We start from the raw sequence: 72,089 nt of genomic DNA, 5'->3' as shown, positions 1-72,089 counted from the left end.
GGGGAAACTGACTATAACACCCACAAGCCCACCCCCAACAACACACTGCCTCCACGAGGCTTTAATTTCCAATTGCCATCACTGGGGACCTAGCATTCAGAACACATAAGTTTATGGGGACACCTGAATCAAACCACCACACACTGTATCTACATCTCTCTGCTTGCAAATAAATAAATTTTTTTTAAAGTAGTACAAACTTTATGAAAGCAGATAGGAAATGTGTCTTCAGAGTTTTACCTTAACAAGCAAACCAACAAACAAAAATAAAACTTTTGACTCATAATTCTACTTCTGGTGATTTGTCTCATATAAATAAAGATTTATTCACAATGATGCTAATTGTATCCTTACTTATGATTACATACTAGAAATAACTGAATTTTTTTCATCAGGGGTAGAGTATGATCTTCCTGTGATCTGTCTGGCTGGTTATCAGGTTATGTATGCCACACAGAAATAACCCAGAATGCACTATCTTTTTATTTATTATTTATTTTTTAACACAAAATGATAATTTTACATGTCTCAAAGATGATTCTAGACAAAGAAGCATGAAAGAACTTTTTGGGACACCAAAATTATTGATGAAACATGTCTCAATTTTCTGTGCAGATTTATCTGAGATCATTGTACTGACATCTAAAAATGGTGAATTTTACTATATGTTTACTTCAATAAGCCAAACAGAATAAAGGTTAGCTATGACCCCTTCAGCCAGGGTTTACCAACAACTTTAATACTTATGTACAAAGTTATGTAAATGAATCATAATAGAATAACTATATTAAATATTAATGATTTTGCCCTGGGGTGGTGGGATCATGAATAGTTATTTTTATCTGTTTTTTCTATGTTCTCATTAATGAATACATCATACTTTTATAATAAGGAACATTACATATTTATACAAAACTTTTTATAAGAATTAAAAGTATAGTATGATTTTAAGAATGTGCAAAATTGAAAATAGTATGATTTTCAGAATGTGGAGATGAAATATTAAATGATAATAGTGATAAGTTTTTCTTGCTCTTATAAATTTTTTAGATTCAGAAATTCTAAAACTAAAAAAAGAAGAAAATAGTTCTATCATAGCATGAACTATTATTAAAAAAAATTGAGATGATCTTATATACTTAATGTATAAAATTTTTACTTTGCTTCCTGTCCAGCCAGTTCTTTTGAAATACAAGACATGACTATTTAGATGAGAGAGAAAGAGAAAGAGAGAGAGAGAGAGAGGAGAGAGCTGGCAGTGGACATTTGAGATGGAGGCACTATGGGGATGCACGTGAGATGGTATATCCCATGAGCTCACTTCTGTCTAGACTATCCATCTCTTTTTGTATCCTTAGAGATGAAGTGGAAACCTCTCTAAATAGGCTTTTATTGATTTTTAAAATTAATTTATTTGAAAGGAGAGAGAGAGTATGGATGTGCCAGGGCCTCTTGCTACTGGCTTTATGCGGGTATTGGGGAATTGAACCTTGGTTGGCAGCCTTTGCAAGCAAGTACCTTTAACCACTGAGCCACCTCCTCAGCCTGTTATATTAAATTTTTAAATTAATTTTATTTTTGAGAGAGAGAGAATTGGTGTGCCAGGTCCTCATCCATTGAAATTGAACTCCAGACACTTGTGCCACCTAATGGGCATGTATGATCTTATACTTGTCTCAACTTTGTATGTCTGGCTTACGTGGGATCTGGAGAGTCGAACATGGGTCCTTAGGTCTTGCAGGCAAGCACCTTAGCCACTAAGCCACCTCTCCAGCCCTATTATGGATTTTTAGAATTCTGCCTTATACTATGGCACAGTCACAATGCGGTGTGTGGCTGCATTTTCTACTTTGTAAAGCAAGAAGCACAAATCATTGAGATTGATTGAGACCATGCAAGTCAAATGTGGCAAGACAAGAACTTTTTGTTTCTTCCTTCTCCTGGCAGGGACATAGTATTTGATAGGCAGAGTAAAGGTGAATAAAGATTGTCTTGTAGAATAAAGCTGTGATAATGTAAAGCTGCGAGCTGGGATTCTGCTCCCCAGCCCTGCTCTCTCTAGACCCCTGAATCAAAGATCCTTGACTAAAAGAAAAGTAACTGTTAGAAAAGACCTTTTATACATCTTGATCACATCACTCAAGCTGGTACTGCATATGTGTCCTACATAAAAATATATAAATGAATACCTGGTATTTCAAGTTTTAGCTCCTAAGAAGGGTGGGGAGTGAGACACTGGTGTATGTGTGTGCGTGCTTTCTTCCTTTTCATTGATTTTAGAAAACAAAACCTTACTTAAAATTTTGGCATATACACCACTAAGGTGATCTCGGGTCATGTGGATGAACATCTCATATTTAGTAGGGATGTGTTTGTTTTAATAAACACTAGGAAGATATAACCAACATGCTGAACTCACAGCTTTATGGTTATTGATGTTTATGATGCAATCTCATTTCCTTAACTTTTTTTTTTTTTTTCAAGGTAGGGTCTCACTCTAGCCCAGGCTGACCCGAAATTCACTATGGAGTTTCAGGGTGGCCTCGAACTCACGGCGATCCTCCTACCTCTGCCTCCTGAGTGCTGGGATTAAAGGCGTGCGCCACCATGCCCGGCTTCATTTCCTTAACTTTTTTTTTTTAAATTTTTTTATTAGCATTTACCATGATTATAAAAAAAGTCCCATGTTAATTCCCTCCCTCCCCCCCACATTTCCTTAACTTTTAAAAATGATTCAATTTAAAGAGAAATATTAATAGGAGCACACTTAACTAATGGATAAGGCAAATATTAGAAGTAAAGTATGGAAAATGAGTACTGTTAAAAATGGCCAACATTATCAAGAGAAGATAGAGTAGCTATTCTCTCTGGTGAACTCAAAGGTTTAAAGCTTTTATAGGACCCTCTACTCCTTGCCTAGATAGGGTCTGAAGCTCTCATTACAATCTCATTTTCACCATGTTGGAGCTGGTACCTTGGTGACAGCCTGTAGGGACTCAAGTGAAAGGAGAAGAGGATTGAAGATCAAATGTGGCCCCCGAGCTATAAAGGTGAGTGTGGGGAGAGTGTGTGGGTCACTTGGTTGGGGGTGGTGCTTGTAACTCCATGTACTCCAAAGTGTCAGGAGTATAGTCAGCTATGGGCAAATGGGGCTCAACCCAATAGTGTCCCATTGAAGTTACGTAGAATAAGTGTTTAGAGCATCTGCAGAATAGAGAACTGGGCCAAAGCAGTGAGCAGCAAGAGGAGTGGCATAACATATTCCTTCATGCCATCAGCCCGAGGCCTCCAGGTACACCATCTTTCCACCATGTCTTGGAATCATGTATCTACACCTACTCCAAATTACAGTGCACACATTCAATGGTATGCTCTTTGGACATGGACTAATAATGTATATGTGAACTTACTGTGATAAAAAAGGTGTTAATGATTTAGTTAGAAAAAAAAAAGTAGCTTGCAAAATGATATGTGAAAATGTGATCACATTTCCCCCAGTGATGAAAAATATATAATCAGTGTACATAGGAACATTCTATGAGAGAATAAACATTTCTATTGCTTATCACTTGGTAAAGGGATTGTGATTTGGCCCCTTTCCACTACTTAAAAAAAATTATTTCTTTTATGAGAGAGGGAGAAAGAGAGAGAAAGAAGGAGAGGGAGAGAGAGAAGGAATTGGTGTGCCAGTGTCTCTAGCCTGTAAATGAACTGTAGACATGCGTGTCACCTTGTGTGCATGTGTTACCTTGTGCATCTGGCTTACATGGGTTCTGGGGAATCAAACTTGGGTCCTTAGGCTTCTCAGGCATGCACCTTTACTGCTAAGCCATCTCTATAGCCCCCTTTCCACTAATTTTTAAGTTCACAAAATTTTCTGCATTTACACACAAAATTGCCCACTTGGGGACTTTAATGTTTTCTTTTTTTAAGTTTGTTCATGTGTGCGTGTGTGTGTGTGTGTGTGTGTGTGTGTGTGTGTGCGCGTGGGTGCAGGCTCATGTGTGGAGGGCAGAAGACAACTCTCAGGAGTTAGTCCTCCCCTTTCCCCTCCTTGGAGTCAGGCCTCTCCTTCTTGTTCACTCTGTGTGTGCCAGCCTGCCTGGTCTGCGAGCTTCTGAGAAATTCTCCTGTCTCCACTGCCCACTCCCCATTAGTGTGCTGGGATTACAGAAGGATGCCCCAGCTTCTGGGGATATGAATGCAGGTACCAGGCTTGGGCAGTCAGTGCTTTACCCACTGAGAATATGTCCAGTCCCCACCAGGGAACTTTCTCTGTGATTCTGGGAGCCTTGGTTATCAAACCTATGTCTGAGTTTTGATAGAGGGCTTCTAGCCTATATTCAGGGTCTTCAGCTGCTCTTCTGTGTGGAAATAACTTAAAAATGTAACTTCTCAGTAATATCAGTCATACATATATAAAAAGTACCTTGAATTTCAATATTCTTTGATAACTTTGCACATATATATATAGTCTCATAAAAACCTGATGTTCAACTTAATTAAGTAAACCTTTCATGAAAAAAAATCCCTTAGCACTACTAAGATAATCACCCTTTTTGCAATGTTTTAAAAGTATTTTGCATGAATCAAATAAACATTGGCAGAGATTCTCGTGTTGGCCACCAATTCTTATCTAGCCAACTCACCCCACTCAGAAAAGTGAATTATCAAACTGTAACTTAATGTCTAATTGTTAGCTTTGATGTACAATTATGATCAAACCTTGTGGCTTCAGGGGATCAAATGAAGAAGAACCTGGAGGGCTGGAGAGATGGCTTAGTGGTTAAAGTGCTTCCCTGCAAATCCAAAGGCCCAGGTTCAATTCCCCAGGACCTACATAGGCCAAATGCACAAGGTGGCACTTGCGTATGGAGCTTGTTTGCAGTGACTAGATGCCCTGATGCACCTGTTCTCTCTCGGTCTATCTGCATCTTTCTCTCTTACAAATAAATAAATAAAAATTAAAAAAGAAGGACCTAGAAATAGATCCATTCAATCGATTCATACCAAGCACTGATGATTAATGTGTGTGTAGAAATATACCAGGGTTGACACAGGACTTAATGGTTTCTCTGTCATAGCATGGCTGTGGGACCTTAGGAAAGTGCTTGATTTCTCTGGGCATTAGTTTTCTTGTCTGGAAAATCCAATGAATGTACAGTCTGTAGAGACATCCATGGTAGGTCCAACAGAAATGCATTCAATAAATTTCTAATGTAGATGAATATTTACAACATGAGCCTACCCTTGCATACTGCTCTATGGATCAGTTGACAGACATTGTTAGGGGAAGAGCTGGTATGTTAGGGATGTCTGTGAGCTGGAATCACACCTGCATTCCAACTTGCCAGCCGTGAGATTTGCATAGGTTACCCAACAATTTCAATATCAGTTTTCTAGTCTGTAGGCTGGGAGCATCTCACAGCATGGCAGAATTGTAAATGAGATAGATATTCACGTATAAACATTCAGCACAGTGGTGGGCTCCTTGTTAAGTACATAGTGACACATGTTAGCTGTATTATTAACATTTCTTCCATCTGGGATAATTCTGGTGGAAGGAAAATTTAAACCATGTTTTGAAAGATAGACTAAATATTTCTTAAAAATTAAAATAACTTTGAAAGTAACATAAGCAATGCATATTCATTGCAAACGAGTAAGGCTGAAAATGAGATGAAGCCAAATAAGGAACCTCACGCATAACTGTAGCGCATAGATGAGACTGTGTTAGGCCTGGACGGTGAGGAAGCCTTGTAAATGCAAGGGGGTGGGACAGAGTGGTCACCCAGATGGCAGAAACAGTGTCCTTCTGGGGAAGGCTGGGCAGTCAGGCTGGGACAAATGATAGAATGCCTGGATTCTGGCCTTTATTCCGGAGGTATTGAGAAGCCAGGGACAATGATTATCCAAGAACAACTAGATGAAGGCACACTATTGCCGGGGCAGGATGTTCTTTGAAGGGCACTTGTCTGCAAGGAAAACCTTCTACATTACAACATGGGCTGAGCCTGTTGGAAATTCCTTTTGCTTAAACCACTGACCTCCCACTCATTAGCGGGGTGGCAAAGCCATGATACAATCTTGCAAATGTAGCAACTCCAATTCCTCATAGGCCTAGATGATTTATTTTTATTTTTGGTGTTATGTAGCCCAGGCTGGGATGTAGCCAAGGCTGGCCTTGAACTCTTAATCCTCTTGCCTCCACTGCCTAAATGCTGAGATGAGAGACCTGTGACACCATACCCAGCACCTGGCCATTTTATTTTTTCCTTTGGAGGTAGTGTCTCACTGCAGCCCAGGCCGAACTGTTACTTATTCTGTAGTCCTAGGCTGCTGGCCAGGTTTTTAAAAGTCAAGATTGTAGATAAAACTTTGTTTGGCCACAGGGTGCATCTCTGTGGGAACATCTTGTATAGATTCAAAGGAGCATGTGCATTCCCAGGCCTCTGAAAAGATCTCCTGGTCTTCTTTTTATTTATTGATTTGAGAGCTACAGACAGAGAGAGAAAAAAGGGGGGGGGGAGAGGGAGAGAGGGAGGGAGGGAGGGAGGGAATGGGCACACCAGGGCTTTCAGCCACTACAAACGAACTCCAGACACAAGCATCCCCTTGTGCATCTGGCTAACGTGGGTCCTGGGGAATCGAGCCTTGAACCAGGATCCTTAGGCTTCACAGGCAAATGCTTAACCACTAAGCCATCTCTCCAGACCATTTTTTAAAGTTTTCTTTTCTTTTCTTTCTTTCTTTTTTTAATTTCTCCTGGTCTTCTATTTTTGTTGTTGCTGTTTGTTGTTTTTGTTTTGCTTTTTGTTTTTCAAGGTAGGGTCTCACTCTGGCCCAGGCTGACCTGGAATTCACTATTCCTCCTACCTCTGCCTCCCAAGGGATTAAAGGCGTGCGCCACCACAGCCGGCCTCTCCTGGTCTCCTATAAGCAGATACTTGGATTGGCTAGAATTCCTCTTAGGGAATGGACAGTGTTTGTTGCAAACATACTGGTAAGCTATTGGGGTAAAAGGGAGATCCCAAGAAGAAAATAATAGCACCAGTCTAACTTCTAAGAAATCCGGATTCTGTAAAAAGTATGGACATGTTACTTTGGAATAAGAGAGTGAAGAGAATTACCTAGAATAATCAAAGAGCAAGGCATGGAGCATTCGGGTGGAGCAGGTGATGAGAGAGGCCCAGACGTGGGCTCCCGAGCGGAAGGGCAGAAAGAGAAGTTCCCGGATCTGGCGGAACCACAGCGAAGACCTTGAGGGAGCCGGTCCTGTGGTTCGGGCGTGAGTGGTGCCCTCTTCCTTTCCATCTTCCCCACAAGGCTCTTGCAAACCTGCGTTGCTTTTCTTTTTTCTTTCAAATGTGTGCATATTCTTTAAGGTGACTCAAATAGACACGTTTCTTGTCCAGGTTTGTGTAGATGAAAGCAGAGACCACTGGGACAGACTTAGGAACAAAAATCAAGGTTATAGCTGACATTAGCAATGCAGGCGCTGCGGTTCTGTGAATGCTTGATACATTTCAATTGCCTGCAGTCTGGTAGGATTTTGGAATATAGACAAATAAAGATGTCAGCAGAATTGTCCCAGGACCACTGAAGGTGAAAACATTTGCCACAACACCCTGTGTGGGTGATTCTTTGATCCTAGTGGTTACCTAACCTAGAGACTGAGCAGTCCTTCACAACCAACCCCAAAAGTGCCCTTCCGCTCGTTCACCAACACTTCATAGCGGGGAATTTCCCCAAAGTCACAATGAAGAGAATCCCACACCCGCTAAGGACAGAGCTAACTTTCCCAGTGGGGGGCGTTATCAAAGTACTTTTAGGTCAGGGCTGCAGTTGAGCCAAACCAGAACCTGCCCCTCCTCTTGTGAGGTTCCGCTGGGCAGCACCCACACGTCCTTGAGGATTGCCTAAGTGTTTCCTCCTCACTGCCCTCTGGTGCTAGGTACAGCTGCCCTCCATGCTGGCCTACCCTGTGGCTTCTGGAGAGAATGGGCTAGGGTCAGCTCAGCTCCCAGGTACTGAAAGGGCAGTGTCCCAGAAGCATTTGCTTATTTGTTTTGTGGGTCAGGACTCAGGTCTCCTCAGTTCACTGTCTGGCTCCCACTCTTCTGAGGCCAGGGCCAATTCACTTTCCCTTTCTCAACCCCCAGGTGTCACTGTTCTTTAGAGTCTGGGAAATACTCAAGAATAGACCCAGGGACATAAGGTTAAGTGTCAGCCTAGCTTCACAGCACACCTGTGCAATTGCAAAGTCCCACCTGCAGGATCACCTGTGCCTAGTAGAGGCTCTGTTTTTGTCTTATGAAGTTCTTATTTTGCCTGGGCCTCAGTGTCACCAATTCTAAAGATATATATATATATATATATATTTCTGATTATTGGGAGGGAGTGGCTCAGCAGCTAGAGGTGGTTGCTTGCTAAATCCTGACTATTTAGGGCTGTGCCGGGAAGTACTGTGGATTCTTCTAAGCCAAGTGTGTTTGTGTGTGAGTGTGGGCTTGTGCATGCTACCATACACGTGTGGAGGTCAGAGGACAACCTCAGATGTCCCTCTTGTCTTCTCCCTTTTTTGAAGTACAGTCTCTTGTTGCTTTCTGAGGAAAATTCCAGACTGGGTTTCCAAGGGATTCTATGGTCTCTATCTCCGATAGGCACACTGGGATCACAGATGCTTGAACTTTAAGTAGGGATCTGAACTCAGGTCCTCATACTTGCATGGCAAACACTTTATCCACTAAGCCATTTCCCTAGCTCAAAGCTGGGCTCAGTCAGGTCTTAAGAATCCCGCTGGGAACAGTTGAGGTGGAGTACTAGAGACAATCAGTTGGAGGTCATGTAGCTTGGTGACTGAAAGTCTTCTATTCTGACTTCAGAATAATTCTGCCTTTTCTCTTATTTTACTTTTCTGTAAGGATTCTGCTACTGGAAAGAAATCCTGAAAATTGACTGATCAATTGCCTTTTGTGACTGTTTGATATAAGAAGCTACTAGAGCTTGCAGAGATTTAGTGGGTTGCTGCAGGTAACCCCAATTATTAAAAGGTAAAGCTAGAGCTCAAATTTGACTTCTTAGCTCCAAGTTATATCAGCATTTCATTATTGAAGACATAAATTTACTAGAATTCAAAAGAGCAGGTTTGCTTCACTTATATTTCCAGGGGAAAACCTGATTTTATTCTTAGAGGTGACACCTCTAATCCCATGTGAGCATCTCAGAACCCTGTGTGGTATTTGAAGAAGAGAGAGCAAGAAGAAAAGATCATTAGACACATTGTTAGGGAAACAAGTGCATGTTTCTGAGTAGCTCGTCACAGTAGAAGCAACACAAGTGCCCAGGTAGCTTATTAAAAGTGCTCAACTATTTATGCTGGAAGAATAGCTCAGTGGTAGAGCACTTGCCTAGTATGCACAAGGCCCTCGGTTTGATCCCCAGTACTGTAAAAAAAAAAAAAAAGTTATTGAAGTGAATCTGTCAGTACTCTGTTCTAATACCTTCATGTTTATATATTATATATCCTTTGTTTCCACTGTAAATGATAAATCCAGGAAATGTTTTCTTTTTTAATGAAAACAATTTTTTATTTGTAAAATGTTTGTAATAATGTAAAAGTGGACTTATACATGTCCAACAAAAAGTAATAAAAATAAAAAAATAAGTAAAAGTGCTTGGGCTGGAGAGATGGCTTAGTGGTTAAGACACTTGTCTGCAAAGCCAAAAGACCCAGGTTCGACTCCCCAGGATCCATGTAAGCGAGATGCCCAAAGGGGCACATGCATCTGGAGTTCATTTGCAGCGGCTGGAGGCCCTGGTGCACCCATTCTCTCTCTTTCTTCCCCCTACTTCTGTATCTCTCTCTCAAATAAATAAATAAAATTTTAAAAAGTGCTCAATTTCATTGCAAGTCAAAGAAATGTCAATTGTAATGGTCTATTATATAGTAGCTTATAGACATAAAATTTGGCATTAGTTAACTAGGGGGTGCAAAATCAAACATTTATACTGTGTTTGTGGGAACATAAATTTCCCTTTCAGAGAGTGTCATGGGCCATGCTTCTATTTTTTTAACTTTTTATTGACAATGTCCATAAATACTGACGATATACCAAAATCATAATCCCCTCACATTCAACCCATTTTCCCTCCCAAATCCCCCTCCACTGAATTCCTTCTCTTTCCAACTAGTCTCCACCTCCTCCTCTTCTATTTCTTCTCCTTCTCTTCCTCCTCCTTTTTCTTGTCCCCTTCCTCCCTCCTCCTCTTTCTTTTTTAAAAGACAGGGTCTCACGCTAGCCTACGCTAACCCAGAACTCACAGCGATCCTCTTACCTCTGCCTCCCAAATGCTAGAATTAAAGGCGTGTGCCACCATACCTGGCTTCTTTTCTATTTTGGCATCATTATTTTTTTCTTTTTCTTTTTTTCTCCTATTATGTGGGACTTATAGTGTCAGCCACTGTGGCTTCTAGTTTCTAAACAGAGCTTTCTCTTAACAATCTAAGAATTAATTCTTTGATAATACTCAAGTGGTATACATTGATTTGTACAGTATATTTACTGTAATAATAACAGTTTGGGATGGTGGGGACAGAGGCAACCTTTTTCCTGACTTCATGTTTCCTCATGGGAAGAACTATAAAACAATGTTGCTTCCATTTCTCCCCATCTTTTCATGTCCCTTGATCCTGATGATGAGTTATTTCTTTTATTTGTTTGAGATGAAGAAGTTGAAAGTTTTCAGATCAAACACCTTGTTCTCTTCCCTTTGGTAGAGTCCACCTACCTTCAGTGAGATGGTTTTCTCATCTGCTCTTGATATAGGATGAGCTGTGCCTTAGTTTGGAGTCTAAGTTAAATTCTGATGGTGGTGAAGATCTTATTAGCAAGTATTATGGTTTGAATATGAAACGTTTCCTATAGACTCATGTGTTGAAGGCTCTTTCCCCAGCTGACAGTGTTGTTTTAGGAGGTGGGACTCAGCTAGAGGAGCTAGAGGAAGTAGATAACAGATAACAGGGGACATGTGGTTTGAGGTATCTTGTCCCTGGCCCCATCCTGTGTTTCTCTACTTCCTGACTACTATAGGTGAGCAGCTGCCCTACCTCATGATCCCACCATGATGCTCCGCCTCGCCATAGACCCACATCAACGGAACCAGCCAACCATGGACTGAAGACTCTGAAACCACGAGCCAAAGTCTCCTCCTTTAAATTGATGTCTCAGGCATGTGTCACAGTGACAAAAAGCTAACAACACAGCAAGCTCATTTGGTTCTGTAGAATTGGCTTAATAAGTAAGTAATATTTGATTTCTATATTTCTGAACCCTATGACATTATCTTTTTTTCTGATTTTATTTTTATTTATTTATTTATTAGAGACAGAATGACAGAGAGACAGAGAGAGAGGGAGAGAATGGGCACGTCAGGGCCTTTAGCTGCTTCCAATGAACTCCAGGTGCATGTGCAACCTTGTGCATCTGGATTACGTGGGACCTAGAGAATTGAACCTGGGTCTTTAGGCTTTGCAGGCAAGTGCCTTAACTGCTAAGCCATCTCTCCAGCCCCCATGACAGTATCCTTCAGTCTGAAATCCAATAGCAAACTACAGTGGGTTATTGATAGTCTCTTTAAGCTCAGTAATAGAGAATAATTCTTAACAACTTCAATGTCCATTAAATAAATTGTAGTTCACTCATTTAATAGAACATGATGCTGCCATTACAAAGAATGAGGTAATCTATGTAGACATAGAAAAATGTCTATAGTAGAATGTCAAGGGAGGAAAAAAGGTCAAATTTGTATGAGATTACATAGAAAGGGCTCATGTTTGCTTTAAAAAGTTTGCACATGCCCTAGCAGAATGATTGTGAAAATGTACACTCATCTACTTAAGTCTTTTCAAGGATTGCTATGGGAAGGAGCTTTTCCTTTCTTAAACAATTTTTTTTATTTATTTCAGAGTGACAGACAGAGAGAGAAAGAGAGAGAGAGAAAGAAAGGGAGAGAATGGGTGTGCCAGGGCCTCCAGCCACTGCAAATGAACTGCAGACACATGTGCCCCCTTGTGCATCTGGCTAACGTGGGTCCTGGGGAATCGAGCTTTGAACCGGGGTCCTTGAGCTTCACAGGCAAGTGCTTAACTGCTAAGCCATCTCTCCAGCCCAGGAGCTTTTTCTTATATGATATATTCTATTTTGCTTAAGTTGCTTCTACAATGAGCAAGCATTCCTTATTTTTAAAGGAATAAAATCTACTTCATTTTTCTAAGAGAAAAAGTTGTGGTTGTTGTGTTATTAGTAAGAACAGATAATCTAGTTATCAGATATTACACTTAATTTAATGTTTTTCCCTTCTTATTCCTCCAAAGATAAGTGAGGATACTGGAGAATCAGAATCCGTGCCCTGAGAAAAAAATGGTTCTCCCTCATACTTACTCTAGATATTATTTTTGAATTGGTACATGATTTCTAAACTTAATTTTATGGATTTAGTCTTTTCTGTTTGAGTGATTTTTCTTCTAAAAGCAATGTATATCGATAATATAAAACTTGGAAAGTATAGCAAAACACAAAGAAACAGAGAGATAAATGGCTTATTTTCCCATCATCTAGAGGCAAACATTCTTCACATTTTGCTTTGTTCATTTCCAGTTTTTATTATTTTTTAAAAAATGTGAGTGGGCATGCTCACATGTGTGGTGGTTTGAATGTAAATGTCCCCATAACGTCAAGTGTTCGTGATTAAGCTTCTTACTTATCCCTGGGAGGTGCAGCATTGCTGGAGGAGGTGTGCGCCTGGGGGCAGATTTGGGGATTATTAATTCAGCCATTCTGGGTGTTGAGAGGTGGCCCACTCAGATGTTTTCCTTCCTGCTTCCTGTGGAGACACCACACCCCAGCTTCTTGCTCTGCCATGTGGAAACTCCCTTGAAACTGTATCCCTGAAATAAACCCTTTCCTCCTATAAACTGCTTCTGATCAGGTGTTTTATCCCAGCAACAATAAGCCAACTGTTATAGTATGTGTGTAAACACATGTGTTTGTGTGGGTGCACACACATGCATGTGTGTGTGGATGCTAATATTTAGTGTCTTTTTCACTTTTTTTTTTTTTTTTTTGTTTTTTGAGATGGGGCCTCTAACTGAACTGGAGTTTACCAATTCATCTAGACCAGCTGGCCAGCAAGTCCCAAGGATCAGCCCCATCTCTGCCTGTCTAGCACTGGGATTAAAGGTATGAGGGATATTGCACCTGGCTTTCACTTGGGTGCTGGGGAGTGGGACTAAGGTTCTCATACTTGCCCAACAAGCACTGGACTAACTCAGCCACCTCTCCAGCTCCTACTTCCAGGTTTTTCTATGCATACTTGTTCATGGTTGAGTTTGTGTTCTCGGTTTTGTTCAGTGACCTGCTGTTTTTTTCCTTGGTATTGTATCATAAGCTTTGCCATCATTTGAAAAAAAACTTCACAAACATCATTTTTTTTTTTCTTTTTGATTTTTCGAGGAAGGACCCATGTTAGCCAGATGCACAAGGGGACAAAAGCGTCTGGAGTTTGTTTGCAATGGTTGGAGGCCCTGGAATGCCCATTCTCTCACTCTTCCTCTGCCAAATAAATAAAATAAAATGTTTTAGGAAATGACAATGTTATTGTACAGATATATTTCAGTTAGAATGCCTTTGCCTTCAGTCTGAAAGCAGATGTTCCAGGGTTGATCAGGGTAACAGCCTGTATCTTGGTGATTCATTAAGATGTTCTATAATTGTTTCCAGACACCTGGGTAAGCTCTCGATTTCACATATCGTGTAGTGTAGTTGAACCCTAGATAGGAAACCAAGAGGGCTGGTATTAAGGAAATTAAAAAATACATTTCTTTTTTTTTTGGGTTTTCGAGGTAGGGTGTCACTCTAGCTCAAGCTGACCTGGAATTCACTATGTAGTCTCAGGGTGGCCTCGAACTCTCGGCGATCCTCCTACCTCTGCCTCCCGAGTGCTGGGATTAAAGGCATGCACCACCATGCCCAGCAGTAAAAAATACATTTCTTTAAAAATAAATTAATTAAGGCCAGGGATGGTGGTGCACAGCTTTAATCCCAGCACTTGGGAGGCAAAAGTAGGAGGATTGCTGTGAGTTTGAGGCCAGCCTGAAACTAAATAGTGAATTTCAGGTCAGCCTGGGCTAGAGTGAGATCCTACCTCAAAAAACCAAAACCAAAAAAATCAATTAAAAACTTTATTAAAAATTATGTAATCCACCGGGCGTGGAGGTGCACGCCTTTAATCCCAGCACTCGGGAAGCAGATATAGGAGGATTGCTGTGAGTTCGAGGCCACCCTGAGACTCCATAGTAAATACTAGGTCAGCCTGGGCTAGAGTGAAACCCTACCTCAAAAAACCAAAAAAAAAAAAAAAAAAAGGAATCTAATCCCTCCTACCACCCTTGTTTGTCTCTCTGTCCCTGTCTCCCCTCCATGAAATCCCTTCTTTTTTCCAAGTATTCCCTCCTTCATTTTGTTTTGAGGCAAGCCCAACAGACTAGCTTTTTTTTTTTTTTTTAACGAGAGAAAGTGAGAGCGAGATCGCAGGAGAGAATTGGTACACCAAGGCTTCCAGCCGTGGTAATTGAACTCCAGATGTGAGCACTACCTTGTGTGCATGTGTGATTTACATGTTTGTGTCACCCTGTGCGTCTGGCTTATGGGGACCTGGGAGTTGCTCATGGGTCCTTAGGCTTCACAGGCAAGCACCTTCACCACTAACCATCTCTCCAACCCACTCCCTTCATTTAGATGTCTCCCCTCCCAACATTTTTGGCCCTCCTTTATTATTTATAGCAACATATTGATGGGCCCAGTTTTATGCGGGTCTTGTCTAGGTAATGATAGCCACTTAGTCATAAGGCAGTGACTACTTTTTGGGGGAAGATAGTATTCCAAAGCACCCTTCTCTATCTTTGGTTCTTACATTCTTTCTGCCAGGTCTTTCACAATGGTGCCTTGGAGGGTATGGTAGAGATAGCTCTTAGTGCTAAACAGTCTCCACTATCACTTCTTCTCAGCACTTTATTTCTTAAAAACAAAACAGACAGGGTATTGCTAAATTGTTTATATTGGCTTTGAACTCTTGGGCTCAAGCAATCCTGCCATAGCTTCCCAAGTCGTTGGTAGTACAGGCACCCACTAATATGCTTGTGTTACAAGATGTGAGGAAAACTTTATCACCTATTAGTAGGCATAAAACATTTCTACCTCTGCTTATGCAAATCCCAGGGAGCAGAAGGGTTAGGTGGCCACTGCGCTGACAGCTGAAGGAAGCTTCGCCCCTTTGTTATTGGAAGTGGTCTTTCATACAGAATATTTCAGTTAAGGTTTTCTTGCATTTTGGATCATTTTCTTTGGAGGGACTTACAAAAGTTAGAAATAAGAAGTATACATATTTTAAATTAAAGGCACAAATAAATATTTTATGGTGGCACATATTTTTATGGTAAAATAGTGCTAGAAATATTAATTATAGAAAATAATGCTCCCATGACAAGTGCTAGTTATTACTGATAGGAATTTTATTTTATTGTTTTAAATTTATTTAATTTATTTGAGAGAGAGAGGAGGAGAGAAATAGGCAGGGAGAGAGAGAGAAAGAGAGAGAGAGAGAGAGAGAGAGAGAGAGAGAGAGAGAGAGAGGGAGGGAGAAAATAGGTGTGCCAGGCTCTCTAGCCACTGCAAATGAACTCCAGTTGCATGCGCCACCTTGTGCATCTGGCTTACGTGGGTTCTCGGGAATCCAGCCTGGGTCCTGTGGCTTTACAGGCCAGTACTATAACCACTAAACCATTGCTGGGCTCCTCCTCAGGCAGGTGGTGCTGTGGAAGGACCAGGCCTGCTGGTTCCTCCCAAGGGGTTGAGGAGGAAGATGAGCATATGACAACTCAGAAATCTCTCCTGGCCACCAGAGAAAAACCACACTGAGTTGGGAATCTTTTCGAAACAGGAACTCACAGAAAAAGTCTCTTTATTACTCTGAGCAGTTGCCTATATCATGTTGGGGATGAAGGTGGGGATTTTAGGATGCAGGGAGAGGTAAGGGCCAATAGTAAACTTTAACTATTGAAATGGTAATTACAATTGCCACACGGAGGTGGCAGGCAAGAAGCCATTAGGGGTCTTGCTGAGTCCTAGCTGGCCAGAGACAGGTTGCCAGACTTTAGCTAGGCTCAGGAAATTCCACTAGGCTTCACGCCTGGGCCTTCAGGGCCCAACAAGCCATCCCTCCAGGCCGATTTTATTTTTTTGAAGCAGGGTCTCACTCTAGCCCAGGCTGACTTGGAACTTCCTTTGTAGTTCAGGTTGGTCTTGAACTCACTCATGATGATCCTTCTATCTCAGCCTCTCCAGTGCTGGGATTAAAGGTGTTCACAGCCTGATAGGAATTTTATTGCTTTTCTTTTTAGTGTAGACTAGATTTATACTAGAAACAGAACACAATGAAGTAATAGAATCCATCTACAAACAAAATAAAACAAATAGCACTGCAAAACATCAACTCAAGTGTTGCAGTCAGATTCGCATTGCTGGCAGAAATCACCCGACCAAGAGCAGCTTGTGGGAAAAAAAGAGGTTTATTTTGGTTTATAGACTTGAGAGGAAACTTCATGATGGCAGGGGAAAGCAATGGCATGAGCAGAGGGTGGACATCACCTCCTGGGCAACATCAGATGGACAACAGCAACAGGAGAGTGTGCCAAATACTGGCAAGGGGAAACTGGCTATAACACCAATAAGCCCACCCCCAGCAATAGTACACTGCCTCCGGGAGGCGTTAATTCCTAAATCTCCATCAGCTGGGAACCTAGCACACAGAACACCTCAGTTTATGGGGGACACTTGAATCAAGCCACCACATTATGTGTTCTCAGGGTTTTATTTCAGTATTTATTGAATTAACTTAAAGAGGCAAAAATGATCATTGCTTTCTATCACTGAGAACAAACCCTGAGGTGACCATCAGCTCTCTGAGGTGATCATCTCCTCTCTGAGGTGAACGTCAGATCTCTGAGGTGAACATTGGCTTTCTGAGAAATTTGGAGCTGATCAGACTGATTGATCTCCTGGTTTCTCTACTCATTTCTGTCTCCTTCAGATTATTTTTTAGTATTTACCACTTCTGCACAGATGTAGGAGTTATTGAGGGGAGGTAAGGTGAAACTCAATTAATTTTGCTTTTTATTACTGACTGGTTAAAATAGTCCAAAAGAGGAATGTAAAAATATCTCTGGTCTCGTTATCATTTCATTCTTTGCCTCAGATGATTTAGTCATCTGCAATCAGATTTTTTTTTCCCCTCTCTCTGCAAAAGCATTAGTCATACGGGATTCTTTTAGGGGAAAGACAGCAATTTGGCCAAAGGCCTGGGAGAAATGTTTTGAGCGTTAAATAAAACCTGGATTCTAAAGAAAAGTGGAAAGATTGTTGACAAGATTCTAATGGATTAAAGCTTTGCAAGTGGGTGTGCTAATTGAGTCCACCTCATCCTGTGTGCCTTTGCTCACCTCCCTTGAAAACTTATGGTGCCCCTGGCATGCTAACAAAGACCTCTTCTTGCAGTTATGAAATTGACAGGACCTTCTGATGGATATGAAGTTCCACCCCCTTGAGAATCTATTGAGATTTCTCTCACGTATTTCTTAAGTTTTATCTTAATCTTGTATAAAAGATAATCTTTAGAAATTCTTTCCTCTGTAGACTGCTCTGCTTTCCCATAAAATATACTTGCAAATAAGTCTGTGGAGTTTTCAACACAATGCCTGCAGCAACATCCATGATAAATCCTTTCTTGGCCTCAGCTCTCTGTAACCTTCTCCATCCCTCACAATGACACACACTTTCTCTCATTCATCTTTTATTACAATTCAATATTGTGCTTGAATATCATTAGCTTGTATGCAGCATTCCCTTCTCTCTCTTTTTTTCTTTAAAGGACAAACTACTGTTGTTGTGCACATTTCATCTGGAAATTGACTTTGGTGTTATAGGTTCTAATATATTTACACAACAGGTACAGAAAGGTATTGGAAAAAAGAAGAAATATTTTTAACATCGTAAACCTCTAGCAAAAATATGTGTGTAATAGAATCTGGTGCTGTGGTATTACACACATTACAACTGTCACTGTGACTTAGAGCCTTAGTTTAGCTGAAAGAAAATCTATAACCCCAGAAATGCAACAACGCCTGAGTCACAGTTCAGGGTAATAAATGTTTTTCACAGAATACTGTAATCCATATTTCCAAAGCTGATGCAACAAAGGAATTTCTACTAGAAATCTTTCAATTTCATGGGTGGAGGCTCCAATGCAGAAAGAAACAGAGAAAGAGGGGAAAAAAGGACTTAGAAGAAAAAAAATAATACACCTGAGTGACGTGATAAACTACCCGGATGCTCAGAAGCCTTAGCCTAGCCTAGGGAATTCAGATGTCTGGTCCTCTCTTCTGATGGAAAGTCACAGAGGGAGGATTCAGGGCTGATGTGATTTGAGCACCTTTAATGGTTTTCTTTGTAAAGGACATGCACCCTTAAAGGGAGTTGTTTTATGACTAAACGAAGAAACTGGGAAGAGGAATCCCAGCCTTGATCCTGAAGATCTCTGTGAAGGCCGGGAAAACAGGGGATAAGGCCTAACTTCATTGTCTTTGTCTTGTCCTGGGCTGGGACCAAGGGCCGGAGGACCAGGATCCAGGGCCGGGTGCTGCCGCCGTGCTTTTCTCATTGGCGGCAGATAGGGTCAGGGTGGCGAGTAGCATGTCAAACAGCAGGTTCAAGGGAAACAATGGAAAAGCCACAGTTTCACTTGGCAAGCCCTTCTCCACCCAGAATAGACATTTTCAATATGCAAGCAGCAGCTTCGGTAGATTTTTAGTTCATTCGAGGGAGCACGGTTAGGGTTTCTATGTGCAGGAGCCTTGGAATTTGATGGCACAAATGGGTTTGGCATTTCGTCACTTCCGAGTCACACCTGTATGCTCCTCCGAGAAGACCCACCCTAGTGCCCGTGTAGAAAGCGTTTCCCTGCCGCCTGTTAGCTCCAGACGAGGCATACGTGTATTCCGTTTAGACCGTTTATGATGCTCTAAAGTTAGTTGCTCACATGGGCAGCCGATCAATTTGCTGAAGTTCAATTCCCCAAAGCCATTTAGCTAAATTAAATTCACCAAAAGTCAATTGAGGAAATCAATTTGCCTAAAGCAAGTTTTGCTACAAGTCTGTGATTTATTCATCATAAGCTCGTTGATGGCGGGCGCCATGTCTCACTCACTGTCGGTGCTCCTCCACAGGGCAGAGTATATTGCTTGGGGTATTGGGAGGGTTCGTGGATGGCTGCTGCTGATTGAATTTAATTGAATATAATTATAGTACAGATGGAATAGTTTCATATTCCCCTTGATTTCCTCCACGTTCATCTTTTCCATTGTGGTGCAAAGGTGCAGGCCACACCTAGCTGGAGTGCAGAGACCTCGAGACAGGCTTCAGCCACGCTGCCTGGTAGGCGTCAGGTTTGCATAGATTTGGATGAGAAATTTGGCCCTTTATTAGGCTGAGAAGCTCCTTAGTAGCTAGTGGTCTGTTTGCTTTACTTTAACTTCTTAGAAGAGTTCATCTTCGTGTACATTCATTTCTCCTCCTCTTTCATTTAGTCTTGTTGTTGATTCATTTCACAGTCAAGTCATGGCATTGGTTATTGCCACACACTGAAAGTTTGTGTCCACCTAAATGCCACCTGTTGAATTTTAATCTCTCCTGTGACAGTATTTGTAAATGGGACTTTTGGTAGATGATTAGATGATAAGTGGAACCCTCATACGCAGGGTCAGTGCTCTTATAAAACAGAGCCCTTGGGCTGGAGAGATGGCACAGCAGTTAAGACGCTTACCTGTGAAGCCTAATGACCTGGGTTCGATTCCTTAGTACCCATGTAAAGGCAGATACACAAAGTGGTGCATGCATCTGTAGTTTGTTTGCTAGAGGCCCTGGCACACCCATTTCCTTTGTCTGTCCCTCTTCTTTCTTTCTCTCTCTGTCTCTGATTGCAAATAAATAAGTAAATATTAAAAAAGATCCCTTTGGACTTCTACTGTGTAAGGGCATAAGGAAGAAGGATGGCTGTCTCTAAACCAAGAAGTGGACTCTCAACAGACACTAGATCTTCCAGCAATTTGATCTTGTATTCCCAACTCTCTACAACTGTGAGGAATACATTTCTGGTGTATATAAGCTAGCTGGTGTATTGAGTTCCCCACAGACTAAGACAGAAATCAGTACTGAGTAGTGGGCTACTGCAGTGACAAAGATCTAGAAATGCAAACATGGCTTTGCAACCAGGCAATGAGTACAATGGAGAAAAGTTTTTTTTTTTTTAATTTTTATTTATTTATTTGAGAGTGACAGACACAGAGAGAAGGACAGATAGAGGGAGAGAGAGAGAATGGGCGTGCCAGGGCTTCCAGCCTCTGCACACGAACTCCAGACGCGTGCGCCCCTTGTGCATCTGGCTAACGTGGGACCTGGGGAACCGAGCCTTGAACCGGGGTCCTTAGGCTTCACAGGCAAGCGCTTAACCGCTAAGCCATCTCTCCAGCCCTGGAGAAAAGTTTTGAGGTACATACTAAAAATGTGGATTTTTAAGAGTGAGTCTAGAGGGGGCTCAGGAAGAAAAGAGGGAGAGCTGACCGAAAACCTCACTTACAGATACCCATGTAATAATGAATAGGAGGTTGGTAGGGATATGGGTGAAAGACCATTATGATGAAGTCACAGACACAAATGTCATTGGATAATCTGTTAAAAAGTGACAAAGAAACTGCATGTTTAGTGTAAGAATGAACTTGCCAGCATGGAATTGGACATTTACCTGAGTAAATCTCTAAGCAAAGTGTTGAAAGATCAGACCAGCCCCAAGTAGCAAATAGAAAAACTTAAGAAGAGAGAAAAGCAGGCTGGAGAGATGGCTTAACAGTTGAGGCACTTACCTTCAAAGCCAAAGGACCCAGGTTTGATTCCCTAGGTCCCACATAAGCCAGATGCACCAGAGAACACATGTGTCTGGAGTCCATTTAAAGTGGCTGGAGGCCCTGGTGTGCCCATTCTCTCTTTCTCTCTCTGCTTGTTTCTGTTGATCTCAAATAAATAAAAAAAAGATATTTAGAAAATGGGGGAGGGAGAGAGAGAACTTAAAGATAGAAATGTTTATCCAAAAGGAGCAGAACTTAAAGATTTGGAGAACATTCAGCCTGTACTTATTGAAAAAGAAAATGGGAATACCTATGTGAGTGAGGGTTCTGAGAGCATGGTCAAAGACCCTTTGATAAGGAGGTTACTCAGCCCTCTTGATGAGAGGTAAGAGATTGTTTAAGGTGGTTGAAAAATGACCCCAAAAGGGATTCAGAGATATTTTTGGATGCCATCTTATCACATGACCAGTGTGCAAGGGCCACTGGAACTGGGTGGTTTCAAAGGGTAAATATTCCTTTCTGGTTCCTCATGTAAGACAGGGTTCCCCCACATAGTACTGTCTAAGTAGGGCCCCACAGAGTGCTGTGGCATGTACTGTGCCAACAAAAGAGGTGTGGGGCTCAGATAGAAAGTAGCTACAGGGTTTTCCCACAGAGCCATGAGGGTAACACCATCACCCCAATAGTTCTGGAAGGCAGAGCACTGAACCAGTGAGTAAAGAACATTTGTTTTGAGACCAGGTCTCAGTATGTAGCTCAGGTTGGCCTCACACTTGTGATCACCTTCCTCAGCTCCTGAGTGCTATGATTACAGGCATGTACCATCATGCCTCATAAAGAGAAAACAATGTGAGCCTTAAGGTTTAATTTGTTTGCACAACTAGACTTTGGAGTTATTTAGAACCTGTCACCTCTTTCTTCCTTTCTGTTTCTCCCTTCTGGATCAGGACCGTCTATGCCATGCTATGCACAGACGGTGAGGAATTGTGCCTCAGGATAAACTGTTCCTTGACTCTTTTTTCACATCTGATTTAGATGATGTTTAGGTGAGACTTTAGAGTTCTGAGGTGTTACAGGAATGAGAAAATTTCTAAGGCTTCTGGGGTGGAATGAATATACTTTGTATACGAGAACATGAATTTTGGGAGATAAGGATGGAATGCTATATACTTAATGTTTGTTCCCTTGAAATTCATTTGGAAACCTCATTTCCTGTGTGACAATACTGAGATTTGAGATCATTGGGAGGGGATCAGGTCATGAGGGTGGAGCCCTCATCTCTCAGATAGACCCCAGGACACATGGCATTTCTGCCATGCTAAGACACAGTGAGAAGCTGCTCAGAATGAACCAGAAAGTGAACTCTTCCCAAACATTGTATCAGCCAGTACTTTGATCTTGAACTTCCCCAGAGTCCAGAATCATGAGAAATAAGTGTCTCTTGTTCCTAAGCCACCAATTCTGTGATAGTACCTGAATGGACTGAGACAATTATGAGAAATCGATTAAGTAATTATTTCTGAGAACTTACAATTCAGACATTAACAGTACCCAAAGCTGTGTTCAAACTGCAGCCTGTGGATGAGCACACTCTCTGCCCACTATGCACGGCTTCATCCCTGGCCTGCCACAGAGCTTAGCTTGCTAAGGTACTGGTGACCATCTGCCCTAGGGACAATAGTGCTCTCTCTAACTTTAGCGAGTGAATGATTTGTTTCTTCTGGCAGTCTAGGAGTTGTGCTAGTCAGATTTTCATCTCTGGGACAAAGGACCTGAATTAGGAATGGGTTAAAGATTTCAGTAGATGGTCGCTTGGCCTCTGTCACGTTGGGCCTTGGCAGGGCAGAAGATTGCGGCAGTTAGAGCAGTGGAGCTGCTCATCTCGTAATGGCTGACAAGAAGCAAGATAGAGACGGACAGGAGGGGAGGAAGGAGAGGAGAAAGGGAGTGAGGGAGAGAACTACAAAGAGGACAGGAAGGAGGAGGAGGAGGAAGGGATAGGAGACAGGAAATAAGTTCAAAGTCACGCCTCCAGTGATGTGCTCCTCCTAATTGGTCCCCACCCCCCTAATAGTGCATTCAGCTATGAATCCATCCAAGGATCAGTCCACCAATGTGGTCAGTGCCCCTATGATGTAATCATCTCTCAAAACTGCCACCTTCTAGGGACAGGGCCTGTGGGGGGGCACTTCATGTACAAACCATAACAGGAGTGCATGTCAAACTTCTGGCCATTTTGTTTTATTTTTGCCATTTCATGATTATATTTTATTTGTGAGATGGTCTCCCTGTGTTGTCCAGGTTGGCCTCAAACTTGGTACTCTCCTGCCCCAGCTTCCCAAGTGCCAGGATTCCAGTTATATATCCTATGTCTGGTTAGTTTCTGCTATTTTCAGCTGGAAAAAAAAAAAAAAACTAACTAAAGGCTGTTGAACTTTATGAAATATATTGTCCTTGACAATATATATTTGGTAGATATTTCCTGAGCTTTCTAAAACCCATAATTTTTAGAGCCAATCAGATCTGTGATCCAATTCTGATCTCATCCTATTTACTAGCTGTGTGACCTTGGGCAATGGATCCAACTTTCTGTCTCTCATTTACTTTATTTGTAAGATGGGGTCAATCAAAGTCACGCAAACACACACACACTTCAATTTAAGGCGGATATTATTTTATTGGAAGATTCCAAAAATGTTGTAACTAGGAGACAGGCAGACATAGTGTGAAAAGTTGAATTTTTACTGTTGTATAAATCTGTCACCAAGGGGGCATAGACTTCCCTTTGCAAGTTCTTGGTCTTATTGATAAAAGAATTTAAGAAATGACTCAGAAGGGAACTCTAGGAAAATTTATTGCAGAGAGAAAAAGCAACAGGGTAGGAAAGCTGGAGACTTTGGTAGCAGCTTGGAAGAGGAGAGATAAGAGGAGAAAAAAAGAAATTTACATGTTGACCAGAATAAATAAGGAAATATACTCTTGGGAAGGCAATGTTGGCACACCAGAGAACTATATTCAAAGCGCCTTTCTTCCTTGTGGTTTTTATTGAAGGGACACAAGATTCTCTTCTTGGTGACACATTCCTTAGGTGAGAAAGCAGTGCTCCATCCTTTCTGGCTGAGCAACAAGAATGTGTTTAATTTTATGTTGTTTCATTTAGCTTTTCAGTCAGCTCAGAGCTGCTGGGGTGGCCTGGAACTCAGAGCACATCTAAGGTAGGAAGCAGTGGTAACTAATTGCCAGTTTAAAGCTCCTGCCATGGCCTCAGTCTTGCACTTCGTTATAATAGAAACAGCTTGAGGCTCTTTATCCTTTGCTGGAAGGCTGGCACTGGTTTAATTTGAATCTAGCCATGGATGGCCAATGCTGGAAAATTTGTCATTATTGTGTTTGAAATCTGCCTCTCCTTATTTGTTTTATTTTTTGAGGTAGGGCCTCACTCTAGCCAAGGCTGACCTGGAATTCACTATGTAGTCTCAGGGTGGCCTCGAACTCATGGCAATCCTCCTTCCTCTGCCTCCCGAGTGCTGGGATTAAAGGTGTGCACCACTATGCCCGGCTTGAAATCTGCCTTTCTTTAAAACAAAAAATTATTTTCCTATTTACCAGGATCCTAACCCTGATCATGCCATTTGTCTCAGAGGAAATATATTGATATTCATATATCTCCAGTGGTGCCTGGGAAGTTGATGGCTTTGGAGGGCCTTTAACTTCCCTTTCTTCCGGCCTAGCATCCCCTATCAAACTCATGTGTCATACTGCCAGAAATCTGACTCCCTCACTGGCCCCCACTCCATCACTCCATCTCATAACATTCAGGCTGAGTATATGGGGAGGTTTCCTTTCAGATGTTGTTTTCCCAGCATTCTGGCTTCTGGGTTACTTGAATCAGTGCCTCAGTGGTATTTGGGGGAGCAGACACTTCTGGTGAAAGCAAGAGGTGCTTGGAGGAAGAGCAAAGTTAAGTACAGTGTTTTCTGGGCTGGAGTGGCTACAGTGAGCTCAGTGCTGTCAGGAAGGTGGGAGAGGCCTGGCTTCAGAAGGGGTCCCTGAACAAGCCCAGTGCGGAGGAGTCCCCTTTAATCATGCATCTGGCCAAGGCACACTTCCAGGAAATGTTTCATTGCTTATCTCACTTTCCCGACCCCCCACAGCCTTTCTTATTGCTTAACCAGTTCAAACAAAGACTGTTGTTCTTTCTTTGAAAGGCCCCTGTGTAGGGCTCTGAGTTCCTGCAGACAGGAAGCAGTCCAGGCTTGCTTGTAGATTTCTTGGCTGTTGTGGTGAGTGTCACTTGCTTTGGCTGCACTTGTCACAGCTGGCCTTGGGCCCCTTGCTGCCATCTTCTGACACTAAGCCACGAGCTGGAGCTAGGTACCTTCCTACTGGGGTTTTCCCCACATAAATCTATGCGAATGATTAATTCCATGTATTGTGGAGTACTCCCCATGAGAAGACACACTGCCTTCTAATTTCTGGTGGTGGTGTGTGTAGGGAGGGAAAATAAATAATTATGTTGGTTGCAAGGAGAAATTGATGTTTGGCATTAAAAATGAGATTAAAAAACAAAAAAGAAGAAGGAGAAAGGAGACATCTATACCCTCATGGGCTAGGCATGGCGATGCACACATCTCATCCTAGTATTTGGGAGGCTGAGGTTGGAGATTGCCTGTGAGTTTGAGGTCAGCCTGGGACTACAGAGTGAGTTTTAGGTTAGCCTGGACTAGAGTAAGACCCTGCCTCAAAAAAAAAAAAAAAAAAAAAAACAAAGTGAGGGCCGGCTTTGAGGTTAAGGTGTTTGCCTGCAAAGCCAAAGTACCCAGGTTCGATTCCCCAGGACCCATGTTAGCCACATCCACAAGGGGGCACACATGTCTGGAGTTCGTTTGTAGTGGCTGAAGAAACCTGGCATGCTCATTCTCTCTCTCTCTCTCTCTCTCTCTCTCTCTCTCTCTGTCAAATAAATAAATAAATAAAACATTTAAAAAAATTCAAAAGAAAAAAAAACCCAAAGTGAGAGAGAGCAATAGAGACATAAAGTTATAGGTTTTAAATAAAAATCCCATAGTCTATTATTAAAACCAGTGGTCATAGTAGAGATGCATTATATATTTTTGTCATACACACACACACACACACACACACACACACACACCACACACACACACACATTTACATTTAGCAACTCTGTCCATGCAAAAGATACAGAAATAATGATCAACTCAGTAATGGTATGGATCACATTTTCTTGGCCCACAGTTTGGCCTCCAAAACTTATTTCCCTCTAAAAGGAACTTGAGGGCATCTGGAATGAATGACTGATTCAGGTCTAGGGTAGGAAATAGACAAACTGATTCTAGGACATCTCCTCATACTAGATATCAAGGATGAGATGAAAGAGTATTAGAGATGTCAGAAGAAGTCATGAACTGACTCGAGGTTCTCAAGGCCAAGGCAGAGCAATCTGAACATCAGTAGGATAATCACTGCAACGGAATTAAATGCAGAGAGCATCTTTAAATCCATGGGCAGGAAGTATTAGTTGAAGAAAGCTCCTGCACAATCTTTCTTTTTTCAATTTAAAAAGCACACTCTGCTTAATTTTATCTAATGTGACAAAGACTAATACATGAATTGAATTTAAAAAATGAGGCCAACAGTCTTTTAAAGCTTCAGCAAGCTGCTTCAGCACCTTTTCCCTTACACATTCTACTTTTGTTCACTAGGAATCTTGACCAGGACCCTATCAATACATGTTGTAGATAATATTCTCTAGGAGTGGACTCATCCCTGTATAAGTTGCTTTTTTAATGCACTTTTATGTGGTTAGACACACATTTATAAAGTTTACCATCTTGCAATATAAAATCATTTTGACAATTCTATCTTTAAATATATTTTGTTTATTTATTTATTTGAGAGAGAGAGAGAGAGGAAGAAGCAGAGAGAGAGAGAGAGAGAGAGAGAGAGAGAGAGAGAGAGAGAGAGAATGGGTGCACCAGGGCCTCTAGCCACTGCAAGCAAACTCCAGATGCATGCTCCCCCTTGTGCTTACGTGAGTCCTAGGGAATTGAACCAGGGTCCTTAGGCTTCACAGGCAAATGCCTTAACTGCTAAGCCATTTCCTCAGCCCGACAATTCTATCTTCATTTGATGAAATCGATTCATACTTTAGAAACTACTAACTCACAGTTATTAAAGGGAATCAGTTACTGGAGACATTGTGGATATGTCCAACAGCCTTATGCAAAGCCTTCCACATTACCTAAAATGTTTTCTTCTACAAGCGAAAGCTGCTGGGTGCAGGTTTATAATACTACAAGTCAGTATTCGGGTTAGTGTCAGCAGGTGGCAAAGACCACCTATCCCAGCACGCTAGCAGAGTAAGGGCTTGTCATCATTGTAGACACACATCTGTAAATTTGCACACTATTTTATTCTTAACAAGGAATTTCAGTGTTATACTGAAATGCTTTAAGTTAAAAGGATGGTTTAAGCACTGTATCCTGTCCCGTAGGGTTATGAATAGCTTATTGGAAAACCCAGAGCCTTCAGGATCTGTGAGGCAGTAGGCTCCAACCCTCATCACCAACAGATCCCACTTCTCCAAAGTTGGCGTGGCCTGTCTCCTTGGCGTGGTCCCTTGCCTCTGCTTGTCCAGTTAACCCCTTCTGGCACACCATGTATCTCAGGGTGAAGCAGTTTACATCAGTAAACTGGCTCTTTCTTCTGGCTTCATGTGCTAATTCCAGTGCCCATACAAGAACAATATCATCATCAGAGGAGAAAATGGTAAGAGGAGGGGTGTCTGGGTCAGGGAAGTTATGCTGAAGTGGGTAGTAGTGGATTCCATCATAGATAAGCAGAACCCTTTTGGCATATCCTGCATCTTCCCCAAAACGATTGATTCTTACTGTTGGTGTATCTACTATACATATTTCACATCGACAGAACTTAGAGAAAATGGATATTTCAGTTGCTCCTCCCCAAGAATCATCCCTTTTGATCCAGTCACAGTGCGCTTGGTTTGCTTTTCTCAGGACGGCCTCACTACAGAAGTTGGGATCACTTGCTATGCCATCTCATTTCAGGGACACAAGCTGGATTCAGGAGTCCTCCTTCAGCAACATAGTACACACTGGCAAAGAGGCAAGAGCTGAACAATCATTTTCTTTTAGATTTTATTTTTATTTATTTATTAGAGACAGAGAGGGAGAGAGAGAGAGGGAGAATGGGCACACCAGGGCCTCTAACCACTACAAACAAACTCCAGATGCATGTGCCACCATATGCATCTGGCTTACGTGGGATCTGGAGAATCAAACGGGGATCCTTTGACTTTGCAGGGAAATGCCTTAATTGCTAAGCCATCTCTCCAGCCCATGAACAATCATTTTTAAGGTGTGCCGAGGAACTCATTATTCAAAATCAGATAAGTAGAGGGAAATAATCAAACATTTCTCTTGGTCTTAAGTGCTGCATACTCAGAGGAAGCTTTGTACGGCAGTCACAGCTAATACATGAAGAAAGAATAAGACTGCTGGACCCCTCCCTTTTTCTAATCTATAATGGGTAACAAGTGCTGGCAATGCTCATCACTGGTTGCCACTTACACACTAGAGATCCAACCAAGCATATCGACACCTACAAAGCAGGTCTTGCTGTGAAGCTCTGGTTGGTCTGGGACCTGCTTTGTAGGCCAAGCTAGCCTCCATTTTAGCAAATCTCCTATCTGTCAGCCTCCTAAATGCTGGGATTATAGGCATATGCCAGTATGCTTGGCTTAAAGAGTTCTTGGTTGAAAGAAGGAAAAAAAAAAAAAAACAATAACAAAATGCAGATTAGGTCAAACCTAGATCTATCTGCAAAAGTGCCTGAAATATGGAGAGAAAGGAGCATGGCCAATGATGCCACAATGATGCAGTCAGCAAAATACAGACTGAAATGCTGCAGGACAAACTGCTTTTATCAACAAATATCTCACAAGGCACAAAAGGGGGTGCAGATTTACAGGTTACAAAGGACTTAATAACATAAAAGACTCTACCAGCAAACTGTTAGAGCTGATAAACACTTTTAGAAAAGTGGCAGGATACAAAATAAATACAGAGAACTCAGTAGCTTTCCTGCATACTAACAACAAACATGCAGGAAGTGAAATCAGGGAATCTCTCCCATTCACAATTGCCTCAAAATAAATAAATAAATAAATAAATAAATAAATAAATAAATAAATAAATGAAGTACCTTAATGAAGGAAGTGAAGGATCTCTACAATGAGAACTTTAAAACACTCAAGTGAGAAATTGCAAAAGACACAAGGAAATGGAAAGACATCCCATGTTCTTAGATTGTGAGAATCAATATTGTGAAAATGTCAATATCACCAAAAGCAATCTACACATTTAATGCAATCCCCATTAAAATTCCAATGGCATTCTTCACAGAAATAGGAAAAACAATCCTAAAATTCATTTGTAAGCACAAGAAATCTCAAATAGCCAAAACGATTTTGAGCAACAAAAATAAGGCTGATTGTATCACCATACCCGATTTTAAACTATATTACAAAGCCATAGTAACAAAAACAGCATGGTATTGGCACAAAGACAGACATAGATCAATGGAACAGAATGGAAGTGGTGCTAGGAAAACTGGATATCTATATGTAGAAAAATGAAAATAGATCCTTGTCTTTCTCCATACACAAGAATCAAATCCAAGTGGATCAAGGACCTTAATATCACACCTGAAATTTCTCGAGGAAAAGGTAGGGGAAACCCTTCAACATATTGGCATAGGTAATGATTTTCTGAATACAACCCCAATTGCTCAGAAAATAAAACCACTAATCGACCACTGGGATCTCATGAAATTACAAAGCTTTTGTACGGTAAAGGACACTGTGAATAGAGCAAAGAGACAACCTACAGAATGGGATAAAATCTTTGTCAACTACACATCTGAAAGAGGATTAATATCCAGAATATACAAATAACTCAAAAAACAGAACAATAAGTAATCAAACAACCCAATTAAAAATGGGCTATGGAACTAAATAGCAAGTTCTCATTGGAAGAAATGCAAATGCCATGTAAACATCTAAAAAAGTGTCCTACATCCTTAGCCATCAGGAAAATACAAATCATTTATTTATTCATTTATTTATTTTTTGGTTTTTTGAGGTAGGGTCTCACTGTAGCTCAGGCTGGCCTGAAATCTACTCTGTAGTTTCAGGGTGGTCTTGAACTCTCAGTGATTCTTCTACCTCTGCCTTCTGAGTGCTGGGATTAAAGGCATGTGCCACCACTCCTGGCTCAAGGAAATGCAAACTAAAACTACCTTGAAATTCCATCTTTCCTGTCAGAATGGCTACCATCAAGAAAACAAATGACAGTAAATATTGGTGAGGATGCGGTAAAAGGGCAACCCTTCTATACTGTTGGTGGGAATGTAATCTGGTACAGCCATTGTGGAAATTACTGTGGAGGCTCTTGAGACAGCTAAAAATAGATCTACTATATGACCCAGCTATACCACTCCTAGGCATATATATATCCTAATGACTCTTTTCACTACCTTAGAGTTGCTTGCTCAACCATTTTTATTGCTGCTCCATTCACAATAACTAGGAAATGGAAGCAGCCTAGATGTCCATCCACAGATGAATGGATAATAAAGATATGGTACATTTATACAACAGAGTTCTACTTAGTGGTAAAGAAAAATGAAATTATGAAATTTACAGGGAAATGGATGTATCTGGAAAGGATTATACTAAGTGAGGTAACCCAGGCCCAGAAAGCCAAACATCTCATGTTTTCTCTCATATGTGGATTCTAGCTACAAATGTATAGACTTCTGTGTGAGCTGCAACCAAAAATCAGTAGCAAAGGCCCATAAGCTAGAAAAAGGCTATAGGGGAGGGAGGAGAGGGAAGGTTTTAATGGGATGGTATTGTATATATGCAAGTAGAAGAACAAATTACAGGGAGGGGAAAGGCCTAAGCAAGGTCAGGGGAAGGGATTGTATAAAAGAAGGGTGGGGGTGGGGGAGGGTTAATCAAAATTCAAGATATTCTGAATAAGCCATATCAAAATTTACTTTCCTGAACAATGGCACATCCAGAAGCCATAGATTGTTACTAGAAAATTTTCAGTGTCATGGATGGAATATCTTCCAGTGAGTTGTTGACCAGGGAGATCCCTGTTGCCTCTAAAACATTATAGGCTATTGCCAAGGCCCTTGGTTTCCCATGAGAAAAAGATAGTAAGACCCTATTGCTGAAGACTTCACATGCCTGAACGACAAAGTCACTGAGAAATCAAGCTGGTTCTGAGCAGGAAACCTTCTCCTTGCAGCCCAGCCAACTGAAAGCTGGAAAAAGTTGCACTATATGCAGCCATATGGGAGGCAGAAATCATCAGTGGTGAAAACAGTAGACACTGGAAGCACCAAGTTTGGCCAGAGAGGCCAAATGACTGAATGAGTGCAATAGTGGTGTGTCTGCTCTGGGGGAAACCAACTGCTCCGTAATTGGACTGAAAGCCTGCTCTATGGGAGGAAATACATGTTTGGTACTGAAAACCTAATCAAAAGCCTATGGCTGGGAGGTCATATACCTTAGGGGGATAAATCCTGCTCTTGTCTGGATAAATGCATATATTACTTTTTCCAAATTGCCCTGAAAGCACTACACTTAATGTTCATATTCATATATTAATGCTAATCTCACTTCTTGTTAGAGAAGCTTCTCTTTTCAGATGGCGATGACCACTGAGATGATCCAAAAGGCAACATAGTGCTGAGAAGAAGGGATGGAGGAGTGTCCAGCACTGAAACATCTCATACCCTCCAAGGCTCAGGGTCCATTGTAAAAGGTGGTGGAAAGAATGTAAGAGCCAAAGAAAGGGTACCACTCCTTACATACAACTGTCCAGACAAACATTGGCCTCAATATCCAAGACCTCATAGTGCCTAGCAATACCTACATAGGACCCTCATAATAGGAGAAAAGGATGATGTCACCAAATTAAAAGAGAGACTAATGAAGAGAGGGAGGGGATAAGACGGAGACCAGAGTTATGAAGGGGAAAGTGGGGGAGGGGAGGGAAATACCATTGTTTGTTGGTTTGTTGTTTGCAAGTATAGAAGTTGTCACATATATATACACATACATAGAGAGAGAGAGAAGGAGAGAGGACTTAATAGATTCTTATGAGGAGTTTGGTTCAAATTTCAAATTTAGGATGTTTTTATTAGATAGTTGGAGAATGTTGGATATTGACTGATATTGGATGACAGGAGTCAGTTTTTTAGGCATGGTAATATTATAATAATTTTTTTAAAGTATTATAAATTTATGGAGGAAAAGATATGTAAGAAACTTCAAAATGTTTAGAGGGGAGTTGGGAAGCTGGCTTAGTGGATAAAGTGCTTGCCATACAAGCATGAGATTCTGAGTTCACATCCCCAGGACCCACAAAGGGCCAGATGTGGTTGCAGGACCATCTGTAGCCCAGCATTTCTTTCTTTCTTTCTTCTTCTTCTTTTTTTAAATATTTATTTATTTATTTGACAGCGAAATAGGGGGAGAGAGAGAGAGAAAGAGAGAGAATGGGTGCACCAGGCCTCCAGCCACTGCCAATGAACTCCAGATGTGTGCACCCCCTTGTGCATCTGGCTAACGTGGATCCTGGGGAATTGAACCTGGGTCCTTTAGCCTTGCAGGCAAATGCCTTAACTGCTAAGCCATCCCTCCAGCTCTTGTCCAGGATATCTAAGGTAGATAGGAAGCAGAGACAGGAGAGTTCCTGGGAACTCAAGGGCCAGCTGTGCTGGTAAATGAGAGGCCATGAGGTGGAACATGAAGACTGACACCTGAGGATTTTATTTCTGATCTCCACACACATGCTGTTGCATGCAATACCACACTCAAACACACATACACACACATACACATACATGCACACACATATTTAGATGGAGGTATACAGGAAATAATAAGATTGATTATGAGTTGGTAATTGCAGAAGCAATATTAGAAGTACTTGAAAGTTATTAATAGCATCCTTACTATTTCTAAATACATGTCTAAAAAATAAAAAGAAAAGAAAAAAGCTCATATAAACTAAGGTCCTAGTATGGGCTGTGCAGCAGGGACTGAAAGAGGCTTTCCTTTTTCCTTTCCTTCTTTCTTTCTTTCTTTCTTTCTTTCTTTCTTTCTTTCTTTCTTTCTTTCTTTCTTTCTTTCTTTCTTTCTTTCCCTCCCTCCCTCCCTCCCTCCCTCCCTCCCTCCCTCCCTCCCTCCCTCCCTCCCTCCCTCTTTCTTTCTTTCTTTCTTTCTTTCTTTCTTTCTTTCTTTCTTTCTTTCTTTCTTTCTTTCTTAATTTCTTTCTTTTTTTTTCTGAGGTAGTAGGGTCTCACTGTAGCTCAGGCTGACCTGGAATTAGTCTCTGGGTGGCCTCGAACTCATAGTGATCCTCCTACCTCTGCCTCATGAGTGCTGGGATTAAAGGCATGCGCCACCATGCCCAGTGTCAGAAAGAGGCTTTCTGTGAACTCCTCTTGTCTTCCTATAAAAAGAGCCTTATAAAAGAAATCAACATTATAAAGCTTCTTCTTTTTTTTCCAAGTAGAGTCTCACTCTAGCCCAGGCTGACCTGTAATTCACTATGTAGTCTTAGGGTGGCCTTGAACTCATGGTGATCCTCCTACCTCAGCCTCCCAAATGCTGGGATTAAAGGCATACACCACCATGCCCAGCTTTTTAAATCTCTCTTTTATTTAAAAAAAAAAAGATTCTTATTACAGTAATATCTTAGTTACTTTTCCCATTGCTATGACAAAACACCCAAGAAAAGCAATTTAGGGAAGGAAGGGTTAATTGACTCATGACTTAAGAGAGGGACCAGTCAATCTTGGCAGGGAAGGCAAGGCGGTGGGTCATATTGCATCAGTAGTCAGGAAGCAGAGTACACAGGAAGTGGGACCAGGCTATCAAACATTGCAGCCCATCCCTAGTGACTCCCCTCTTCCAGCAAGGCTCTACTCCTTACAGGTTCTGGAATCTTCTGAACAGTGCCACCAACTGGGGAATCACATGCATAAACATATGACCCTATGGAAGATATTTCATCATAAAACTGCAAATGGAAAAGGAGATGAAAAGTTGCGAGGGGATGAGACATTGTATAAATAGATCTTTTTAATAAAACTTACCTTCTTTTAGTCTCCCCAGTGTATTTTTCAAAATTATTATTTCCTAAAATTCCAATTCCTCTCCCTTTGTTAGCCTTTAAGTCCCAAATTCTACAAGCTTCTTTTAGCCACACTTTCCCGCAAACAACATACAGTATGCAAAGAAAACTGTGTATTTTCACTTACTAACCTGTCTTTTATGAGTTTAATTCACAAGTACTAAATCCAAGAGGATAAATGAAAAAGTTGTTTCCCCAACATCTCCTGTTTTACAGATGAGGCAATGAGGTCAGAGATAATGCTTTTCAGGAGAGGCTGTTGTATCTGGAGTAACAATATGCAGATCTAGCTTACTGTGACCTAACACAAAAATTTACTTTTTGTTCCAGGCCAGTAGCCTGTGGGGGAGGGGGAGAGATGAGATTGTGATGGACTCTTCTGTGTGGTGAATGGTTAACATCTCAGGCCACTTCTATCTTATGGCATATCCATATGAAAACAATTGCTAAGTCATGGAAGAGAGCCATTCAAGATCAAAAGTCAGGGCTGGAGGGATGGCTTGGTTGTTTAGGTGTTTGCCTGCAGAGCCAAAGGATCCAGGTTTGATTCCCCAGGACCCACATTAGCCAGATGCACAAGGGGTTGCACGCATCTGGAGTTCTTTTGCAGTGGCTGGAGGCCCTGGTGTGCCCATTTTCTACCCCTTCCCTCTGTGCTTTCTCTGTCAAAAAAAAAAAAAAGATCAAGAATCAGCTCTTAAATGCACCCATCTAGAAGTGTTGAGCATCATTTCTGCATAGGCTGTCAGCTTCAAGGGAACAAGGAAAGTTAATCCTTCAAGGTGACAGGAAGCAGAGAAGAATCAGTGTATCAGAGTCAGATGACACAGATGGGAAAATTGAGGAAAGTTTGATAAAGAGGTGATGTAAGGAGGTGTTGGCCAGTTTCAGAGAAATCCAGACTTAATAGTAAAGCAGTAGACAACTGTTATGACACCGTGAGCCTAAACAGAGGGTGGCTGCCAGGATCTAATGAGACCTGCAGTGGCCAGAAACCCTCCACACCAATGGCTACCAAGAGGGGGTTCTTCAACAAAGGCTGTGCCCTTGAGTAAAGGAAATGCCATTATTGCCAATCCATCGTCCCACAGGGAACACAACCGAGATGCTCTCAGACTCTGCTTGTTGTTTCGTTTCCTGCTGGTACTTCTTATGGGTTTAACTCTACTGGAAGCCAGAGGACCAGGGTGTCCCTGCTGCAGTCTGTACCAATCAGCCTCTGGTATAGGACAGAGTGTTGAAGGATGGAGAAAAGGATATAAAGGATATAGAGGGACAAATGAAGAATGACCAGCATGGCCAGATTTTACTGAGCAGCAAAGCATGTAGCATCTTGAGCAAGTTCCTCAGGACACTTAGCTGGGAGTTGTTGGGGCTGGCATTGTATGCTGGCACCTAGCTTTTGATCTTGGCTTGGTATCCTATGTTATGTTTGCTGCTCCATGAGGACCAGGTTTTTCCTGGGCTGATGAAAGCCAAACTTGATTAATTTTCTGCTGGACTTGAATCTTATAAATTGTGAATTTGAAACTATTAGGTGCTGTGTATGGAGCTTTGAAATAGACCATTCTGGGGCCAAGCACATTGCTTCTCTTTCCATGGAATGGCTCCAGGAACTGATCATTCTATTTGCATGGGAAATTTTACTACTTTTACCCTTAACAGTAAAACACACTTGTTCTTTCTTAGAATTCCTCATCTATAACCCTAGCTCATTCCTGGAAGGAAGTTTTTGGGTTGGATCCTGTTCTGTCCATACAGATGAAAGCATAGAGTTAGATTCTTGGTACCAAACTACCCCTGTTGGCTCTTGGTTTCCCTACCTACTTCTGAACATCATAGAAGTTCAGTATTATATATGATTTAGTTTGTCTTATTGATCTTTTTGTTAAACAGTTTAAGATCCATTTATTTCTAGATCTATTTAAAATATTAGTTTATTTGTAAGCAGAGAGAGACATGCAGAAGAGAGACACAGAAAAAAGAGTGAATGGGCATGCCAGGGCCTGCAGCCATTGCAAATGAACTCCAGATGCATGTGTTACTTTGTGTATCTGGCATTACATCAAACTCAGGTCATTAGGCTTTGCAGGCAAGTGCCTTAACTGCTGGGCCATTTCTCTGGCCCTAAATATTTATATTAAAAATAGTTTTATTTGTTTATTTGCAAGCAGCGAGAGAATGAGAGAGAGAGTGAATGCACACACCAGGGCCTCTAGCCACTGCAGATGAACTCTAGACACAGATACCATTTTGTGCATCTGGTTTTATGTGGGTATTGGGGAATAAAACCCAGGCTGTCAAGAGAGCATCTTAACTGCTGAGCCATCTCTCAAGACCTCATCTATATCTCTCTATATATTTTGAGGCAAGCCTAACAGACTGGCCTTTTTTATGCAACAGAGTAAGAGCGAGAATGAGAGTGAGAATGAGAGATAGAGAGAGAGAAAGGGAGAGAGTGAGAGAGAGAGAATTGGTGTGCCAGGGTCTCCAGCCACTGTAATGAAACTCCAGACGTGTGTGCTATCTTGTGTGCATGTGCAACCTTGTGCACTTGTGTTGCCTTTGTGTGTCTGGCTAATGTGGGACCTGGAGAGTTGAACATGGGTTCTTAGGCTTTACAGGCAAGTGCCTTAACCACTAAGCCATCTCTCCAGCCCTATCTATCTATCTATCTATCTATCTATCTATCTATCTATCTATTATCTATCTATCTATCTATCTATCTATCTATCTATCTATCTATCTATCATCTATCTATCTATCATCTATCTATCTATCATCATCTATCTTTCTTATTTATCTATTTTTTTGTTTGTTTTTGGAGGTAGGGTCTCACTTTAGCTCAAGCTGACCTGGAATTCACTATGTAGTCTCAGGGTGGCCTCGAACTTATGGCGATCCTCCTACCTCTGCCTCCTGAGGGCTAGGATTAAAGGCATGTGCCACCACGCCCGGCTCCTCATCTGTATTTTTAACATGGAAAATAGTAGCTATATAAGTAGGGTGCAAGAAATAACTGAAACAGGGCTGGAGAGTTAGCTTAGCTGTTAAAGAGTTTGCCTGCGAAGCCTAAGGACTCAGGTTCGCTTCTCCAAGGTCCCACATAAACCAGATGCACACGGTGGCGCATGCATCTGGAGTTCATTTGCAGTGGCTAGAGGCCCTGGTGCACCCATTCCTTTTCTCTCTCTCTCTCTTCCTGCCCCCTGTCTCTAATAAATAAATAAATAAAAATAAAATTAAAAAAAAAAAAGAAATAACTGAAACAGAAATAGTCAGCCGTTCCTAATTCCACATGTCGAACAGTCACTCATGACAGGTACTCACCTCTGCTTCCTATCTGCATGGAGTTAATTTTCATCCAGTATCATAAGCCAACATGTGAGCAACCATTGGCCATGCTTGTCCTTTTCCACTGCTTGGAACATTAAGGGTGGTCTGTTTTACCATTAGGAAAAGGTGACACTCAGGATTTATTTGTATACATTTGAGCTAAAATTTCATGTCTTGTTTATATCAGGAAGAAACTAGTAATTCAAATATATGAGTACATTTTCTTAGCTTTTTAGTTTCCAAAGTGCTCTTTCACAGTTATCTTCTCTTTTGATCTCTCTGAGTCAGAGACGGATGGAAGAGGTGGTTATTATTCCTATTTTTGTTCATAAAGAGAGGTTAAAAATATCTCCAAACCAAACAAAAAAAGAGTGGGGGCTAGGGTGATGGCTAGGGTGGTTAAAAGTGCTTGCTTGCAAAGCCTGCTGGCCCAGGTTCAATTCCCCAGTACCCACATAAAGCCAGATATACAAAGTGGTGCCCAAGTATCCACATAAAAACAGATGCACAAAGTGGCACATGAATCTGGAGTTTATTTGCAGTGACAATAGGCCCTGGTATGCCCCTTCTCTCCTTCTCTCTGCTCACAAAACACAAAAATATATTAAAATAGAAATAGAGGCTCAAGAAGGTCATTTATCTTGCCTAGAATCTTGTGGATGAGATCAGAAGTAAGGCTGGAATCTAGCTGTCTTGAGCCAGTCTCTTTCCACTCCAGCTGCTGACCAACTTGTGAGCTGAGCAGGACAGGAATTAGATTATAGGCATGTTATGCCTCTTGCTGATGACTTAACCATTATGACAGGTATATGTTCAACGAAACTTGCTTGTTTCCAAGACAACAGGACTCAAACAAAAAACTTCAATTTCTCCAGAGGAGGCAAATTCACTGTCATTTCCATCTTTTTGAAGAACTACACATTTTGATGGGCAAAGTGCCAGAAATAATTCAGCCAAATAGTTTCAAAGAACCCTGATGGAGCAGAAAAGTGAAAGAAAGGAAACAAACGGTGTGTGTGTGTGTGTGTGTGTGTGTGTGTGTGTGTTTGATTTCTGCTGCAAGTCTTTCAGCAGAAATGATGATGATTCAGGAAAATCAAGGATCACTCCTTAGAGATTAGAAGCAAACAAGGAAAAACCAGTGTACTTTGAGATGGTAAGGTGGGAATTACTGGGGAGGAAGAGTGTGAGATGGGCAAGAGGGAGGCCCAGCCCTTTCCTTCGAGTCCCTTCCCTGATACCCAGTGGGAGAAGCAATTAGTGGTTGGAGAAATTAGGCTTGAATTCCTTACCTTGAGTCAAATGGCTTGAAGTATTTTGTTTTGATTTGCTTTTCTTGTGAGGCATTCACTCTGGCTTTAACTTTCAGTTTCTGCTGTGGAGATCAGGAGAATTTTTGAGCAGAGCCAAGACTGAATACATTCTTTATGCTGGCTGCATACCAAATTTTGTTACTGTTTTTATTAACCTATCTTATTATGGGATGGAAAATTGGAGGCTCTTTTCGATTTCTTCCAGTCTGACATTTAATGCTTTCAACACTTTTTGAGTGATTATTCTACAGAAGGCCCACTTCTAAGAATTGAGGGTTCAGATATGAGGAAGGGTCATTTAGTGGCTTGTATCTAATATATTTTGTTTTCTGGTCTTCAAAGCTAAATGATAGAAATATCATAACCTTGGTGGGAGTCTAATATATAACTGAGGCCTCATTTACCTGTCAATGAACACTACCCTACATCTTACTAAGAAGCAGGTATTCTGCTCATGTGAGTGTTTCCAAAGCAAACAAAAGTAAAGTGTATCACAGAGAGCCAGTATCTAGAATATCAAAAAGAACTCTAAATCAGTAAGAAACAAGCCAACACACAAATGAGTAAATGATATAAATGTAAGATTCACAAAAAAGGAAAATGTGAGTCTAAAGACCATTTGTGTGTACGCAGCTCCACCAAGCCAGTGAGGAAGTACAGATTAGCACCATCTTAGGTACAACTTTAGTTTTATCCACTAGTGTGGCAAAAATGAAAAGTTTATTGAGTGTTCCTGAGTTGTGGGAAGACAGCTACTCTTCTGTGCTTCTGATGGAGATGAGGAACAATCCTTGTCTTTGGGTCTGTGATTTGATATGGCCTTTTCAGAATGAAAACGATTTCATCCTCCTCACCTGTGTGTCTCATTTTGGCATAGGGGAAAGCAGAGGAGCCCACAGCAGCACCGTTCACACCAAGGGTGATTGGGAACTACCTGTAGCAGTTACCTTCTTGTCGCTGGGAGAAATCACCTGACCAAAAGCAGCTGATGGGAGGAGAGTTTTTATTGTATAGTCTGGAGGGGAAGCTTCATAGTGGCAGGGAAAAACATGGATAAGCAGAGGCTGGACATCAACTTTGTCATAGCAGGTAGAAAACAGCAGCCGAATGTGCTGAACTCTGGCAAGGAAGAGCTGGCTATAACATCTCCAAGTCTGCCCCTATAGCATCTAGCCTCTAGCAAGACTCCATCTTCTGAAATACTAGCAGCTGGGGACCAAGCATTCAAAACACATGTGTTTATGGGGGACATCTGATCCAAACCACCACACTATCCTAAGTCTTTGTTGTCAGGGAGTGAATAGATAGGACATAGCAAGTTTACATGGTGAAATATTATGCAGAACTTCAATGGAAAAAATTAGCACTTAACTGCATCAAGATGAACTGATCTGTAAAAAGTAGAAAAATCAAGTGGTAGATTTATGTGTAGCCTATGACCCCATTTATATGGAAAAAAAAAACATAGAAAAATGAGTGCTACATGCTTTTTTTTTTTTTTTTTTGAGGTAGGTCTCACTTTAGCCCAGGCTGACCTGGAATTCACTATGGAGTCTCAGGGTGGCCTTGAACTCATGATGATCCTCCTACCTCTGCCTCCCAAGTGCTGGGATTAAAGGCGTGCGCCACCACGCCCGGCCTTGAGTGCTACATGCTTTCTAAGGTGGAGGTAAGCGGTCTGATACAGATGCACATTGGATTATAATGGCAGTTATCTTTTAGTACTTTTTGAGGATTTTTGAAGACTCTCCAAGAGGGACTTCATCTATATCTATTAACATTATACCTTTTACTTGTTGAAAATTAGAGGGTGCTGGGTATGGTGGTGCATGCCTTTAATCCCAGCAAGCCAGGAGGCAGAGGTAGGAGGCCAGTTTAGGACTACAGAATGAGTTCCAGGTCAGCCTGGGCTAGAGTGAGACCCTACCTCAAAAACAATAAAAAATAAGAAGGAAACAATGTATAAGACACAATCCCTATCTTTGAGGAATTTATTGAATAATGATGACCTTATCTTCGGGCAAAGTCAAGATCAGAACTCAGGGTTCTAATTTCCTAGTGCAGTGATCTGTCTCTGGATGTATGATGCATTTACCCGCCTGTGAAGCCTTCATACTGTCTGACTTGCTTTCTGCAAAGTGATAGCTTTTCCAACTGCCATAAAGGTTAAGGCATTTCATTTCTGTCTTGGGAAACTGGGAGTTACATGGAATTTATACTAAAACTTAAAAATGCAACACAAATAGACATTAAGAATATTGATAATTTCTACCTAAAGCATACAGACTAGTAATATTATAATGAAAACACCCATAAGCTCACTAGCCATTTGAAGGAATAAAAGGCTCATGCATTTTCAAAACAGATTCTGGTAAGATTGTTTGGGCTATCCCATCAGAGGCCAGACCAAACCTGAAAGGCTACGTGGTATCTTCCCCAGCCTATATTAGCCTTATTTCTACCATTCCCTAGCAGCCAAATACATTAAACAAATGGTGCTATTTGGAAATTGGAATCTTCCTCTCTTGTTGTGTGTGCGAGGTGGCTGGGAAGTGATTTATCTGCTGGTTTTAGAGGGTGAGAAGTCGCACAAAGGCCTCAGAGTTGTGGCTAGAGGTAGAGTGTCTGAGTGTATTTAGTAAATGGTAATGCAAACCACAGAAAATATATAGCTCAGAGGAGGTGGGATGCACATTGGCTGTCTGGGAAGTAACTGAACACTTACGGTTTGTGAATAGCTAGTTCAGCTAAAGAAAGAATCAGTGTTCTTTTGGAACTCAGTGGGGAATTAAAGAAAATTTACTCATCTCAAGAGTCAATTTTTGAGGTTCGTCAAGTCTTTATCTGAGAAAAGATTTAAGCAGGAACTAGTTAAGACAATTCAGCAGAGAGTGAGGTAGGAAAGAGAAAGGGGGGGGGGAGAGAGGCAGAGACAGAGAAAGGGAGAAAAAGAGAGAGAAAGGGAGGAAGGAAGGGCAGAAGCAAAGAAACATAGGCAGAGGAAAGAGATGAAGTTTATTGCCACAGCCTGTCTTCTGTGCTGTGAGACACTGGGGACCATAATTTTACCCACATGACATACATGTCTCACATTGGCTGTACCTTTACAAAGTGCTTTTTTTGGTTCTGTATGAAGGGTAGAAAATTGCTATTCAGAGTAAGACCATAACTAACAAGGGAAGACTGGCAGTTCCCAGAAGTTCCATTTTGGGTCCTCAAAAACTACTGCTCTCCAGAGGCTTCCATCCCTCTTTGCAGAGGGAGCTGGGTTCTTTTCTCTTTTAATATTATTTATTTATTTGCAAAGAGAGACAGAGAGAAAGAGAGAGTGTGTGAACACTAATACACCAGGACCTCTAGCCACTGCAAACAAACTCCAGATACATGTGCCTCTTTGTGCATACTGTTTTACGTGGGTCCTGGAGAATTGAGCCTGGGGCATTAGGCTTTGCAGGCAGGTGTCTTAACCACTTAGCCATCTCTCCAGCACCCTGAGCTCCTTTCTTTCTCAAAGCCTGTAGGGTTGGCAGAATACAATCTGCAGTATTTGGGACATGCTTACAATTAAAAAAATGTTTTAGTATTTGTTTATTTGTAGTTTATATTTAATTACATGCATTCTTAGTTCCTAAGTAGTATCTTTGGGTTCTTGAAAGAAAATGCTACTTCTGTTGCCTTCCCAATTCTTCACCTTGTTCTGATCAAGCCACAGTCCAGCACTGGCAAAGACCTGGCCTGTCTAAGAGATGCCTGCCTTAGGGGTAAACCTCCTGCTTCATGACCTACAGAGTGGGGAAAAGCCCGTTCTTCTCACCCTCTTATCTAGACCAAGACTTCTTTTCCTTTGTTTGATGACCATCCCAACATTTTAGAGCATTTCTGCTGCCTGGAAGGTCTTTTCTCTCAATGACTTTATGCAGGGCAGAGGTTGGAATGAAACCTGAGTGATCTTGTGCAAGCACATTCAGGACTGAGAAAGAATTATAATCTCATTTCTAAGCCTTGCAGTGTAGAAAAAGTCTGGTTTTAGAAACACTGACCCTCAGAGCCTCTCACAAACTCACGGGACTTAGAACAGCCTCAATGAGATATAAATTAAAACAGCTTTTATGGGATATAAATCCACATGCCATACATTTCGCCTATTTAAAATGTACAGTTAGATGTTTTTAGCATATTGCACTATTAACCTGTAAAAATTTATGGACATATACATATGCAATAAAATGTGCTATTTTAATTATTTTAAGTGCACATTTCAGTGGCATTGGTTATATTCATAATGTGGTGCAACTATTATCATTATTTCTTCTTAAAATCATCTCAAAAAGAAGGTTAAAATCAGGCAAGCAACTTAACCACTGAGCCATCTCTCTAGTCCCCGTCTCCTCTTTTCCACCTGGAAATCCACCAGGGTAAGTACTTCTGCTGGGAATGCCTTAGGTACAATGGATGATCCTGGCTGCTCGGTGAGGCTGTCCTTCTGTGTTCAACTCAGACTTCTACAGTGTCCCACGCTGTCCTGTAGTAAGTGATTGCTTGTTTGCTCTGTCACTCAGCTCCCCAGGATGAGGGGCATTTTTGGTAGTAGTTCTGCTTTGTGCCAATTGTATAGACCTGTATTTCCATGTGGCATTATTTTATTTAACCCAGAATTACTTCTTTCTAGCATTTCTTTTTTATTTTTTTCTGATTTATTCATTTATTAGAGACAGAGAGAAGGAAAGAGAGAGAGAGAAAGAAAGAATGGGCACACCAGGGACTCTAGCCAGTGCAAACAAACTCCAAATGCATGCACCACCATGCGCATCTGGCTTACGTGGAACCTGGAGAATTGAACCTAGGTCCTTAGACTTCGCAGGCAAGTGCATTAACCACTAAGCTATCTCTCTAGCCCCTTTTTAACATTTCTAAGTGTAGCATAGGTATGCTGGTGACCAACTCCCTTAAATCTGAAATGTCTTGATTTTTCCTCCAGAAAGAATATTTTGCTGGAATATAATTCTAGGTTGACAGTTTTTGTTTGACCATTTTCCTTTTTTAAATTAAGTTTATTTATTTGCAAGGAGAGAGCAAAAGAAAGAGAGAGAGAATGGAGGAATAAATATGGGTCACCCGGGCCTCTAGTCACTGCAAATGAACTCCAGATGTATGCACCACTTTATGCATCTGGTTTACATGGGTGCTGGGGAATCAAACCTGGGTTGTTAGGCATTTCAGGCAAGCACCTTAACAGTTCAGCCATCTCTTCAGCCTCTTCCTTCTTTTATTTATTTATTTAAAATATTTATTTATTTATTTGAGAGTGAGAGAGCTGGTTGTGGTGGCTCACACTAGTAGGAAATTGCTGGACAGAGAGAGAGAGGAAGAGGGAGAGAGAAGCCGGGCGTGGTGGTGCATGCCTTTAATCCCAGCACTCAGGAGGCAGAGGTAGGATTGCCATGAGTTCGAGGCCACCCTGAGACTCCATAGTGAATTCCAGGTCAGCCTGGACTAGAGTGAGACCCTACCTTGAAAAACAAAAACAAAAACAAACAAAAAAAAAAAAGAAGGAGAGAGAGAGGTATGTGTGTGTTTGACTATATGCATGTGTGCATGCACATATAAGTGTACATGTGTGGAGGGTAGAGGAAAATCTTGAATGTCACTGTAGGAGCTCTGTCCATCTTTCTGTGAGACAGGATCCACCTCTGGCCTTCAGCTTACAGGGACCCTTCTGTCTCTTCCTTCCCAGCACTGGGATTACAGGGCATGTGCCACCATGCCTAGCACTATTACCTGGGTACTGGCCCAGGAAGTAGAAAAACTTGGCTTAACTGATACTTGGTGATATTCAGTCATTGAAAGTCTTTACCTTCGATCAAACCCCCATCCCCAAGGTAGGGTCTCACTTCCAGCCCAGGCTGACCTGGAATTCACTATGTAGTCTCAGGCTGGCCTTGATCTCACAGCGATCTTCCTACCTCTGGCTCCCAAGTGCTGGGATTAAAGGCATGCACCACCACACCCAGGTAGATCAAAGTGTTTTGAACTTGGAAACTCTCTGACCTCAACACACCAACCACCAACATCCCTGTGCCTCATACTCCAAGGCATAGTGTGCAATTCAAGCAGGTTGGAAATATGAGGAGGCATGGGGCAGCATGAGGAAAGATGAAAACACAAAAGAAGAAATAAATGGTTCTTTGACACACATTTTTCTTCCTCAGTGAGTCATATTAACTACATATGGTCATATTAACCGTACTTTTGCCATTGGTAGCAATGTGGCTTCCCACCACTCTACCAAGTTCATGTTCTGAGAGAACACAGCTATATTTGAGCTAACAAATTTTAAGGTTAATTTTTATTTCTCAGGCAGTCTAAAATGATTAATATAAGCCAGAGGTTTAGGTCCTCTGGCTACTACCTTAGGGCTAAGAGCTACTGGTTTATGTGCTATGAGATTCCTCAAAGTCAGAGCCAATTGTACTTAAGTTCTTAGTTTAAAGTTAGTGGCAACTGGGTGCTCTGTAGATCTATTCTTAGAGCACAATGAAGATTTGTTTTTCTTTAAAAGGAGTGTGTGTATTACATGCATTTGAGGAATTCAATTTGTACTTGGTGTTTTATAATTATACAGAGTCTGTCAAGCTATAGTTCATAGGTCAAATCTGACTTGTGGTCTGTGTTGGTAAGACCTGTCAACTGAGAATGTTTTTATAGTTTTAAAAGGTTATTAAACTTGGGCTGGAGAGATGGCTATGCGGTTAAGCGCTTGCCTGTGAAGCCTAAGGACCCCGGTTCGAGGCTCGGTTCCCCAGGTCCCACGTTAGCCAGATGCACAAGGGGGCGCATGCGTCTGGAGTTCATTTGCAGAGGCTGGAAGCCCTGGCGCGCCCATTCTCTCTCTCTATCTCCCTCTATCTGTCTTTCTCTCTGTGTCTGTCACTCTCAAATAAATAAATAAAAATTAAAAAAAAAAAAAAGGTTATTAAACTTAAACCCAAACAAACACCCACTCCCCCAACAAAGCAAAACAATAGACCAAAAGGATGTGTGGGGCTAGAGAGATGGCTTAGTGGTTGAGGCACTAGCTCTAGCCTGTGAAGCCTAAGGACCCAGGTTCGATTCCCCAGCACCCACGTAAGCCAGATGTACAAGGTGGCACATGCATCTGCAGTTATTTGCAGTAGTTAGGGGTTCTGGTGCACCTGTTCTCTGTACCTGTCTCTCTCTGTCACTCTGGCTCTCTCTCTCTCCTTTAAATAAATAAATAAATAAATAAATAAATAAATAAATAAATAAATAAATAAAAATATATTTTTTGAGGTAGGGTCTCACTCTAGCTCACACTGACCTGAAAGTCACTATGGAGTCTCAGGGTGGCCTTGAACTCATGGCAATCCTCCTACCTCTGCCTCCCGAGTGCTGGGATTAAAGGCTAAATAAAATATTTTTAAAGGATATGTGATAAAGATTTTATGTGTCCCACAAAGCCTAAAATGCTTCGTATATGTCACTTTTTACAGAACAGTTTGTTGAGCTTTTATAAGAAGGGCTGGAGGGGAAGAGAGGCCTCTATCATAGTACTCTGTTTCAAAATGCTTCTCTCTTCTTGGGTTCAAAGGAAGTGAAGCAGCGACTACAGCCTGCCTGTATCTGCATGGAACATTCTCGTACACAGGCATGCAGGGCGCTGAGGTGGAGCATGGCTTTCCTCTGTGAACGTGGGTCTGGAAGCACTGGCCTCCTGGCCTGGGACACGTGGAGCAGAAGGCACACAGAGTGCTTGACAGAGGCCCAGCTCTCTGAATGAGCCAGAGAGGCGCCATCTTTGCCCAGCTCAGAGGGCCGAGGCCCGCATGGCCAAAAAGGCAGGGTTCTTCTGTCTTTTCTTTGCCATTTCCCATTGGAAAAGACTTGGATTAGTGAGAAAATAGCAATGGACATCATTTTTCTGCTGAGCAACACTAGCTATCCTCTCCCAGGCCTTCAGGATGCCCCTTTGGCATGGTGGCATGCTTTATGTTAGGTGCTGGTCATGAGCAGCGCCATTTATTATCTGCGTGGCTTTCCGACTGTCTGTCAGCCTTCTTGTGGCAATAAATAAGTGACTGCAGATCTCTAGAGATCGAAAGTCTTCTCTTTCTGTGTAATGACCTGGTGAAAAGGGGCTGAAATATAGCTCTCTCCCCTGTTCCTTTATCATCCTGCTGTTCCATATTTAAGTGCTATTATCTGGAAGTCATTCTTCTCAGCCATAATTTGAAAGAAAGTTGCTTACAAAGGCATCAAGCAGAGGGGACAACTTGGGTAAAATCAAAATGGGAGAAATGCTATTGAATTCCAGGTCAAATCACCAGTCTGTCCCTTGAAGCTGAGGCATGTAGATGAGAATGCGAACAGAACCCAGTGAGTAAATGTGCTGGGATGTACAGTGGGGGATGGATATTGAGGAGTGATCTTTCCATGCATGCTAAGCCTATTTTTATGAGCGTAAATTTAATTAGCACCTGGAAATTAACAAGACTAGAAAGAAGGGCAATGTGTTTTTAAGTGATGGCGATGGATAGGTACTGTTTGAAGCATATAGATAAATGAAGATTTAATTTGTGATGCATAATGAGCCAGGTGCCTATAAAAGATTTGTTTTTCATGTTTTCATCATGGAACAAAACAATAGAACATACAAGGTCAGACAATTACTATTACTACTGCTAAAATCAGCTTTATAAAGTGGCATTGCTCAAATTGAATAATATGATTTCACTATGATAACCTCTGTTTTTTCTTTAAAAGTATGAGGTATAAAAGTAATGTTTTGGGGGCTGGAGGGATGGTTTATTGGTTAAGGTGCTTACCTGTGAAGCCAAAGGACCCAAGTTCAATTCTCTGCACAAGGTGGCACATGTGTCTCAAGTTCGTTTACAGTGGTGTTCCAATTCTTTCTCTTTTCTTTCTATCTTTTTGTTTTATTTTGTTATTTTGGTTTTTCAAGGTAGGGTCTCATTCTAGCTCAGGCTGACCTGGAATTGACTGTGTAGTCTCAGGGTGGCCTCAAATTCATGCAATCCTCCTACCTCTGCCTCCTGAGTGTTGGGATTAAAGGTATGCACCACCATACCCAGATCTTCTCTCTTCTATCTGCCTCTTTCTCTCTCTCAAATAAATAAATAAAATATTTAATAAAATAGGAATGTTTTTGCTCTTACATCTTAAATCTTTTGGTGACTTATTAGAGATGGGGGGAGAAAGAATGGGTATGCCATGACCTCTAGCCCCTGCAAACAAACTCCAGATGTATGTACCACCTTGTGCATCTGGCTTAGTAGGTTCTGGGGAATTGAACCTGGGTCCTTAGACTTCACAGGGAAGCACCTTAACCTCTAAACCATCTCTCCAGCCCTTCTTACATCTTTTGAACATTTGCCTTAAATGTATGTGTGGGGCAGGAGTAGGCTCGTGAAGGAAAGTTCTCATTCTCTCTTTCTCTCTCTCAGTTGGCTTTCAATTCACGATTTCCCTGCCTTAGCCTGCTGAGTGATGAGATAACAGGCATGCCTCACCATGCACCCTGGCTATGTCTTTTATTCCTGTACCTCTAAGCATTTGTTGTTTTCATACTGGAAGATAGAAGTACATTTTCTTTCATTTATTTACTTTTTTGGTGTGTGTGTGTCTTTGTGCATAGTATACATGGTGTGTTGGTGTGTGTGCAGGTTCATGTGCCCCATACACATGCATGCAGAAGCCAGAGGAAGATGTGGGGTGTCCTCTATTGTTCTTATGCCTATTTTCCTGAGACAGAGTCTCTCACTGAATCTAGAGCTCAACACAAGCCCTAGTGATCCTCCTGTCTCCACCCCACTCAGTGCTGGGGTTACAGACATTCATGACCATGCCCAGGGTTTTTAGATGGTTTCTGCGGACTGAACTCAGGTCCTCACGCGTGTATAGCTAGTGCTCTTACTTGCTGCACCATCTCACCAGCCCCAACCTTCAGGTTTTGATGATCTTTTTGAAGGAGGTCTACAGAGTAGAAGAAAAGACCCAGTTCACTTAGAAAATGCTGTGATTGCTGCTCTTCCTTGATTACAACTGTAGGGATTATGCTGTATCATAGATCGAGCCTGCCCTGTGCAACCCAAATGGCACTGAAGAAGGATTGAAGTCAAGGCACTATGGTAGGCAAAGCACATGCTTGTGGGTTACAACAAAAGTCAGGGGCTGGAGAGATGGCTCAGTGGTTAAGATGCTTGACTGCAAGGCCTAACGACCTGGGTTCAATTCCCCCGTAGCCACCTAAAGCCAGATACACAAAGTGGTGCATACATCTGGCGTTTGTATGCAGTGGCTAGAGGCCCTGCTGCACCCATTCCCTCTCATTGTCTGTCTGTTTCTCTCTCCTCTCTTTCTCTGTGTACAAATAAGTAAATGAAATATTTTAAAAAGTCAGTTCCCTAGGAGAGTTGTCCTGAGATCAGCTCTTGTGTTCAACACTCTGTGTGTGTGTGTGTGTGCGCGCGTGTGTGTGTGTGTGTGTGTGTGCGCACGCTAAGTGTATAAATCCTCTACGTCTTGGACCCAAGGAGGTGAGAGGATAATGCTAGTCTTTACATTTAGTTAATTAGGAGTTGAATAGCTCAAGAGTTATCTGGGCGCCCCCTGCAGATAATGACTCACAGGGAAAGGGGTGCCGATCAGTACAGGCACAGGGCTGTGGATTGGAGCCTGGTTGCAGCATCAATCTTGCAAATGCCATTCTCTGCTCAACACTGGGCGCTGAGAGCTGGGGAAGAGTTGCCTGAGGCAAAAGTGGAGGCCAGGACTTCAGTGTCTTTACTTATACTGGGAATGAATTGGCATTTGTTTGTACTATTATTTCTCTTATTTATGCCTGAGGAATTTTATTATAGGGTATGTCTGAGAGATGCTCTCTGACTGTACATTCCATGGAAACTCATGTAGCTCTGGGGCTGTAGAAGGATGCAAAGGGTTAGCAGAAGGTCATCTCGTGCAGACATTTTCAAACCTAGCTCTGTACTAGTCTCTTATTAGGGAGCATTAAAAATTCAGATTTCAGGGCTGGAAAGATGGCTCTGCAATTAAGGTGACTGCCTGCAATGCCTAATGTGACTTGGTTTCAATTCCCCAGTACCCAATGAAGCCATATGCACAAAGTGGTGCATGCATCTGGAGTTCATTTGCAGTGATAAAATGCCCTGGTGTGCCCATTTCCTCTCTCTGTCTCTCTCTCTCTCATTGCATATAAATAAATAAAAATAAAAATAATTCAGATTCCAGGTCTCACACGTAGAAGTTCTGATTTTAATCACTGAAGTTCTAGGAACTGGTTAGTTGGGACTGGGAATCTCTGAGCTAGAACTACTCCAGCCTATAAGCAGGAGAATCTTAAATCTTAGTGTGTGGAGACTAGATGCCAGGTGATACATGAACTCATGAGTGTGGACCTTAGAACCACATTGCCATATTTGGCCCTTCATTGTCTTTATTTATTTATTTATTTGACAGTGACAGAAAGAGAAAGAGGCAGAGAGAGACAGAGAGAATGGGCGCGCCAGGGCTTCAAGCCACTGCAGACGAATTCCAGATGTGTGCGCCCCCTTGTGCATCTGGCTAACGTGGGTTCTGGGAAATCGAGCCTCGAACTGGGGTCCTTAGGCTTCACAGGCAAACGCTTAACCACTAAGCCATCTCTCAAGCCCTCGTTGTCTTTTTTTTAACTTTAATTTTCTTTCATGTTTTTGCTTGTGTGCATGTGTGATGTGGTATGTGTGTTTGTGGTGGGTGAGTGGTATGTGCATGTGTGTGTGCCCTTGCGCTGTCCCATACACTTGCCTGCTGTGGCTGGGGTGGAATGTCAAGTGTCTCTTCTGGCTGGTCTTGTTTTTGAGCGAGAGTCTCCTTTTTACTGATTCCAGAGCTTTCTCTTCTCCCCTGTGTGACTGAGGTTACAGATGTGCATGGTCATGGCCAGCTGTTTTATGAGGGGTCTGGAGATTTGAACTCAAGCAGTCTCAGACCCTTTCTGGCCCCTCTTCATGGCTGTGCAGGAAACACCTACCCATCTCTCCAGCCCCTTCATTGTCTTCTTAGAGCCTTCTAAAAGCACCAACTCTATGCCTCGTTCCGCCTCTTCTACCTGAGCCTGGAAAGGAGAGGGCATGAAAGTAGCTGGAAAATGTTGTTTTCAAATGCATTAGATCCTCCCACACACTTAGTAACCCTCGTTTTTTCATTGTGTCTAAAACTCCTTGTGAAGAATCAGGGGCTAATTTCTAAGGTGAAAAGCACTTTGAGCCTTTGGAATGGGGTCTGTGGAGGCTGAGACTTACAGAGGGAGGCCTGGAGGAAATGGCAGCTGCCTTCTGAGGAGCACCCGCATAAAACCTGGAGATTTCCATGCTGTGTGTGCGCGCGCGCACACACACACACACACACACACACACACACTGAAGAACAGTCCAACTCTTTGTTTTGTGATAATTTAAACAGGACCATAAAGAGAGTTTCACATTTATACAAGTGCCTTTTATGAACAATAGTTTCCATCCATTTAATAATGACCTTGGCACTCTCATAAGGACAGCTCATTTCTCAATGTGTTCCTGGCTTTACTGAGGTACGTCATACTTCCTGTCCCTTTAATCTCTTCTCCCATCTGGGAAGCACTGGCCTTTCAGAAAGACACCTGTTTTCTTGCCTCTTATTTTCAAAGGGCTTCTGCTGGCCCTGCATGGTTGTGAGCGTGGAGAAGGGGACAGAGGGACAAGCCTGTTTGTCTTGAGGGCCCGAAATGCTGATGTTAGTATGAAAGAACTGAGTACCTCAGACCCTGACACTGAATTACCAAGTGAGAAGGGACATTGTTCATGTGCTTTTCCCCCTCTTAGTAAAAGTTACATATGTTCATTTTATGAAAAAGGAATCCAAGCTGGGCATGGTGGCACAGGCCTTTAATCCCAGCACTCGGGAGGCAGAGGTAGGAGGATTGCTGTGAGTTCGAGGCCACCCTGAGACTCCATAGTGAATTCCAGGTCAGCCTGAGCTAGAGTGAGACCCTACCTCGAAAAACCACAAAAAAAAAAAAAAAAAAAAACAGAAAAGGAAAAAGAAAAAGGAATCCATGGAGAATAAAAAGGAAAATTTTTAAAGGGTTATAAAAGTCAATGTTAGAATGAGACATGCAGAGTCAGCAGAGAAAAATCCTTATTTAGTTTAGAAAAATCTTCTGTGTCTTTAGAAGCATAACACCCTTCTTCAGAGGATTATCCTGGTTAGGCCTGAGAGTTTTTCTTGGTATTTGGTAAAGACAGCAAGGCTTAAATGAGCCAAGGAATGGCCTTGCTTTAAGTGAAGGACTCCCATGATCATGGGATGTGAGGACTAGATGCCATAGAGGCCCAGGGCAGGGTGGTTTGGGGTTAGTTTTCTGGCCTTGTGGGTTCATTCAGGGGAGGTTACTGATGAAACAGCCTCAGGCAGCTGTCAGCAAGGGATCACTGGCTGCATTCTCTTTCTGGAAGCATTGCTCACTTCCCTGCATTGGCAGATCTTGCTGGGACAACTGCCCTCCAGAACCTCAGTGCCCTGGGCCTCCCTTTGCTCCACAGACAGGAGCTGTGGGTAACAGCATTGCTCAGGCACAGGCACAGCCCTGCAAATGTCACCGCGGTGTGGGCCTGGGGACAGCAGAAAACAGTGCAGGAAACAGAGCAGTGGAAAACCAGCCTGTTGTCCCCAAGTGGCACCTTCTCTACATGGGAACTTGCCAAAAAAACCCATAAATAAATAAAACAAAAAATAAAGTCCATGACTGTGAACAGGTGAGTAAAAAGGGAAATATACCATATTTTTTTATAATAGCCTTTTTCATCATTTGAACCTCAGTATTTATAAAGGAGATTTTTTTCACCTGTGTCATTTAAAGCCTTTTGAGTTTTTTAAAAACATTTTATTTATTTATTTATTTGGATGAGAGAAAGAAAGGAGAGAGAGAAAGAGAGAGAGAGAGAGAGAGAGAGAGAGAGAGAGAGAGGGAGAGAGACAGACACAGAATGGGCATATCAGGGGCTCCAGCCACTGCTTACCTGGGTCCTGGAGAATTGAACTAGGATCCTTTGGCTTTGCAGGCAAACACCCTAACCATTAAGCAATCTCTCCAGCCCTGAGGGTTTTTTTTTTTTTAAAATGTTATATGACATATTTTAAGTCAATAGGTGGAGTAAAAACAGAGACTACTACATGATTATACCATTGAAAAACATTTTTAGTCTGTTGGTGCTTTAGAACCAGTAAATTGTCTGAGTACTCTAAGGGTTTGTTTGTTGCCCTTGTATTCAAGGAAATCCCAGAGTGTGCTTTATAAATCCATCCTGGGAGTAGCCATGGCCAAAGGTTGCCACCACAGAGCCACTGGGTGCCACTAGGGGCTGCTGAGCATACTTTTGGCCACAGAACTCATTTAGTAGCAAGCCATTCTGATGGCTGTGGCATAACATTTCTTAGTTTTTTTGTTTTAGTTGATTTTAAAAATCAGAATTGGATTTGAATTCTAGTAGGAAAAAAATCATTTTATGAGTGATTTTTGCAGAATCTTTATAGAGAATGCATAGAAAACATTTTGAAGGGATGTTATCTGCTGTTTGGGACATACCTGCCTGGGTGTGCCTGGAAGGAGGTGGCCAGCTTCCCACTGATAGCCTCTATAGAACAGAGCCACAGTTTGGTCCTCTTTGCGAGGATGTGAGAACCAAATGTCAAAGCTCATGATGTTTTCATTCAGAAAATATTTACTGTTTTGGGCATTGTGCTATGAATTGGAGATTCAAAGATGAATCACAAATCACCTGCAATGCCACCTCTGGTGAATACAGATCTTTAGATTTCCACAGGACATATTCTTTTTTTTTTCTTTCAGAAAGAGTGAGCAAGCGAGAGACAGAAAGAGAAAGAGAATTGGCATGCCAGGGCCTCAGCCACTGAAATCAAACTCCAAATGATTGTGCCAGCTAGTAGGAATGTGTAACCTTGCGCTTGCTTTACCTTTGTGTGTTTGGCTTATGTGGGCTCTGGAGAGTCAAACATGAGTCCTTAGGCTCTGCAGGCAAGTGCCTTAACTGCTAAGCCATCTCTTTAGCCTCCAAAGGACATTTTCATTTCTAGCGCTTGCCTCAAGATATCACAACTATCTGTTTAAGGATTCCCATACAAGAGATGGTGAACATCATATGGAAATCCCTGAATAAACTTCCTGTCTGTGGGCTGAGTGAATGAATGAGCAAGCTCATGAGAGGCAGTTATGCCTGTCCTACAGAGAAGGGAGGGAAACAGAAGGGAAATGCAGGTGAAGCAGAACATGGAGAAGAAGATAACAAGATGTTTGTCACCTCTGCCCTGTTTCCAGTTTCTGACGCTGCTTTTGGCCACCTGCTTGTCCATAGGCACCTGGCATGCATAGAGAGAGAATTCTTTCAGAGAGGTAACTGCTGGGTCATCTTTAAGGAGTGAGAGAGGATTCCTGATGAGCTGAGACTAGAATGAGTAGGTGCTTGAGAAAGCTGCTGGGTTTCCACATATGACATATGAGGACAGACATCTTCATCATTTTAACTTCAAGACTTGACCCTTTTGCCTCAGAAGATGAGCTGGCATTTATCACCTGCATAAAATGAATACAGAATTATTTAAAGAATTCAAACGAGCCTTTGTGTAAGACTGGTCTCAAAAGAAGGTAGGAGCAGAGGCCAGGAATGTATAGAGGGCCATGAGGGAGAGGTAGAGGAGGGTGTCATAGATGTGTAAGTAAAGGGGCAGAATATGGGGGATGATGATCTAAGGGGAGGGGATGGAGGAAAAGAGGGGTGGGAGGAAGGTTAATCAAAATTTAAGATTTGTGAATAAGCCATATAGAAACCCATTTCTTCACTAGTTAAATACTTGTCAAACAAGAGAGACTTGAGGCAGAAGTACACTGTGGAATAGATAATGCTGTGCCCAGCAGTCATAGATTGTTACTAAATAAACTTTCAGGGCCAGGTGTGGGATACCTTCCAGATAGTTGTTAGCCAGGGAGGCCCTGGTGCCCCCCTTCACTCCAAATACCACAGGCTATTGCCAAGGCTCTTGGTTGCCCATTAGAACTAGATGATAAGACCCTATTGCTAAAGGCTCCAGATTACTGAGAAATCTAGCTGGAGCTGAGCTAGAAGCCTTCTCCCTGTTGGCTGTCTGTCAGAATGCTGGAAAAACCTATGCAGCATGTTGAGGTAGAAAAAACATCACCAATGATGTTAACCAGCAGTGGACCCTGCAAGCTTTATGGCTGGCCAGCCCAACTGTACCAACTAGAGCAGTGGTGGTATGTCTGTTATGGGAGAAACCAACTTATGTCTGATTGGACTTGAGGCTTGCTCCATGGGAGGGAATTCCTGCCTGGTACTGAAAACTTAACCAAAAGCCTATGGCTTGGGAAGTCATAAGTCCTAAAGGGGAAACTACTGCTGTTGTCTGGTTAAATGGCTATATTATGCCCACCAAACTGCCCTTTAAATATTTATGTGTATGCCCATATATTAATGTTACTCTCACTTTTGGTTAGAGAAGCCCCTCTTTTCAGATGGCAGTGATCACTGGAATGACAACTCATCAAAGTGCTGATATATGACAGTGGAGTGTTCAGCACTAAATGAGACCTCTCTATCACACCCTCTAAGGCTCAGGGACTATTTCAGAAGAGGTGGAAGAAATAATGTAAGAGCCAAAGAAAGGAAAGGAGTGCTTACAATACTGTCTTCCAGATACAAAGTTGCCTTGATATCCTTGACCTCACAGTGTCTGATGCTTCCTACAGAAGACTTGCATAATAGGAGAAAAAAAATGATGACATCAACATAGAAGAGAGACTGAATGGGAAGAAGAGATTCAATCAAGAGGGAATTTGGGAGGAAGAAAAGGGAGAATGGTAGGAAGGGGTTATGATCAAGGTATATTGCTTATATTTATGGAAGTTGTCAATAAAAATCTTTAAAAAAGATTCTATTCTCAGAGTTAGCAGTTTCCTCTTAGTATCTGTCTTCCCCTTCTTCCATAAAAATAGACTCCCAGGTTTTTGTTTTGGAACTGAAATATCCAGAATAAAGATTATATTTCCTAGCTTTTTCCTTTCTTTTCTTTTTTAGCTGTGTTGAACTTTTATGTTCTGGCCAATGAATGTTAAGGGAAGTATTGAATGTAACTTATAGGAGAGATACTTACAGGAAAGGGAATGTATACATTTTTTTTGAGAGAGAGAGAGAATTGGCATGCCAGGGTCCCAGTCAGTATAATTAAACCCCAGACACTTGTGCCACCTGGTAGGCATGTGCGACCTTATGCTTGCCTCACCTGTGTGTGTCTAGCTAACATGGGGTCTGGAGAGTAGAACATGGGTCCTTAGGCTTCACAGGCAAGTGCCTTAACCACTAAGCCATTTCTCCAGCCTGGGAATGTGTACTTTTTATCTTCCCTTTCTACTCCTGTTTCCAGTGTAGATAGATGTGTTCACTGAACCTGCCATTATGGGCCATGAGGTGGCTTTGGGAATGTAAACTGTCCTGGGTCACTGAAAGTGGCACCCCACTCCAGTTGTGGACAAACAAATCTCAATCAGAAGTGACTTAGATTATGGTGAGGTCTTTGGCCAGGGAGAAGCGTAGTGTAGGGGAGAGATTATAGGTCAGAGAAATTTGGGTTAAAACATTGAACCTGTCAACAGTCTTGTAATTTGAATACTAGTTTTTTTTTTTTTTTGTAGTTGTTAGAATCAGGTATCAGATATTGGGAATATGTTGGTGTTGCAGTTAGTTTAGCATTTCTGGTAGAAATCACCCAACCAAGAGCAGCTTGTGGGAAGAAAGGCTTATTTTTTGCTTATAGACTCAAGGGGAAGCTCCATAATGGCAAAGAAAATGATGGCATGAGCAGAGGGTGGATATCACCCCCTGGCCAACCTCATGCAGACAACAGGAACAGGGGAGTGTGCCAAACACTGGCAAGGGAAAACTGGCTATAATACCCATAAGCCCACCCCCAACAATACACTGCCTCCAGGAGGCATTAATTCCCAAATCTCCATTAGCTGGGAACCTTGCATTCAGAATACCTTAAGTTTATGGAGGGACACCTGAATCAAACCACTACATTCTGCCCCTGCTCCCCATAAACTGATAGTTATCCATGATGTAAAATGCAATGCATTTAGTCCAGCTTTAAAGTCACTGTAGTTTTTATCAATCCCAATGATATTCAAACATCCCCATAATCCAAAGTCTTTTAACTGAGCTATAATACCAAAAAAATCCCCCCTCCAAATCTGTAATGGCACAGAATAAACACTCACACTACAAAAAATGGCATTGGGCATAGCAAAGGAATATTCAACTAATGCAAGATTTAAAACAACCAGGGCAAACAACAAACTCTGTAGCTCCAAGTCCAACAACTCCTGCCAGTAACAAGTCTCTGGAGTTCCAAATCTGCCCCTCCAGCTAGGCTACTCATAGTCCTGGAAAACTTCACTGGGGGCTGGCAGCTCTCCTTAGCAATCATCTTGTGGTCCTGACATCTCCACTGGACCTCCACTGCAACCCATAGTCCTTCCTATGGCTCCATCGGGATTCCATGTAGGCGTCCAGCAAACCTGCTTCACACTGACCATGGCTGTTTCCAAAACACAAGACCATGTTGCAAATTCAATGACTCTCTCTTTCCTGCATTTCTCATAGTCCACAATATCAGGTGGGGTGCCAATTTGTTAATCCAGGGGGGAATAAAGCAGACTTTGAAGAACAGGACACCCCTGCATTTAGGCCCCTTCAAAAGAGTGTACATTCTTCCTGTTGCCACAGTGCAGGTCAGCTGGCCCAATGTCAAAGTTTGTAATCTCTCATATAATTGCAGCTGAACAAGGCAGAAGTTTCAGCCCAAAGATTTCATTTCTATGCCACATCCCTCTGCTCATATCAGTCTGTTTCTATGCAAAGCAACCCTGTACAAGTTCTTAGGACACAGGCATAATAGCAAGCCTCTCACACAAACTGCTTCTAGTCCAGTCCAGGCAAAGCTCTTTCGGACCCTCATAAGCCAAATCTTACAGTCCTTAGTTCTTACTGCATTCAGATCTTTCAATTCTGACCAGAATAGTCCATCAAGCTGTACTTACAGCACTGAAAGGCATCTCTTAAGCTAAGGTTTCAAATCCTTCCACATTCCTCTTGAAAATAAGCTCCAAAAGGCCAAAGCCACATAGTCAGGTGTCTAGCAGCAATCCCACTCCTCTGGTACCAAGCCCACCCCCAACAATACACTGCCTCCAAGAGTTGTTAATTCCAAATTCTTCATCAGCTGGGAACCTAGCATTCAGAACACCTTAAGTTTATGGGGGACACCTGAATCAAACCACCACAGTTGGCAACTAGTACATAATGTTCAGTGAAAATGTAGCTATTAGCCTTTAATCAGAGCACTTGGGGAGGCTGAGGTAGGAGGATTGCAATGAGTTTGAGGCCAGCCTGGGGCTACAGAGTGAGTTCCAGTTCAGCATGGATTAAAGTAGCACTTTGCCTTAAGAAAATATAGCTATTATAATTAAAGTACATTGGATGTTAATAGGCTCTTAATACCCAAAGTTTCCAAAGTTCTTGCTTATGATTAAGAGCAGCACATGGAATTTGCTATCTACATAAATCCTCATAGCTAGAAACATAAGCAAAACATAAAACAAAGGCTTATACTATAAGCATTTCTTTTAATACCTAAAATAGTTTTGCTTAACAATATGTATGAAGTTATTGCCTTTCCCTTTTATAACAAACTAAAAATAAATCTCTATTATTGAATGAGACTTTAAATAGCTGTGTTGGGTTAACCTCAGAAAACAGAACGATGAATGCTAATTTTAATAGAAAGGAATTTATTACAAGGTCTTAGTAGCATGTGGAATTTTCCAGAACAGAGAAGCAAGGCAGAAAGGTATCTAGCCCAGAGCAGTGCAGCCCAAAGTAGTTCCAACCACACCAGATAACCATTGGTTTTGTGTGAACCCTACTCCAGTCTCATCCCTAACTCTGTGGTAGCAGGAGCAACTGCAAAAGAACTTGAAGTTTTTAAAAAAATATTTTCTTTATTAATTTATTCATTTATGAGTGAGAAAGAGAAAGAGAGGGAGACACTAGGGCCTCTAGACACTGCAAATGAACTCCAGATGTATGTACTACTTTTTGCATCTGGCTTTATGTGGGTAACTGGGGAATCAAACCCAGGTCCTTAGGCTTTGCAGGTAAGTGCCTTAACAGCTGAGCCATCTCTTCAGCCCTAAAACTTGAAGTTTGTTTTAAAGTGGGAGAAAACTTCCAATGATTCTCAGGAAGTGAGTCAGCTTCAAAGTTAGTATAATTTGGAAAAAAGATTGGTAACTAGTGTCAATATTTTCCAATCAAAATTTTATATTAACTAAATTCTTTCCTTTTGACAAATTTACTGTGGGTCAAGTTACTTTCTACAACATGAACTTGTGAATAGCTTGAAGTTGGGTTTTATAGGAAAGATGTAAAATTTGGACAGATAAACAAGAATACTTATGGACTTATATTGAAAAAATGTCATTTTCAAGCTACATTGTTTATTTTTTTTGGTGTGAAATAAAAGGAGTTTGGTAGTTGGAAAAAATTAAGGTAGGTGTTCCTTACTTGGAAACAGAGTATCTAATTTGGAAACAAGTCTTTCCTATCCACGCAGCTAAGGACTCAGTGCCACACGGCTGTTGACTATTCAGTAGGATTTCCAGCAATCTCCCAGAGTTCTGAGACATTCACTATGAAAATACATGTATGGTAAAGGAATGATCTACATTATAAAGCCCAAGCAGATGAAAGGGGAATAGAGGTGTTAAGAAAAGGAGGGGAGGGAAAAGCCAAAAGGAAACAGGTGACATTGAAGTTGAAAATGCCATAATGGAACCTCACTCTTTGTATGCTAATAAAAGTAATCACAAAGACAACAATAGCAGCAGCAATAAAATTCAAGCAGTATAATTCTAGCAGCAAATAAGAGGGCACAAACCCATAAAATATCAAGTTTTAGGGCTTTCTAAAATAGAAATTGTTTTAATCACCTATTTTTTTTCATTTTGAAATTGAGTTCATTGCCATGGTGGCTAAGTTAGTACAGTTACAAGTATATAACATTTTCTGTTTTGCTGGAATTTTTTTATATGAGCCAGTTAGCTACTTCCTTTCACTACTCCCTAAACTGGCAGAAAGCCCACAGGAAATGTATATAAGCTATGCATAAATGGACAAAAAAGTGAAGGCTCCAGTTAGTATTCATTTTAGGATGATGAATAAAAAATCCCAGACTTCCATGTGGTAGAGTTTCTCTCCTGGGTACACTATGAAGAAGCAAACCTGGCTCTTGTCAGCAGGATAATTTCCTCCCAGGGCCCGTCCCTTGAATCATCGATATTATTTCCACTAGATCTAAACAAATCAAAAAGTATTTTTCTTCACTTGCCTCTGTTTCCTGTCCAGATACTTGGTTTATCTACAGACTTATTTTTCTGTAAAACTGGAGTTACTTGCCCCTTTCTGGGGAGATTCAGAAGTCACTCAGCAGGGTGTGCAGCACTCTAGGAGCAGAGTAGGGATGGAGTGAAGGTCAGATGGCAGCCCCCCGAGCCTCCAAAGCCAGCTTCACTGTTCTTTCCACGTACCCTGGGGTCCTTTTGTGACACACACTTATGTCCTTCAGCCTTCTTGGGCACTTGGAGGGGAAGCAGGATACACACTTTCCACCACTACTTTGGATTTGTTTAGAGGTTTTGTTTTGGAACTTTCCTCTCCTTGTCTTTATATTCATTTATAGAAAGGTTCTCTTCCAAACATCTCCAATGCTTTATTTTTGAAATCAAAGAATACGTGACAGTTATAGCCCTTGTATCTATATTTAGTACCAGCAGTATTCAGATAAATTTCCTTAACAACATTTTGAATTTAACTTTCTTATTACTCTGACCTGGTTAGCTCCTACTTTGTTCCTTGGCCAGTTCTGTTTTAAGTTCTATTTAGAAACTTCTATTTGGAGAACATAGCAATGGTTTCAACCAGATGTCTTCCATAAAGTCATGGGTTTTGAATGCTAGGTTCTTAGCTGATGGCAATTTGGGAGGTGGAGCTTTGCTGGAGGAGGTGTGTTGTTGGAGGCAAACTTACAGGTGTTATAGCCAGCTCCCCTTTGCCAGAGTTTGGCTCACTTTCCTGTTGCTGTTTTCTACCTGCTGTGACAAAGAGGTGATGTTCAGCCTCTCCTCAATGCCATGCTTTCCCCTGCCATCATGAATCTTCTCTTGAGACTGTAAGCCAAAAATATTCTTTTCTTCCATCAGCTGCTTTTCCTCAGGTGTTTTGTGCCAGCAACAAGAAGATAACTACAAGGAAATTGATACCAAAAGAGTGGGGTTATTGATACTAGAAACCTTAATATGTGGCTTTTGGCCTTTTGAAACTGATTTTCAGAAGGAATGTGGAAGGACTGAAACTTTGGTCTAAGACACACCTTGAAATGTTATAAGCAGAGTTTGATGGACCATTCTTGTCAGAGTTTGAGAGGCCTAAATGCAAAAAGAACTATGGACTGTGCAGGCTTAGTGTATGAGGGGAATTAAGGGCTTTGTTCAGATAGGCTAGAGGCAGTTTGTGTGAGAGGTTGTTCTGCCCATGTCATGAGAAATTGAGTAGGGTTGAGTTTAGAAGAAGTGGAATGGTGTGATCAGAAGGATATGACACAGAAATAAATGGAAGTTTCAGGCTGGAGACAGCAGCCTGTTTCAGCTACAATTGTTTGAGAGATTACTACCATTGAGATTGAGCAAGCACTTCTGTATTGGTACAATAGAAATGATACCAACTCTTTTGAAAGTAGGGAGCTTGAAGGAAGAATACCAAAGGTGTCTTCCTGTTCTTCAAGTCGGCTCTATTCCCTGCTGGATTCACAATTGATAGCCCATCTGGTATTGTGGGAGTATAACAAATGCCGGAAAGAGAGGGTCATTGGATTTGCAATATAGTATTTTGAAGAAAGCCACTAGGTAACATGAGACAGGGTTGTTGTAGTCCCTGCATATAGACCCAATGGAGGTATGAGGATGCACCATGGGTTATAGTGGTGAATCTAGGATTTTTGAGATGCTAGGACTATGTAGAACAGCTGCCAAGAAGAGCTGCTGGCTCAGGATGGAGTTTTCCCTGGGCTGTAAGTAGCCCAGCTGGAGGTGTGGAATTGGAACCTCAGAGACTTCATCACTGGCTATAGGTGTCAGACTTGGAGCTATAGGATTTGATGTTTGCCCAGTTTGTTTTAGATCTTTCATTAGTGCAATCTTTCTTTGCAATGCCATTTTTTGCAGTGTAAATGTTTACTCTGAGCCATTATGTGATTTTGGTTTTACAGGCTCTCAGGTAAGAGACCTTGGATTATGGGCAAGTTTGAACAGTATTGGGATTGATAAAAGCTATGGGGACTTGCATTTGACATCATGGATGGTCATCAGCTTATGGGAGCCTGGGGCAGAATGTGGTGGTTTCAATCGGATGTTCTCCCATAAATTTATGTGTTTTGAATGAGTGGTTCCCAGAGAATGGCAGTTTGGCAGGTGGCGCCTTCCTGGAGGAGGTGTGTCCTTGGGGTCAGGCTTAGGAGTGTTATAATCAGCTCTCCTCGCCAGAGTTCAGCTCAGTCTTCTGTTGCTCTTTTCTACCTGCTGTGGCAAGGAGGTGATGCCCAGCCTCTGCTCATGCCATGTTTTCCTCTGCCATCATGGAGCTTCCCCTTGAGACTATATAATATACACTTTCTTCCCACTTTCCCCAGCAATGAAAACATAACTACAACAGACATATTTTTCTGAACAAACTTTCCATGATGTTTCATTTATTACAGCTCATGACCATAGATTCCCCTTCTAGTAAGCTGCCATTGTTTGTATGCCTGGACCAACAAAGTAGCAGTTGTGCTGTAAGTGAAAATGGTATGATGTTCAGCTAACCAATCTCTGGCATGTTAGTGGTAATGCTGACTATTCCTTAGCAAGTAGGCCTTAGCTCAATGCTGCACACCATCAGTGCAAGGAAGCATTTGAGTTATGTGTCCCCTGGGCAAGGGGAAGTCAGAGTGAGATTGATATTGGATTCTCTAAATTTATTTTTTTCCTTCAGTGACTGTGAATCAGCCATCAATCACCAGTGAGAAATTTTCTGGTAAAAAATTCTGCAAAGTAATTCCATCACCCGAGAGTCTTTAAGGCTCTCATTACCCAGCCAATGTTTGACACAGTATGGGACAAACGCAACCCTCAGCAACTACTCTGATGTGCTATATGCTAGAAGTTTACCGAGATGGGGTGAGGTTCAGTTTCTGCTCATAGGAGATCTAGTTGGGGAAGACAAACAAGTTTTTTTTTTAATCTTTGTTTAATTTTTATTTGAGAGCGACAGACAGAGAAAGAGGGAGAGAGAGAGAGAGAGAGGGAGAGAGAGAAAGAGAGAGGGAGGGAGAATGGGTGCACCAGGGCCTCCAGCCACTGCAAGTGAACTCCAGATGCATACGCCCCCTTGTGCATCTGGCTAACATGGGTCCTGGGGAATGGAGCCTTGAACCGGGGTCCTTAGGCTTCATAGGCAAGCACTTAACCGCTAAGCCATCTCTCCAGCTGGACAAACATGTTTTAGTGCCACAGTAATGCTAACTCCATCTGAAAGTCCTCAGAAGTCTACCACTTCACAGTGGTGGTGGTAGTGGCAGTTTTAACTTTTTTTTTTTTTTTTTGAGATAGGAATTCATGGAAACTTTGAATTTGCTGCATACCTGAAGATGACATTGAACTTCCAGTTCTCCTATCTTTGCCTACTGAGTTTTGAGATTACAGACAAGTTCTCAGTTTGGTGGTGGTGTTTTTGTAGATTAGGCATTGAAGGAGAACTAGGACTTTGTTTGGCAGTATAGGAAATTGTGTTTGAATAGTGATAAGATTCAATAATAAGAAACCTGTAACATTGCAAATGAATGGTTTAAAAGGCATGTTTTAGTTGATAGAACTAGATTTCAAGATATATGGACACATCTGAAGTCCTCTTTCTACTGTGAATCCTAATTCTCTGGCTGCTAATCTTGCCCACTCAACAACCACATGGTCCTGCTGGCCCCTGTACTTTGCATGACACCATGTTCATTTGGTTTAGGAAGGAGCCCAGGCTTAGCAGTTGTAATACTACCCTGGAGAATGGGTTCATACATGAGAAATACATCACAGATAAAAATGAACTCAAACTGGATCATTGAAGAAAGCTATAAACCTCGATTTTTGCAAATGTTATTTTGATAGGACATGATAAGTAGGAACTACAGGAGAGATAACGAATTAATTTAATTTCATAATAAGGATCTAGGATGATTGCTCAGTGGTTAAATTCATTTGCTCGCAAATCCTTTTGGCCTGGGTTCAAATCCCAAGCTACATACATAAGCCAGCAATTGTCTTTGGAGAATGCCCCCTTCACAGTCATTGATACCACCTTCTCCCCCTGCTGCATCACCAGACCCCACACTGGATCTTCTTCACTCTCTGACCACTCTGCCTTCTTTGGCTTGATCTTCCTTTCATTCCAGTCACAGAGGCTCAGAGTCACATGCCTGTCCAAGCCTTAAAGGAACCAGTGAACATTTGGCTATCTTGTAGGACACATTTACTCTATAGTCACTGTGTGACAGCATCTCACTCCTCCTACCCAAAGTCATAGTTGCTGTTTGGTCAAATCTCATGTCTGGTCTGGTGTTCATTTGCAGCAGCCTGTCATGCAAACACACACAGTCATACACACAAAATAAAATAAAAAGCAAAAGATAAATTGTAGTTTATGAGAAATATTTGCAAAAAATATTTGATAAAAGACTCCTATCTAGACTACATAAAACCGCCTTCATTTCTGTGGTGTTAGGAATGAAAGGCAGCACCTCTCATCTGCCAGGTAAGCACTCTACCACCAAGCCACACCGCCAGCCTCTGTAACATAGCAAAATTCCTCAAAGGTAAAAGTCAAACAAACCTTTCACCAAAGAACTCTGACTGGAACACAAATACAAGAGATGCTGCTAGATGGTTTACTAAGAAAATATAAACAAGGGCTGGAGAGATGGCTTTGCAGTTAAGGTGCTTGCCTGAGAAGCCTAAGGACCCATGTTTGACTCTCCAGATCCCACATAAGCCAGACACAAAGGTGAGGCAAGTGTAGGATTGCACATGCCCTCTAGTTGGCACAAGCACCTGGAGTTTGACGACAGTGGCTGAGGGCCTGATGCACCGATTCTTTCTCTCTCCCTCTGTGCGTCTCTCTCTCTCTGAAACTAGAAAAGTAAAAAACAAAGATAAAAAGAAAGTATCAAGAAGAAATTACAGTTTTATCCGATTGCTTATCTATCAGAATGGCTAAAATCAAGAAGATTCACCCTACCAAGTGCTTGAGAGGCTGGGAAGCAGCTGGAATGTTGATTCCTTGCTGTGGAGACACTAAATGGCATAGCTACTTTGGAAAACAATGCAAGTTTCTTACAAAATCAAACATAGTAAAAGTATGACCCAGCAATCCCATTTCTAAGTATTTACTCAAGAGGGTAAAACGTAAACATGTCTACACAAAGACCTGCACATGGATGCTCACAGCAGCCTGCTTCATCATAGCCCCAAGCAGGAAACAATCCAAACATCCATCAACAAGGGAGAAATAAATCGTGGTATGTTCACACAATGTAATATTACTGAGTAACAAATAGAAACTAACTTCTGATACTCATAACAGTAATATGATCTCCAGAACATCATGTTGAGTGAGAAAAGGCATCCTACATACTGCGTGACTTTAATTGCATGAAATTCCAGATAAGCCAGATGTGCAGGAATAGAGGAATAGAAAACAGGTCAGTGATTCTGGTGTTGAAAGTGTGTGTGTGTGAACGGGGGGCGGGCTGATAAGAGAACAGAGGAACTTTTAGGGATGATGGAAATCTTTATCAGGTGGTGATGGCAGTGTGATATGAAAATTCATGAATCATACACTTTACAAAGAATACTTTTTACCATATGTTAATGATATTCCAATAAAATTGATTTAAAAGAATGAATGTGGGCTGGAGAGACGGCTTAGCAGTTAAGCGCTTGCCTGTGAAGCCTAAGGACCCCAGTTCGAGGCTCAATTCCCCAGGACCCACATTAGCCAGATGCACAAGGGGACGCACGCGTCTGGAGTTCGTTTGCAGTGGCTGGAGGCCCTGGCGTGCCCATTCTCTCTCACTGTCTCTCTCTCTGCCTCTGTCTCTGTCTGTCACTTTCAAATAAATAAATAAACATAAAACAAAAAAAAAATAAAAAAAAATAAATAAAAGAATGAATGTAGGGCCAGGAGTCTAGGCAATAAAACTCGGTAGGACTGTATCTTCTACCATAGGAATAGCAAAATAGCAAGTAGAAAAATATGACCTTCAGAAAGTAGGAGAAAATAAAGTGTTTGTGTAGAAAAGCCAAAGGAGAAGATGGAGAACGATTCTGAAAGCTGTTAGAGTCCCTGGTTCCAACATGTCCCTGCTTCCCAGCTGTGTTCCTGCCCTGGGTTCCTTAGCCCTCTTGATAGTCTCTCTTTTTGGTCTAACATGTCTCAATGAGTTTTTTTTTTTTCTTTCACTTACCATCTAAAAGAGTCCTAAGTTAGGAAACAGACACATTTGCAGCATATTTTCTGTGGATGATATCTTCAGGGATAGGAAATTTCTTGCTGTGTTCCATGAGGAATATAAATTGACGAAACTATTCTTGTCAGGAATTCCCAAGGCTTGTCTCCATGACACGCTCATTGTGCAATTTTGGACGAGTTCTTGTCTCACTGAATTTGTCTTTTCTCACATGTAAAGGGCCATGGCTTGAGAGCTTTATCTTCTAACTAGCTAACTAACCTCATATTAAAACAGTTGCAAGCAGAACTTCTGTGGTTTACTGGAGGGAGTGCTCCAAGTACCTACCTGGAGGACAGGAGTGCACAGAAATTCAGCATATTAGAGTGCTTTTTTGTGCTGGAAGATTAAAGACTGGGAAGTCATCTGTCGTCCTTGGAATATAAATATGGAACAAAGAATGTAGGCATACCTCTAAAATGATGGTAGAAGCTGGGCCTAAATATAAATGTTTAGAGCTGAAGCAGAAGCCGGGTGGCTGAGACAGCATCCAGAGCACTCGGATTTGTTACCCTTCACGCCAGCTCCGCTTCTTGTCTGCATAGCCGTACTGGGCCACTCCTAATGGAGTCATGGGTGCCACAGGACTGAAGCTGAGTCTCGCTTGTTGACCAAATTTTCATGCTCGGATTCCCCAGCTAACCCCAAAGTCCCATCATAGCCCCTCTGCCATCAGCAGTTCATTTAAGTCAGGACACTGACCATTGGAACACCCACAGGAAGCCCCTCTCAGAAGCACCAAGCTCCTGCTGCTGGTTCTCTGGGGCTAACAGACTCATCCAGATCCACTCCCCTTGGAAAGGAGTTCGTCTCTCATGAGCCTTATTGCTCTTACCTTCTCATTGCTGGGATGAGACCCGACCATGAGCAGCTTGGCGGGTGGGGGAGGGGAAAGGCTTTTGAGCCTAGCATTCAGAGTGTATGAGTTTATGGGGGACACCTGAATCAACTCAACTCAAGCCTCATGTGGAGACAGAACTGCTAATGGATCGATAGTGTGTTCAAGCCCAACTGTGGCAGAGATGGCTAACTGCCCGCTGAAAGCGTGTGTTCCAGCCAAGAACAGCTTTTCCCAGCACCCCTTGCTTATTGGTATAGTCTGGTAATGAATGAACCCTTGCTTATAAAATGTGAACATGACTTGTGTAATTCATGGGATTGTGCCTGTCATTTGCAAGTGTGTCCCCAGGTTCACTTCCTTGTCCCTTCCTGCCCACTAATTCTATAGGGGATTGGCCCTTCCAACTACAACTTCCTAGACTTCCTAGCCTAGCTCTGGCTAGGCTGGGCCAGGGAAGCAGAAGAGAGGAAGAGGGAGGGAGACACAGGGTATTTTAGGTCCAAGCTCTTGGCTTTAGGTGGTGTCCCGTAACCTTACATCAAATATTCTAAGCGTCTATAACTATAATCTGAGAATATAACTACTTCTAAAAGGGTAATATTTTAAGCATTTATCAGTTGTTTGTATTATGAAAGTACAGAGGGAAGTAAGAAGCCACAAAGCAGGAGCCTTGAGGCCACAGTGAGATTAGGAAGGAAGAAATCCTTTCTGTGTGTGGGACTGAGTGAGCTGCCCTCTTCTGCTTGCCAGAAGTCAGCTACATCCACTGACATGCCTTACCCTTCTTAGCTCTGCCTGGGAGGCCATTTCTTCCTTTATTTCAACATAGTTTGCTTTACACAGACCTATTCCATTTAATTCATGTGTGTGTGTGTGTGTGTGTGCGTGTGCGTGTGCACTTGCGTGCTCTCATATTTGTGTGTGATGCTAGTTGCAAGTCACCTACTTAAAGTGTATGATTACTAGCTTTTAGCATATCCACAGGGCTGAACAACTGTCACTATAGTTGATTCTAGAATGTTTTTATTATCCAAAAAAAATTCCCTCAACTCCTTAAGTGGTACTTCTCCACATCTTGCCATTTCCAAACCCATTTTAATTTTATTTTAATTAGTTAATTACTTATTGTGTGTGTGTGTGTGTGTATGAATGGGTGTATGCATGTAGAGGTCAGGGGATGACTTTGGGGTGTCAGTCTTTGCCTCCTACGTTATTTGGGGCAGGGCCTCTCCCTTGTTTAATCATTGAGACACCACACTAGCTGAACCAGGAGCTTCGGGTTTCTCGACACTTCCTGCCATTGCTGTGGGTATGTTGGGATTACAGACTCATGGGTGACTCGCGTGGGTTCTGAGGATCTGATATCTGATCATCAGGCTAGTGCAGCAAGCACATTTAACTACTGAGCCATCTCCCGGACTCTCATTCTAATTTTATATAAATAAAACCTAAATTTCTGTCCCAAAGAGAGAAAATCAACCTGCGTTCATCAGGAAGGAACCGTAGGATCTGTGGTCTGCTGCGGGGTCTGGCTTCTTTCACTTGGGATAATTTGGTCAAAGTTCATCTGTGTTGTACCCATGCCAGCACTTCGTTCCTCTCCGAGGCCACTACAATCCCCACGGATGGACACTTGAGCCATTCATCCACTGACGGCCTTTGGCCAACTTTTTAGCTTTATGAATAATGTTGCTAGAGTGTCCATACTTGAATCTCCGTGTGGTCATAGGTTTTCATTCCTCTTGGGTACCTACGCAGGAGTGTGATTGTCGCCTCACGGGGCACCTCCATGTTTCACTGTCCAGGACTGCCTGGAGAGTCCTGTGTGTTTGAGAATTTTACTCTCAGAAACTTGGCTTTAAATGTGTGTGTGCTGATTTTTACCCATGAACTCTTATTCAACTCACCAGTATTGTTTGTTTTGGCCCGTGTCAGTACACGTCCATCCTGTTTTGGCGTTTTGTCTTCAGATAGGCCTCCTCATTCCTCCCTTCCTTCGTTTTGTTCACTGCAGGTTAGTTTTCTCTCTTGGGGTCTATGTCTTTTCTTTTTTCCCCCCACCCCGAAATCTTTTCAGTTACAAACAAGAGGGGTTTTCTCACTTCCTATTTCATTAAAGACTGGGGGCTCGAGGTGAGGGAGACAAGAGGCCTGGAAGAGGTATGTGGGGAGAAGCTAATTCCTGGGACCTGCCATTGCCTCCGCAGCCTCCGCGCAGCGCTCCCTGCCCTGCGTGTGGTGCGCGCTGCCCGCACTTGTGTGAAACACCTGCACGCTGCCGCGGCCAAGGGCCCAGGGGCTGTTTGAGAAGCCATATCCTGTTTGGGAATTGTTTCAAATGAAACAAGTGACTATTCCCTATATTAAGATAATGTTTTTAAGGATGAAAAAGGAGCAAGGAGGGGACCTACAAGGATTCTCGCTTCAGAAAAGAAGTGAAGTACTGTGCCCAGCAGCATGTGCCTGGGTGTCCATGTGCCCTATGTGCCCGTGTGCCTGTGTCCATGTGCCCATGTGCCCTGTGTGTCCTGTGTGTCCTGTGTGTCCATGTGTCCTGTGTGCCTGTGTGTCTGTGTGTCCTGTGTGTCCATGTGCCCATGTGCCCGTGTGTCCTGTGTGTCCTGTGTGTCCATGTGTCCTGTGTGCCTGTGTGCCTGTGTGTCTGTGTGTCCTGTGTGACCATGTGCCCCGTGTGCAGTTTTCCAGTAGTCCTAGGCCCCCTTCAACCAGGCCCTCTTGCTTTCACAAGAAGCACTCTGCTGTTCAGCTGTCTCTTCAGCCCCTAGTCTCCTCCCTTGAAGAACAGGAAGCAGGAGCCATCAGGTAATGGGGTAACCATGCACCTTCCACATCTGGTCTGTGCCCTTGTTTCTTGCCTTGAGAGAAGGCAGTACTGCTCAGAGAACTTGGATAGCTGCAGGGAGGTATGATGATGATGACCATGAGTGTGATGCTAATAATGGTAATGATGGTAATGATGTGGGGTGTGTGTGTGTGTGTCGTGGGGGACAGGGGACACTGACTAGAGGCATTGAGAGTCCCCAGATCCTGTTGGGCTACTTGGTTAACCTCTGAATCCAATCCCAAAGTATCCTTTCTAGGTGGCTCCTGGCTCACTCAGAGCACTCAGTATAAACCCCACCAGGGTTGTAGGTTCTTTCTATGGTCTTCACTCAGATGTGTGCAGAGGTTGCATGCCAAGGACCTGCCGCTGACCTGACTGATCCAAGGCAGGTCCTCCTCATAGAATCACAATGAAACCGGGAAGCCACAGGCCTTGCCGTTGCCAGAGTCGTCTCTTTTTCCTGGAGGTAGCACAGGTATACTGCTACCTTCCTAAATAAGTTACTTCCTGCTGGATGGCAGAGGGGCCTGGACAGTGTGGAGGGGAATTGAAAGCAGTGCCCTTTCAACTTCCAATAATGGAAAATATATAGCATTGAGAAATTTCCAGTCATTCATGGGCTTAAAGCTTTTTTTTTTTTTTTAAAATTTTAGATAGATAGATAGATAGATAGATAGACAGAGAGAGAGAGAGAGAGAGAGAGAGAGAGAGAGAGAGAGAGAGAATGGGTGCGTCAGGGCCTCCAGCCACTACAAAATCATTCCAGACGCATGCACCCTCTTGTGCATCTGGTTTACTTAGGTTCTGGGGAATCAAACCTAGGTCCTTTGGCTTTGCAGGCAAATGCCTTAACCACTAAGCCAGCTTTCCAGCCCCTGGTGTATCACTTTTTAAGCAAGGGACATATTTAATCATTAAATTGCAGGGACGAATCCCTGGCTCCGTCCTGAGCACTAAGAGCATCCCCCCCCCCCCCGGGTCTCTAAGTGTGCTAAAATGTTGCCTCCTTGCTCCTGGTGTAACTACTCAGCCAACAAAAGTCCCCATGGAAGGTGCTGACCTGTGATTTATGTCATAAAAAGGGTCGGAGTGTTTGATGGCTATACTTATCTGCTGGAGAAGAAAACATTAAAAGCGAGCTAATGGACCCACCGCGCCTCCTGCTCAGCGCCTGCCTCTCCCATTGCAGTCTGGCACCCTGGCCAGGCCGTGCTGATTCCTGCGGAAGATCTCAGCGAGGCTCAGTCTCAGCCGTGAGAAGCAGAATCAAAAGATGCGGAAGCTGCTGAGTTCACCTTCTCATACCTGTACTACTGAAGGTCTCAGGCAACGAAAGTGTTTTACGTACAACCTTTCTGAATGAAAATCGAAATAATACGAAGCCAAACTTCAAGCTGATGACACCATTTAAACTCATAGTTCAACAAGCCCCAGATGGAGTTCCAGAAGAAAGGCTTCTTTGACCTTATATTGATCAAATTCTTAGAGAGGACGGGTCTATTGATAAAAGCCCAGGAAGTGAGATTTCTTAGAGAGAAAAAGCCACGCTGGTGGGCTTAAGGAAGTGCAAGAAGCCAGGCAGTTCCAAGGAGCTTATCAGACCAAGTTCAGGGACCTTCACTTATGGTCTCATCAAATGACTCGGCTCTCAGCTTCCCAAGTCTCTGTA

At 42.2% G+C, this 72,089-nt stretch overlaps 1 pseudogene; it reads right to left on the bottom strand.

The window, feature by feature from the left end:
- Window positions 1-27,564: 27,564 nt before the first annotated feature.
- LOC101597411 lies at window positions 27,565-67,308 on the bottom strand (annotated as a pseudogene).
- Window positions 67,309-72,089: the final 4,781 nt, after the last annotated feature.

Source organism: Jaculus jaculus, chromosome 7, assembly GCF_020740685.1.
Source record: "Jaculus jaculus isolate mJacJac1 chromosome 7, mJacJac1.mat.Y.cur, whole genome shotgun sequence".
In the NCBI taxonomy this organism is placed as follows: Eukaryota; Metazoa; Chordata; class Mammalia; order Rodentia; family Dipodidae; genus Jaculus; species Jaculus jaculus.
The sequence above is the reverse complement of the archived record's forward strand: the minus strand, read 5'-3'. Positions and strand labels throughout refer to the sequence as shown.